This window comes from Columba livia, chromosome 1 (genome assembly GCF_036013475.1).
Source record: "Columba livia isolate bColLiv1 breed racing homer chromosome 1, bColLiv1.pat.W.v2, whole genome shotgun sequence".
Lineage (NCBI taxonomy): Eukaryota > Metazoa > Chordata > Aves > Columbiformes > Columbidae > Columba > Columba livia.
The window spans coordinates 96704310-96775519 of NC_088602.1; the positions used below are offsets into that span (position 1 = coordinate 96704310).

A 71210-nucleotide genomic window follows, 5' to 3' on the forward strand; every position below is an offset into this window, starting at 1 on the left:
GAGCAACGTTGGCCTTCTGCGTATCAGACTGCGATAGCAGGATCCTTTTTGCCTCTGAGTGGACTGCCCGAAGGTAAAGGTAAGGCAGTGATCTGCAATTGCTGCCATCAATGACAGCATTTCAGCAGATCACATGAAAAGGATGTGTAAGGTAAAGAAAGGTTAGTGTACAATTTGCCTGCTGTGTCGGTCACCCACGCTGCTGGAGGGCAAACCGAATCAGGAATGAGAAGATAAAACTGAGGACAGAGCACTCTGTGTGTGTGGAGGTAGATGGACCATGCCCTGGTAAGAAAACCCAGCACACAGGCAAGCAAGCCAGCAAGGAGTTCATGCCACACACCCAGAGGACTGGCACCCGAGCCAGGCAGAGGAAGCTCCCCCTGCACTTCTCCACCCACCAGCCTTCCCCCATTGAGTCCCAGAAATGGGACGATGTCCCAGGGAGGCCTTAAGCCCACATGCTAAAACCAGGAGGTCTTGGGCAGCTGATAGAAATTTCTCACAGTCTACAGTCGATTTCACTTTCTGCTTGAAATGCCATTAAAAAAATCCCAGAGTCATTCTGCAATCAAACAACTTTTATTGAACTTTTGTACTGTACATTTCTGAACATTTGTGCAATGCGGCACATAGTATTGATTTTTCCCAGCTCCTTAAAGCATAACAATACTTGCCTTTGTGCCATGGTAGTGTCTCGACACTACACAGCAAGACAGGCTGTTGGGTGACAGGGACAATGCTAGGCAACGCCTAACAGTGAGCATATTGTGTGACATTCTTAACAGCGCACAGAAGTTTCCAGAAACCATTTAGTGATGAGCTTGGTGGGCAGATGAGACTGGTCTGGTTGCTTAGAGGAAACTCAGCTAGACAGAGTTCTGGAGTCCACCACAGCTTGTGCAAGAAGCAGGAAATAACACTGGACATGACAACTTCAAAATGATCCTTAAGTCATTGCCTGATAACTGCTTGCAAAATATTATACAGAGTTTACTGGACAATTGTCTTCAGGTAAGAAAATTGTTTTTGCAGAGCCAACATCAGACCAAAAGGATTGATATTCTCTTACAGTGACAAACAAATACAGCATAAATTGTTGATATAAGCATCCATGTGCAAAACAGTTTTCAGGCATATGGTCAGCACTTGTTTAGCCAGCACAGGTAAACAGAAGACATCGGCACCTACTTTCGGAAAAAATACAGCTTTGTTTGAGCTCTGGACATGAATTTCAGGTTAAAGACCAACCAAACTGCAATGTATTTTTTGGTCCTCACAGTATCTGAAAGAGAGAGATGAATCCAGCGGTAATACAGCTGCTGATACCACTAACCAGGACCAGGCTAGTAACAACATTCTCAAACATGCAGAAATATATCACACTCATAAGTTTTTGCATCAGAAAAACTTCAATTTTGCAGGATTCCTTCTCCCCTTCTCTTTGTCACCTTCATCCCTACTATGAGAAAGAGCTCTGGAAAGTTTTTCAGTCATTCAGCAACCCCATTTATCTCACCAAATCCTCTGGTCAAACAGGGTTGCTACAGTGAATTCAAGTGGCTGGTGGCTGTCGTTTCCTTACCATGTCAGTGTAGAACCTGTTCCTGTGTCCTGACACAGCTCCTGCTCTTACCAAACTGCACAGGTGGAGTGGCGCAGGTTGGTTTCTTTCAAGACTTTGACTTACTTGGATTGCTTTAGGCTCACATCCCCTCTTCCTTTCCAGCTCTAACCACCCCTCTTTCTTAGTCAGCAATACTACCTGTTTTTTAACACTACGGAGATTGATTTATGAAACTGAAAATGCAAAACACACTTCGAAAGATAATTTACTAGGCTCTGCCAAGCAGCAACAGAAGTAAGACAGAGCTGCTCAGCCTAGAAAAGCTAAGCCAACTTTGAAAAGTGTCTTTAACACACAGGTACGCACATCTGATACTCACACTAGTCCAACTTTCCACTGCTCAGAGCACCCAAGCCAGGGTTGCTACTACAGTGAGTGAGAACAGTGAGAAAGGAATCACTGCACAGCATACAGGTAAAAAAAAAACCAAACCCAGAACTCAGCCATCCTTTAGAACCAATTATTATTGAAGCTGCACATTTTTTGACTTCATAGTAGCTTTTTTCCAGAGCTGTGGGAAAAGACGTCTTAAATCTTAAAGCAGCATATGAGTTTAATGGTTGAACCACAGTTTAAGGTAAGTATGCGTCATCTGATGGAACGAGGTGGCTTCCACCACTTCTCTCCTCTGACAATGTACTGACAAAATGGAAAACAAATTCCACTGTCACAGGGAGGCCAGCAAGGTAGAAATAAATCTATATACAGCATGTATTATTTTTGATTTGTAACTAGTCCTTTTGTTTTCTCTTAGCTGACTCACAACTCCTGGCTTTCAGCTTCTAAAAGACTTTGTTATCCTACCCGCAATGGCCCCAGCCTAAATAGTATTTTTCTACTTCAGTAGAGAGACAAGCTAAGAAAAGTGTTGCTCTTGCTGATCAAAAACCTTATTATTGGCAAAAGACCAGTCGGAAGGTGATTAGAGCAGTCTTTATAGAATCATAGAATAGTTTGGGTTGGAAGGCACCTTCAAAGCTCATCTAGTCCAACCCCCCTGCCATGAGCAGGGACATCTTCAACTAGATCAGGTTGCTCAGAGCCCCGTCCAGCCTGGCCTGGAATGTCTCCAGGGATGGGGCATCTACCACCTCTCTGGGCAACCTGGGCCAGTGTTTCACAACCCGCATTGTAAAAAATTTCTTATCTCGTGTCTGGCCTGAATCTGCCCTCCTTTAGTTTGAAACCACCACCCCTCATCCTTTTGCAAGAAAACCTGCTAAAATGTCTATCCCCATATTCCTTATAGGCACTTCTTTCTTATGAAGATGAAGAACAGCTACTTTTCCACTGTAACCACAGGGTGATGGCTCTTGTCATTGCCACCAGCTGCAGTCGGCAGCCCCAGCACAGCAGCATATGGATGGGGCTGTCAGTGCCAAACCTTCTCACAGCTACGCAAGTCAAACACAACTGAAAAACACCTACTGCATATTGGTCTTGACAGTACCTGCTCACACCATGTTTTCCAGTTACTTCCAAACTTCACTACAGTGAATTCAATTAACAGTAGGGTTTTTCTCCTGGAATAAGGCACTACAGTGTAGGAGCACTTGAATAGGACTTGAAAGAGTTTACAGCTCCTGACACAATACCTTTGGCTCATCTAAAACAGGCATAAAAAGAAGCACTTTAAGATAAATAAGAGGGTGGGGAGGTAAGGGGAAGGTGCTGGATGAAACAGCATGATTTTCAAAAAGCTTCAGGCAAGAAGCTTGATCTTAGCTTCTAATCTTTTCACTTGTGCTTACTTATCGGTGTACAACTGGAAAAAAAAGGTCTGCCTTTGCAGTGAAAGCTGGTGCACTGTGCAGAACAAAGTCACTAGTTTATGTTTGTCACTTCGCTGGCAGGCTTCCACTCAAGTCCGTTTTTCCTCAGAGCAACTCATTGAAACAAGCCTCAAGCCCAGCCCTCAGGATTTCCTCCTGTTTTACATTTATGTCACCAAAAGGGAAACCCTCCTTTCTTCTCTCCATGCCCCAATCCCATTTTTGTCTCCATACAGATATTACCTAACTTAACACTCTTGCACAAAAAACCACCAAACAAATAAAAAACCCACAACACTTTCCAGAGCTCTTTCCGGTCTCTGCTTCAGTAACTCTATTTTAACACATTTTATGAATCTGAAACAATGTTTTGGAAAGCCGCACTTTAGATAAAACAAGTAAAGAACATAACAGTTAATTTAGGCAATATTTTTTACATCTGTGTATAGGTTAAAAAAATTGTCTTGATAAGAAATATTGTGTAATCTGATGAAGAAAGAAGTCCACAAAAGCTGTGCAATACAGCAATGCACTGGCTGTGTAGCTGACACCAGGATAGATAACTGTTTATTTTCAAAATTAACAAACAAAACAAGACACACTCTATGGACAGACCATTCTACCTAAGAAATAAACCTGATTCTTTGTTGGAGATTGCAAAATGTTGTTGAAGAGGCTCCATGTTGCTACTTGACTTTAGTTGGGCTTTCGTTCCCGTTCTCGTGCAGTCACAAAGTTAAGCAGGTCGATGGCTGTAACGATGCCAAACACCATCTGCCGCTTACTGGAGGAACCATCAGTGTGATCTACACAGAAGAAAAAAAAGTGGATTCTGGCTTTAGGAGGCACAAGAAGACCCCATCCTACTTGGTTTTAATAGCACTGTCTGTAAAGATGGGTGCCCAAGCCAACCCAGCCTCACATGTCAGGGCCTGCTGGTGGAGCTGGTCACCACTGATGACCCTTGTACATTGAGGGGGAACCCAAATGGCATCTTGACCAACAGTCACTGAGGAAGTGGCAAGGATTTTCATTTCAGAAAGGTTCCTCAACAAAAGGGATATAGAAACTTAAATGTTATGAAGGAAGGATAAGGGTCCATCAGATTTATTTTTCTTTACGTTTCAGTTCAAACCAAATCCTCTGTTATAAAGTGTATTATCCTCATACACTAGTTTCTCTGGCTCTACTTAAAATAACTGCAAGCTGATATTTTCCCATTGGAACCAGGGGCCACCAGAGGAGGACATGTGACACTCCTACCTTCCTATACCACTATCAAATACAGAATTAGTATAAAAACAAACAAAACACACACACACAAGACAACATCTTGGCATTTATATCCAAAAATCTTAACCACCTAATCACTGTTGCATTGAGAGCACAGATTCAAGTAATTTTTCATGGTGACCATAAGCCTTTGACCTGGGAACCAAGTGGCCAAGTGACCTCTGATCCTTTATTTATGGTCTAAGTTCCCTGTTCTAAAGTCTGGTTGTATCGAGATGTTTAGCCTACTTATATACTCAGTTTGTTCAGCCAGCTGGATTGTCCTGGACTTTTCATTTACTCAGTCTTTGTTCCCTTGCAAGCGTCCTGTGAGATTCTAGCTTTAGGAATAGTCAGCAGAGTCAAGAGCACATACTTATGGAGGTTGACAGGAACAAGCCCAAATTTTATAACTATTCTTAATTTACAGTTATAATGGAGATAGCTGTCAGCTAAATTTATCTGGTGAGTCTTAATATTGTTTTTAGTCTAGTTTCTCAGTGTTTGTAATTTTGCAAGTTGCCTGCTATAAGTAAGATAAAACAGGAAAAACGTTATTCACATGTAACGGTGATACACCCTAGCTTTGAAGATTTATTTAGTCCTGTCCAGCTCATGAAGGAGAGAGTGTAAAGAATTTTGAGAAGGATGAAGAAAAGTAGAGTTTGGAGGAAAAACATCAAGAGTAAATTAGTTTAAATGAAATAAACAGGAAAAAGAAATAGCTGTCTTGAGACAACTCATGTCAGCGTTGACATCTAGATCTTATTAAACTTTATGAAGTTATAACAAGGGTTTTGTTTTAGAAAAGGAAGGAGTTGAAGTTTAGTTCACCTGGGACACTCCCTGTGATGGAACTGCTGGAAGTTGCACGGCAGGAGTAGGAAGAAGCAAAGATCAGCTGTGCTGCAAGAACTTATTCACTGCCCTACTGCTACTAAAACCCCTGCACAGTGGACTAGACTCTGGCATTTGATTCTGAGCAGTAACTTGCTCCAAAAGCAGATGCATTATAGTATGTGTGGTTATTAATGGACTTAACATTTACTCCACAAGAACTACAGTGTTGGTGTTTTACCAAGTGTTAGTAACACATGGTTACATACACAGAAAGAGGATCTGGCTTTTTCAAAACTTGTTAACACACTCACACATCTACTTGCTTCTTGTTACCACTCAAATATTACTTCTTACAAGGCGCAGGACATCGTACTCACATTGAATTTGTTCATGAACCACTAGAGCAAAGTGGTCTATTTCCAGGATATGAGAGAGTCTCCCCAAGCTGTCTTTCAGGTTAATCTGAGGAAAGAGTTACAAAACTTGAGTAAAACAGTCCTTTATATGTTTAGTGGTCGATAATCCTCATATACTTTGTGCAGTATTAAAAATAATACATCAGTATTTCTATACTGCCCCCATCTGAAGTACTGTAAAACACTAGCAAATCAAGGCCAGCTTAAAAGATCAGTTTTCTTTGTTTCTAATTTCCAAGAAAGCGGAACAAAAAAAAATGAAGCGCTACATGAGGTTATTCATTCTGATTCTGTAACCATAATGAATATACTGAACATATGGAATATCTGAAGAATGGTAATGAAGAATGTCAAATGTTCTCTGTGTCTAACAAAAGAAGTTACCATAAAACTAATTATACTTGGTGATTTTACTCTAGCAAGCCTGGGAAAAAGTTAATGAATCAGGCTGCAAATCACTGTGGAAGTGAATACAATCTGCAAAGGCAGCAAGCGAAGAGAAAATCCCAAACAAGCAAAAAAACAAAACCATGAATGAAGACTGTCCAGCTAACACTGTATTCAGGTACAAATCGAGGAACTGAGAATTAAGAAGTCATTTTTAGTGAAGTTCAGCTTTGCTTAGACTACAGAAGAAAGCACCTTGTGTTGACTCTGCAGAAATAATACAGAGCCTTCTGAAACACCTGATCACCTGCTGAAATCACTTGAAAGAATGCATAGAAAAGTTAATCCTACATGCTTTAACATTAAGCAGTGGCAGCAATAGGTCTATTACCCAGATTACTCTCCCAGGTAACTGCAGCACCCATCATCTGATATACTTTCATTAAAGGGGACTAAAGCAATTTACAGCAAAGTCAAGTCTTGGGCTACATATGATCGCACAGAAATGATTGCACACCACCAGCCCGAGAAACTCTGAAGGTGTCCAAGTGAGGGAGAACATGAACTAAGCAGTTTTCTTACACACTATATTTCCATCTGATGTTTGATTATTTGTCTGGGAAGGAAAAATACATTTACATTTGTCCATAAAGAACTAGCATCCTTTCTCAGCCTCAGGAGGTTGGTAGTTTGTAGGCTGAATGGCAGCATTACACATACATGCAGAATACAGCATCTCATCTCCTATAAGATGGTGTTTGAACTAAAAGCCTGGTGAAAACTAGGACAAGCATTCCATGTTAAAAACAAAATGCTTTTCCCGCAAGAGAAGCAAAGCAACAACAACATCATATATATTTTAGAAGAGCAGCCATACAGCTAGGAAGTTGCGGTATCTTGGCACACCACATTGGATTGACAGGCGAAAGTGGCTAAGATCAAAATCCACGTATCTTGACAACATCAGCTTTCAGTAGTCAACCTCCCATTTCAGCGAGGTATCTGATACAAAAGGCAAACAGTTGTTTTTTTGTAGCTAATATGAAAATTCACAAGCGTGATTTCAACATCTTCCTGTCTCTTCCCCTGGATTGTTACATTGCCCAGATTTGTGCCGAAGGGGTTTTGGGAAGGAGGAAAGGACAAGCATGCTAGAAGAAAGCCTGCTGAAGTAACAAAACACTACAATATAGAGCCACAACACAAACCTGGGAGCTACTGAGTGACCTAGGGCTGAGTTTAGAACACATCTGTGCTCAATAACAGCTGCTCTGTATGGTCCCAGCTAAACCTTACCAACCTGATGCCATTGTAGTGTTAGAACACCTACTGTAGTACTTTAAGCCAGAGAACTAGGAGTTGTACTATATATCTGCTTACCTGTTTAAATTGCTTGTAAATTACTTTGCTGACTTCATCAAAAGGCTGAACTTTTCCAGCAAGCAGTGAAGAAAGCATGTTACCCAGGGTAACCATGCCCAAAATCACCCTGGGGGAAGAGAGGGAGAAGACAGGGCTGAACAATTTTCCTTTAGACAAAAGCATCCACTCTCAGCCAGCCTGGAGAAGTCAGTTCAACTGCTTCATGGTATAAAGCAATATTATTGATGGTATACTTGGATCCTGTGTCTCTGCAGGAGACAGAGTCCAGTTCTCAGATGTTCTGGAGATACACACAAGAAGCCAGGAGGTGCTGTGGGTGTCTGGCCCTTCTGAGCATCAGGCTCCTTGTATCTCTAGTTCTTGCAACTGGAGAGCTTCTTGCAATCTGAGGCCACTTTTTAAGAGGCCAGCTTCATTGATTTATGCCCTCATCTGTCCATTTGAAAAGTGTGACAGGGCCAGAGACATGCTTGCCTCAATTCTGCCCATTCCCCTTCTCCCTGCAAGGATGTTGGGACAACCTATAACAATTAATCCATTGAGTTAGCTCTAACTGGAGAGTAACTGAGCGACTCTTCATTATTCAGCCTGTCCTACAGGAGACCTACAGGGTACTAAGGCATGCCACCTTACTGGGGCACCCTGGTTTATAAGGGTCACTACATTGCACTATAATGCAGCGTTCTGAAGAAATTGGTTAAAAACTGTGGTGGAGATGGGTAGGCTGTGGGTTGCTTGTTTTAATTCTTTTTTTCCTTTGTTAAATTAAATAGCTATTATAAAAAAAGCGTAGTTATCCTGAAGAGACACACTAAAAGTATATCCCAACAATCATCAGAAGCTTATTATGTGAAGGGCAGGACAGTCCCGGCATGACAACATATTAAGTCCAGCATTGGTGTGTCTAAGGTAACATTTCTGAACTGTGTTACTATAACTGAAGAAAGATGAGTGAGAGGATATTATACTTTTAGTAAGCATTTAAAGTCATCCCTTGGGACCTGGTGAGAGAAGTGATACATATGGATGAATAGTGATATATGTGGACATACCCAGATTCATCAACAACTGGTACCTGGTCGAATCCCTTCTCCCGGAGAATTTCAATAGTCTTTGCACAGGTAACAGTTGGAAGCACAGTCAGGGGAGCAGACAGGCTCAGTTCCTGAACACTGATGTTCCACCACCTGAGGATGAAATAAAAACCAAGGCCATGCAAGTCTTGTGGAGAGAGTGGAACCAGTTGCTCACGTCCAGTAGCCTTCAACTCTACATGAATGGCAAAAGACTGCAAGGAAGAGTCAGGATGCAGCCAGAGTCAGTAAAGCTTCAAGGTGTTCAAGTTTTCTCCCCAATATCAAAAAGTCACTGAAGTTTGAGAAGGCTTTAAAACTGCAACTCTTTTCCTCATTTCATCTACTTTCTGGGATTACAGATAGTTAGTAGAGAGTACTAACCTCCATAGTTTCATTATTCATATCTTAGACAGAAAATTTGCGGCTCATACTGAAAGAGCTAGCCATATTTACAGTCATTACAGGTAGCAATTTAGGGAAGATTCTCCTCCACCTGTGTAGACTTGCAGTGCTTTGCACTCAAGAACTCTGATCTCAGAAGAGTTCTTTAGATACTACTTTGTCATTTCAGATATAAACCTTTTCACACCAAAAAAAAAAGAATCATTAATTACCAAGTTTTCTTCTGCTGCTATGCAACTCAAAGAAGAAAAAAATCAACTCATTTAAGCAAATTTTATTTAATACCTGCAATTATACATCAACACAGTAGCATGAAAGATTAGCTAAGTCAAAAGTAGTAGTGCAACTTGAAATGAGTTTTAAATTAACACTGCCACAAAGATGATTGAATAGACTTATGAAATACCAAATGGATCTAACATGCTTACCAAGGTTTTTTTACAAGGTCTTCTTCTTTCATGAACCCTTTCTGAATCATCCATTTGTCACTCAAGAACTTGGACCTGGAAAGCATCAGGAAGTGAAAAGCTCATTAGCAGGCTGAATGTCTGACAGCACACCTAATAGCAGACCAAGGCAACTGTTTACAGCTCACTACCACTAACAACTAAAGCATAATTTAAAATATACTGCCACTTGCCATCCAAGCTTACCAGCCAGGGACATTGAGAAGAAATACTCATAGGAATAAAAAGGAATCCCATGGAAAACCAAGCTTCAACTAAATCTGCCCCTTGCAACATGATAGAGACACAGCCTGGAATGGAGAAGTGCCAAGGCAAGGTCTGTCTGCAGTTTCTAGTCATTTAGAATTGTGTTGGATGCAACAGAAGTCATGAAATACAGCTAAAAACATCAAGTTCTGGGTTATGTTTTAATGCAATAGGAGAGAAACTTATTTCTCAGCACAGCTCAAAGCACTTCTTTGCACTTCTACGTGTGATTTACCCCAACACTGGCTGCTGCTACAGCAGTGCTGTGTTCTGCTGCGGACACAGGCAGAGAGAACAGACAGCCTTATACAGACCCTTCGAGGAATGGGGTAATACCATGGTCTCCAATAAATATAACACTGAAAGTATGTCTTTTCCAGTGAAAGATGCTAACCAGTGATGGTTATATACTGAAGTCAGACAAAACAAAGTTCACCTTTCAGAGGGCTAAGCTCCTTTCTACACCACATCAGACCCTTACTAGATACCTCAGAAGTTGTGCCCCAGATATGTTCCTTGCTTTGGTAACTGGGTGCTATAAGAAATATGAATTCAACTTGCCACTGCTGTAAGGAAATCTGAGGGACTGCCTCACCCTTTTCCCAGAGAGAAAACAAGCAGGTTCTTACATGTAGTTCCTGACAGAGTCAGGGAGGATCACAACACAGCGCTGACCTTCCTTCAGCTCTTTGGCTGCCTTCACAGCTGCAGACATGGCACTGCCTGAGCTGCCACCTGCCAAAATGCAGATCAGATGCAAAACTGTCAAACCATAAGGGAAATAAGAATGAAAGAGGAAGAGAGACAAAAGAAGAGCCCAGGGTAAAAAAGACAGCTTCTGAAGCAGGAGGAGGTCTGCCTGACCTGCACGGCTGCCCACATATTATTCAGAGAAACCCAAAGGATTCATATTTGCTCTTACCACACAGCAGTCCTTCCTCTCGGATCAGCATGCGAGCTAAAGCAAACGACTCCTCATCATTGCTCTTGTACCACTGGTCCACTGCCTGGGAAGGGGCAGGAAGACAGAAACAAGGGTCTATTCAAATGAGGAGGGCTAAGGGAGCAACACAACTACTGTTAATTCAATCCACACTCTTTGGGGTAACAGCTACCCTACTGAGCCACATGCCTGGGTTTCCATTCTCCAAATGCCAAGAGGTCTGTTTGTTTGTTTTTCCAAAGTAAGAAGATCACATTAGCACAACAGGCTCTTTATTGAAACCTTGCTGTGAGAACAGGCTGTTGTGAGACAGGTACAGAGTGCATCAGTTTCCTCCCCTCTGGGAGGGCTTCCCCACAGGCTCTGCTCAGGATATAGTCGCACCACTTTTGGCTGGGAAGGGTCAGGGTACCTTTTTTTTCTTTTTCTTTTATTGGTTTCCTTTTAAAAAATTATTATTAAAACAAAACAAAAAAAAGTACAGTGTTCTAGGAAAATGTTATCTGCTCACAGCAATTCCACCTAACATTGTAAAACAAATGTGGCCAGTGCAAAAGCCTTCCAAGGACTGCTTTTGCTGATGGGATGAAGAAGAACAGTTCCATTTGCTACCCCTTCCCTTTCAGCTGAAAGAAATACTTTCAAGTTTTTCCTCCACCTTTCACCTCACTTCTGCATCCCAACAAAGGGCAAAGGGTATTAAACCAAGAAGCATGACTTACAAATCTATCCAATACTGTAGGGACAAAATCGTATCCAATTCCTTCTACTTCATACATTGTCTTGTCAGTCTTGTTCAGTTCTTCTGGTGTAGCCAGGATGGAGCCTTCAGGATCGACACCTATAATCTGAAGAAGCAGTTCCCACTTTGGTTACCATGACATGTTGCTTTTGAGAACACAGCTATTGACTCTTGAGCACTAGTCTCATTACAGCTGTTGGTGTCACATTGGCTGCACACACACAGCCAAGCCAACAGCTACCTAGTCTCCTATTCATTTCTTCTCACCAACATTCACTCCCATCCCCACAAGCAAAATGCTTTACTGCTTCTGGCCCCTTGGCAACCCATCCTGTCTCCTCGGACTGTAGGCAGTGAGGCATACCACTTCTTATACACAGGTTTTGTTTTGTTTAAACAAAAGACAGGGTTTTCCTGAGACAAGATTGTCCTTATTCACATGTCAGGCATCATTACAGCCAAAACGTTTTGTGCCAAGCGTAAGCAGGTAAGTTTTATTTTGTTTACCATTCCCTGCCTATATAGGAAAATATTCATGATTGAAAAGATACCAGCCTCAAACACAGCACACAGATAGACACAGAGGTTGGTGTGTGCAGAGAAAATTTCACTTGGTAAAACCTCAGCAGGTCCAGACAAGTTAGTGAAGGCACAGTCATTGAAGAAACAGAAGGCTGCAGCACGCACTAGAGAAGGACATTTCTCAGAGACCCCATGAAGAGATCTGGGGACCAGTTTTCATCTGTTGAGTCAAACCTGAACTCTGGTCCCCCATTAAATCAGAGCATGATCAGAAAGGTCTGAAAACCTAAGAACATCCAAGAGCTTCCCACAGAGACCCAGGGCAAGCTGGCAAGAGATGGGATGTGCCAAGTGAGGCAGTTTGAGATTCACCCCGCTAAAGAGAAATGCTTTAGGCTTGCCACTTACTTTGCAACCTGGACACTTCTCCTTCAGCTTTCTGGAGAGGCCAGTGATAGTACCTCCTGTGCCAGCTGTAGCTACCAGCATGTCTATTTTTCCTGTTTAAAGGTCAAGGATAGAAAGTGGTTGTGAAATCTCCCCCAGAATGATTGATTAAAAACCCACTTAAGTTTAAGTATGGACTTTCTTTAACAAAAGTGGGCAAGATAAGGCTCTTTGCTTCCCAAGAGTTGTGTTAGGAGACATACCTTCAGACTACCTTGCTCAGTCCCCATTTACTTCAACGATGGTTTTGAAATGTCCACCCAGTGACCTGACAAGGCACCAATTTGTGGCACTTTGAACAGAACTGGAGGTGGCCCATAGAGCTGACACCTGTAGTTCTCTGGCTACTATATTTGCTGATGTAGATAATTCATTCTTTAATTTAGACCGAGCAGCCCATTATATTAGTTAATTTACTGAATGAGCACTAACAGCATGGGACAGGTATCCATTGAGAGAACTGTTAACATGACTACTCTCTCATTTTCATGTAAAAAAATACTATTTCAGTCATGAGCACTCTTTTTTTTTGGGAAAAAAAAAAAAAAGATAACTTAAGCATCATTGCTTTCTCCACCTGGTCACAAGCAGAGGAATCTAAAAACCAAAGCACTCCTCCCTAATAGGGAAAAAATTCATTGTTATGACTACTGAAATAAAGTAATTCTCTAGTGACACACAGTATACGTAAAGGATTTGCTCTATCAAAATCCATGTGTTTTGCAGTCACTTCAGGTCCCATTCTCCAAAGACCTAACAGTAAGAGAAAACTAGGGACTCATTGAAAAGGGTTAGTAGTAGAGCAATTGTACCTTCACACTGCTGTATGATCTCTTCAGCTGTGGTGTCATAGTGCGCCAGGGGGTTGCTGGCATTACGGTACTATATTGAAAGATACAAGAGCCATTAAGTAGATTAGAAGAATAACAAAACCCACTCTGTGAGGCATTTCAAGAACATGACAAACTTTCTCCAAGCCCCACAACAGGTACATACAGTCTTTTTAGACTGTTTCCTTGTTATCTTGACTTGGGCAGAATGCCCAAGGGGAGGTACAGCCTTCCCAACCGACCTAATTGAAGAGTAGTTCTAAGGTGCCAGCACTCTCCAATATGCCAAGATCTGTCCTGTCTGTGGAACAATTTATTTTAAGATCATGATCCTTGTACCTGTTCTTCCACGCAGGACTGCCAATTCAGTTTCCGCAAACATGGGCTCGTTGCTGCCCTCTAGTGACTAAAAAAAAGCTTGCTACCCTACAGCATGGTGATGGCCCAATATACAGCTCTGGACCCAAGACACCTTTTCCTCCACAGACACACTGAGGCTGTTTAGCAGTCAGCCAAGGACACTAGGGAACAAGGTTGCAATACCTCCTCCCATGCTACACCCACACTTCTCACACTTTAGCTCTTACCTGGTCTAGTATGTGCGCATTGGGGATTTCATTTTTAAGTCTCCATGCTACTCCCACGTGAGATTCAGGAGAATCGAATCTGGCAGTAGTTGGGGTCCTCACAATTTCAGCACCCAGAGCTCTCAGGACATCCACCTGTGATAAATAAAGGTGGTCACAATACCCAGAACTGCTCTCCCAGCAGTCCCACAGAGACTTCATTGAGATGCGGGGCAAAGAAAACATCTTCCCTTTTATCTATTCTGCAATAACCTCCTCAGCTGTTCTCCTACACCCCAGCCTCACAGCATCACTGAGCCATGGGTCCAAATCCTTGATGTAACGTGGTTTCAGCTAAGCTTTATTTGCGAGCTAGATGTCAAACTCCCATTTCTATTCTAGGCCTTCAGGCCTGTAGGGACTATTGCTGCCTATAGAGAAGCCTCACTGAGGAAAAACACCATCTCCTTTCATGCCAGCCACAAGTGCTTTGCACTCCAACAATGCTACAGCACAGTATTTTATGCTTAAGTGTAAATTATCTATATTTACCTGCTCCTTTGGACCCAAGCAGCAAAGGAGAACCTGCAGGGCCCTATGCACCACTCAACTTCTATGAGGGCAAGAAAGTGTGACACTGAGCCATTGGTGCTGTGTGGCAGACAGCAATCGCTGTGTGATACCTCTCCCTCCAAGCAGGTAAGCACAGTCAATGGGTATAGGCCTTCTGGGGATGTTCTCATTTGTGCCGCTGCCTTTCAGCGCAAACACTGGAAAGGTTTGAGCCAAGTGGTTTTGCTGACAGTGATTTGCTGCCTAAACTGTGAAACACAGGGGATTGCTCCTCTTTTTTTGGCTGTAGGTGCAGCATCACCCTAGCGGAGCACAGGACAGGGCTCGCTCTAGAGCTGGATGCTCTGTGCTTTCCACAGTGAAGGTAACGGGACATTACCCAGGTGGCTTTTCTCTCCTCTCTGTTGCTGTGGTGACACAATGCAGATGCTTGCCAGTATGCCCAAGTCTAACCTGAGGAGCTCAGCAGGCTCCCTCATGGCCTTGCTCAGCCCAGCGAAGAAAACAAAAACATCCAGAGATTCAGCATTGCCTTACATCATCCTCCTTTGCCCAGTGAGCGACAGCTAACCCAGAGGCAGGTAGTTACTTCAATGTGCTAGATAAGTCTCAGGTTCCCTTGAAATTTGTATTTCAAACAGTTATGACCATTTTCCAAGTGAAAATGCTGTGAGGATGTGTCTTAAACATATTTCTGACCATGTCTAGCCAGCCTGGATTTCTCCTAGCACTGGCAACAGGCCCTCAGCAGAGTTCTGCCTGGCCAATGACTTGGAGGCCAAGAGCCTACACCTTGGTTGCTAAAGCCACAGCACTCATCTACAGCAAGGAACTCTGCAAGCGCAAACATGCTTATTTTTTAATTCTTGAAAATAAAAGCAGATCTGACCTTCTCCATGCTCATTTTCTCTGGCATCACAATGATACAGCGGTAACCCTTCACTGCTGCAGCCAAGGCCAGCCCAATTCCTGAAAGCAAGCAAAGACAAGCAGAACATGCAGTGAGGAGCAACAAAGAACAAAACCCACAATGCTAGCTTTGACATGCCCAGCTTTAATCAGAGTTTCAGAGGCTTTGGTACAGTGTCTTGGAGGGGTGGCAAAAGGAACGTTTCTGGCTACTTAGGAGAACTGATACTGCTAGTTCTTTGAGGATCACAGGTAACAGAAAGTTTAGCCAAGGGTGGGAAAACTTGCCACGTGCTAACTGCTAGCTTTATCACATGCACATCACCTTCCCCCATCTCACCCACTTAGTTTTTACAGAAGTAATTTGGGAATGAGCTTTAAGCTAAAGAGGACTAGAACAATTATTTTGATACTGTCAGAAGAGCATTAGAGCCTCTATTGACTCACTTCTGCATTAAAACCCTAGTTTGCAGTGTGCTGAAACTAAGTCCTTTCTAAAAAGACACAATTAAATGCTGTTTGTGACTGAGGTTCCAAAGCACTATGCCCAGCTGCTACCACAGTGATGTACCTCAACTGTTACAGACAGATTTCATTTCTACTTTAAAAATGTGCACCTTCAGCCCAATTTCTGCCTTCCAGCTTGTCACTGTCTGCCTGCCTGAAGTTCAGAAGTGCCTTCCCCACAGAAGCTTACACCTGTTATCACATCACCTCTCTGTTGAATAAGCTACACAGATCAAGTTAATTGATATGTGTCTGAGGTCAAGGCTGCATGGCACACCCCGCCCCGGCTCTTCAGGGTACCAGGCACAGTACCAACACATGCTCATGACAATGCCTCACAGGCAGTTTACCCTACACAGAGACTTGCTTGTTCAAAGCTGGTTCTGTTTCTACATGGTGCAGGATTGCGTAAGGGTGTGGAAAAAAACTGTTCCTGTAACAGAAGCATAACTCAAACCTCAATTAATTCAAGTAGTGTTTAAATATTTGGAAGGGAAAACCCAATTTTTTCCCAGTGTATTACAGATAAATATGGATGCCCATATGAAAAAAAAAAAAAAGACAGCAAAGGCCTCACTCTCACTAAGGCCAAAGACTGAAGAGAAACCATCCAGCACTTTTCTTTACAGTCTGTGACGAAAGCATTTTGAGACCTGAACTCTAACATTTTGTACTTTCTGCTACTGACCTGAAAATGCAAACATCAAGGCAGGACTTTGGCTGAGGGAGAAGTGGGATGCAGAGAAGACAACAATATAACGCATTATGTCTCACATGTAACATATTCAGTAGTTCTGAGCAGTAGCCTAGAGCAAAAGACAGTTCTCTCAGGTTACTGTCTACCATGGTCTTTGCTTTTATACAAAGAGAAACAGCTTTCTGAAGTAACTGCCTGTATCTCCTTCAGTTCTGCCTTCTTTCTATCTTTTAGATTCTGTGGCAAGGAGAACCACTTATGAGGTACTGACCCAGAAAGCAGGATGTCGTAGTATGATCAGATACTGAAGGAATGCAATATATATGAATATTTTCCACTACATGCCATTGTTCAGGCAAAAGGTGTAGCTACAGTTACAAGGGCTTCAGTTGCACTGCACCCTCCCCACAGAGCAGCTACTGAGCAAACATCATCAAATATGAGTTCCCAGTTTTAGGCAGAGGAACTGGTCACAGATCAGCTCATCATCCCAGTCCCTCCATTAACAAACGCTGGACTAGATCAAAAGAACGAAAGGAAGATCTGCCTGGCCTGTGGCTATCCAAAGGCAACAGTGGATGCCCAGGAAAGAGTTTAAGAACAGGACAAGACACCTCTCCAGAGCACATCAGGCAGAGAGTAGCTTGTAGCTCAGCTCAGGAACCTCCTCAGAGGAGGCAGTACATTTTATATTTAACTAGCTCAAAGGGGGAGCATTCCACGTATAGTTAGTCCCCACCAGCAGAGCAGCTTAACGAAAGTACGTTGTGCTTTTATGAAGGAGCCTAGACTTAACTCCAGTTCGTTCAGATCATCTGATGCTCTGCCCTGGCCCCTGACTAGCAGGACTTTCCCTCCTCCAGGCCTCCAAGGAAGAGACACTGACCCAAGTGTAATCTGTTGAAAATCCAGGTGTGCAAGGGCTATGGCAACAGACAGTGCTGTGTGGATGCAACTCATCTGCCATGCCAGCTGCAACAACATGGGAAAGGCTGTTTCTCAAACCAGGCCCATCTCATCTAACAAAGAGACCACAGGACTTCCCTAACAGAATGGGAAGATCGATACACACCAGTCTTTTGGTACCTCTTTTTCCTCACAATAATTTCAGTCAGACTTTAATTACCTAATAAGACCTAAAGACTCCAGTGAATCTGGCCTCACATTTATTTTAAAGCAAAGGGCCCCTGCAAATTTAGCAAAAGTTCTTCCCAGCTGCTCTGGTCAGCACAGGACACCGCAGAATTGTTCTCTGTGCAAGATGGAAGAGGCACTGTTTCCTACACCATGCAGGCTGGACGGGAACCCCTTTCTCCTTGCACAGGCAGCCTTCATGATCCAATCTCAAGTCTGTGTCTTCCAGGAGAACCACCTCAGCACTTCTCCCCCACACTTTGTTAGGATCTCTTCATCCCCTACCTGTGTTTCCAGAGGTTGGCTCTATGATAGTGTCCCCAGGCTTCAAGATCCCAGCTTTTTCAGCATCCTCTACCATCCTCAGGCTGATGCGGTCCTTCACACTGCCCCCAGCATTGAAGAATTCACATTTTGCCACTGGAAACAAAGAAACCAAGCAGAGTTCTTAAACAGCAGTCATTTGCTAAACAGGCTGCTAATCCCCAACATAACTGCAAGAGCAGCTCTGTTAACACATCTGCTCAATTGACCTCCCTATTTTACAATACCAGAGACAGGGTTTCAGTTTATAGAATCACAGAATGTCCCGAGTTGGAAGGGACCCACAAGGATCATCAAGTCCAGCTCCTGTCCCTGCACAGGACAACCCCACAGTTCACACCACGTGTCTGAGGGTGTTGTCCAGTCTCTTCTTGAACACTGTCAGGCTTGCGGCAGTGACACCTCCCTGGGGAGCCTGTTCCAGTGCTCCACCACCCTCTGGGGGAAGAACCTTTTCCCCATGTCCAACCTGAACCTCCCCTGGCACATCTTCCTGCCATTCCCTCAGGTTCTGTCATTGGTCACTAAAGAGAAGAGATCAGTGTCTGCTCCTCCTCCTCCCCTTGTGAGGAAGCTGTAAGTGCCATGAGGTTTCCCCTCAGCCTCCTCTTCTCCAGGCTGAACAAACCAAGTGACTTCAGTTGCTCCTCATACGGCTTCCCCTCCAAACCCTGCACCAACTTTGTAGTCCTCTTCTGGACACTCTCCAGTAGCTTTATATCTTTATCACAGCATCTCCACTGTTATGGGTCACAACAACAAAGCAAGTTTGGTACTTGATGCTGGCCACAGAAGCCAGGAACCTGTACTGTCAGTCTCCTCAAAATATGACTCCTCCTTTCATCCTCGCTCATTATTACAACCTCCTCATTAGGATAAAAAGCACCAGGGCTCTTCCAGTGCAATAACATGGGGGAAGAGAACTCTACCAACATGCCTTGCTCTTTCCCTGCTACATTCTCCAGACAAAGAGGGTTTCTAATCAAACTGGAAGTTTCTCCTCTTGTTCAGCTTACACTTTCACTTCAGTATTCCCAGCACTAATCCCTTCAATGGTATTAAATGCCACCTTTCAGGACTCTGATCAGAGCCTCCAGGTATCTCGAGTACAGTGGGTTTAAAGCAATCAAAAACATCCACCGACAGTTTAATTCCTTTCATCATTTTCAATTAGCTCTAGTGGTAACTGCAGATCTGCATTTTACACACACTGATGAATACGAGAAGCAGTCAAAAACTTCATACAAATTATTTAAAATTAAAAAAATATTTTTCTATGAAAAAGTTTTACTTTTTCTACAAAATTGGAAAGGCTGCAGGAAATATCCTCATGAAGTACAAAGTAAAAGATGTTTTAGATGACCAAATACTAAAAACCTGAAATTCTGCCAAAGAAAAAGAAGAAATTTTCTCACCATTTTCTGAAGGGTACCTGCACTTCTCCTACACCCATGTTACATGAAACTACTAATCAGGACCACCCAAGTTTCTGAAACAGTATTTCTTATTTCAATTTTCTGCCTCCAGCAGTACTCACAGAGTTCACACTTGAGCCCATACTGCTTCCCAATCTTGTTGATTCGCACCAAGGGAGTACTGCCAATTTTATTCAGGATGCTTGGCAGGATTTTCAGAGGTTCTGGCCTGGTACACATACAAACAAAGTCAGTGCATTCACAGTAGGGGCCACAGGCAGGTCACACAAAAGTAATGCAGCATTTCCAATGCTTTTTATTTCAACCAGCTTTCTCCCTCCCCTTTACCAGGCTAGTTATTCTAGATACTTTAGTTTAAAAGAATGCCCATTGGGTACAAATTCACAAAACATCAGGTCCTTGATCCAGAACAAGGATTAATCAGACACCAAAGCAAGTGCTGACACAAGAATGAAGTGTTCTGCACTTCCTCCCAGCATGAAATAGCTTAGCACTGCTCAGAGTCAGCTATTTTACAAGCAAAAGGCATTAACAGTGCCATCTTTCATCTAGTCAGAGAACTGCTTGCCAGGTTACTTAAAATAAGTTAGTTCCAGTCCATGCAGCTTCAGATATTTGGTGCAAGGCCCCTTGTATGCATAGTCTGGGTTCTTAGCTTTGCTTATATGCGGAAATTAAGAAGTACCAGCATATCTGCATGCTAAACTGCATCAATTTAAATCAGTAATCTTTCATTAAACCCACGTGGCTCTGAGGGGACTTGGATTAGTGCTATACTCAAAGCTCAGCAAATAAAAGTAATACTTACAGAGTAGTATGGCGATGAGGGGAGGCCGAGAGGGGTTTCCCAAGCTTCCACGTGCATTTGCTAGGTGCATCAGGGCGGATCCACACTCTTTCCTTCTCATTAGCCTTGCAGTTCTCATTGTCCATCCCATCAGGGAGAAAATGTTTGCCAGGTGCGTGAGGACATGAGTTTGTATTTGGCTTCTCCTGGGAAAGAAGTATAGGCATTTCATGCTTGGGAGAGTGGGAAAACGGAAAGGGAAAGAAGACAAGGGGAAAAAAACAACACAACAAACCCCACCCAAAAGAGAAAAGAAAAAAAGAGAGAGCAATTAGCATGCCATGCAGTAATGAGCTCAGAGCATCTTTTGAGACTATCAAAGTTATTCAAGTTATGCACCATGGGAAACCACATAAATATCCTCTCTACTACAGCTAAAAATTGTGCTACTACTAAGTCCTTATTTTTGTCTCTGTCCCTTCACCAACACATCTGTTTCCAAATGTAGTGTTTCAGTACACGGTTTTTCTGAGGGAAACCTGAACAGAGAGAGCAGTATTTCCTATAAGCCAGACGGGGCAATGGCAACAAGTAGCTTTTAACACCCAAGAACAGGTTCTGCCACCAAATACAAGAGATCCTATCACTGTATCTATGACCCAGGTACCAGAGGAGAGACCACAGTACCTCTCAGATTAATCCCATCCTCAAGTGTCCCAGTCTTTTTCCCTTAAATGAAAAATGTCACAACAAATGGGTATTTTAATGGTCAGTTGGTATTTCCACAGCACTGTGAAGCTGGGAAACCATTTCAGCACAATCTTGTTTTGCCAAATCCTTATCATCAAAACAAGAATTTTGCACTGCAATGCTGAGTGCACAAGTCAAGATAGCTTAAACACACTGAATAAATACCTTCCATAAATATCAAGAAAACAGAACTAATCTCATGGGAAACAACCATCCCACACCAAAAAACAGCTCTCTAAAATAAAACTCTGCATTGCTACTTTTGGTCATGACGGAAAACTCTTCCAGAAAGGCCGCTGGCTTCAATAGCACCTACCTCTACAGCATTCCAGCTAAAAACCTAGAAATCCCTCTGAAAACAGACAGGGTTCTCCCAGTTTCTGGTGACAGAAAGACAGGTACACAGTATTCCCCAAAGACCAATGGGTACCTTAGACACAGAAACAGGCCTTTCTGATATCACGTTCTCCATGTCCTTTGGTGAAGGCGATGGCACAGTAGACCAGACTTTCTTCAGAAGACTGAGTACTGCTGGTCACAAGTCTGGAATTCTCTTCAAAGCTGCAGATCACACAAGTTAGGAAAAAAAAAAAACAAGACACAAAACCACCTATCAGGAAACAGTCTCTCACAGGGGTAAAACACATGTCCCGCTGTCACAGGGTAAAAAAGAAGCTGCAAAACAAAGTGAAGATGACTTGTACGAAGCAGATTTAAAAAAAAAATAAATTAAAAAAGTTATGCAGCAGTGGTATTGTGCAAGACCAATGGAGGGTCTCCTGACCCTGGTCTTCCTGCGTTACCTGGTCTTCCCTCTGCCCTGGCCTCCCCAGCTCAGATCCAGTAAAGTCAGCAGAAAACACTCTATTGGACTGTCAGCAACTCCCTAAGCTTGACAATCAAAGTAATATACTTCTAGAGACACCAAGGGTGAAAGGACTTCATGGAGCTATCACCAAAAGATGCTGTATACAACTTAGGAAAAGGCTCTGTATGCAAACACTTGCAAGGGCCTCTCTACGCTTAAGATTATCTAAGTCTCACTAGTTCCTCCCAAGACTGAATCAGCGTTGAATGCACAATTACAGCGATTTTGCATTCAACACATACAGCAAACATTTCAGCCAAAAGGAATCCTTCCATCAGGCTTTCCATTTCAGAAATTGGCAAATATAAAACAGAAGCAATAAGTTCATTTCTCTTACTCCAGCCAGTTGTTCACAGAGCCTGCATGCTCCTACAGCTAGCTGCCCTTCCTTCAACTGAAAGAAAAAAATCTGGCTGAAGTCTTGGAAAACATGGTTTGTTTCCCCCTCCCCCCTAACATTTGTTTATCACATCACCATTTTGCAGGAGGGTTCATGGCTATTTCCATTACTGAACTGTGGTAGGCCTAGAAAGGGTCTCTGGCCTCATCCTCCTTCTTCTGACAAATGTACACAAAACAGACACAAGTTTAGATCAGGCAGAGTTGATGACCTGATCATCAACATTTTATGGTGTCTGAAGACACCATAAAAATGAGTGATCACTATTCTACGTCTATTCTGACGAAGAACTATGACAAATTAATTATTTTCTCAACTTCTTCCTTCCTCTTCTATCTACCTGAGGTACAACGAGGATGTGTCAGCCGCAGAAGTGTGGAAAGCAAATGAGAACTGTTATGTCTTGAGCAAACTAACTGAAAACTGAATAGCTGGAAATTTCATTTTGAAGAGCGATTTTGGTCTCGTCAAGACTGAAAGCAAGATTTTTTTCTGGTTCATTTGGAAGCTTTCAGTGCTTGCTGGAGTGAATCCTTTGGCAGTCATGCTTTGCAGAATGAGCAACAGTGACGGTTTTCCACCTTCCCCTTACACATTCTTGGGACCTGATGTACCCTCCACCTCAACCTTTTGTCCTATCCTTGTATTGCAACCTGAGAATGAAAGTACATGGATTTTCAATGACTGTCCCCTGAAAATATTCCCAAGAGCAGATTACTTCTCTACATATAGCTGCACTTGCAATGTAGATCTTAATGTAACAGTTGCTTATAATAGGGTGCATAATACACTGCAATTCAGTAACTTAAGATTTCAGAAGGCAGAGGCCAGCACAGACTGGGTCAAATGAATTTCTGAGATCACACAAATTTGAACTCAGTGAAGTTTACTGGGGATTAATATTACGCATTACTATTATTATGTGTAAAAATACTTTCATTACTTAGTTAAATGATTGGTTTTTACCAATAATTCCACTTCTGTCACGCACAATGCCATTAAAAATACTCTATCATTCAGTAATATCACGTCATAATATTAACCAACCTAATTTTCCCACATAGACACTTAACACAGTTTTTGTATGCTTTTCCTCACTTAAGAGTCTTCTTCTAAATAGTTTTTAACACACCTACCTCAGCTCTAGCTACTCTCTTTTGTATCAGGAAAAACCCCAACAACTCTTAAACCTTATCTTCTCATTCATACCTGGCTTGGCCTGCCCTTAACCTTTTATTATCACGCTCTAAAACTATTATTATACCTTATTGCTCTCTACAACTACCTGAAAGTAGGTTGGACTGAGGAGAAGTCGGTCTCTTCTCCCAGGTAACAAGGGACAGAATGAGAGGAAACGGCCTCAAGTTGCGCCAAGGAAGGTTTAAGTTGGATGTTGGGAACAACGTCTTCCCAGAGAGGGTTGTCAGACACTGGAACAGGCTGTCCAGGGAAGTGGTGGAGTCACCATCCCTGGAGGTGTTTAACAGACATGGAGATGAGGCTCTTAAGCACATGGGTTAGCGACAGGGTTGGACTCAATGATTTTGAGGGTCTCTTCTAACCAAAATGATTCTATGATCCTATCTGATGACACATTGGAAAAAAAGTCTGAACCACAGAATCAGTGAACTTTAGCGTTTGATCCTACAAGTTAGCATGCACCACTAACCACTACCGCCTTATGCACACCAGTTCCTTTCTTTCATGCTGATTTGAAGAAAATGCCTAAGGCATTTAAACAGCCCTCCTTTAGGAAAAAAAAAAAAGCCTCGGAATGTGCCGACTTTACAGATTAAAGCTTGAAATAATTCTTCTGGATGTAAAGACTCCCATGACACCAAAAAGATACCATTCTACTTTATTTAGGTTAATAGATGCCCAAGAGCCAAGATGGGCTGCATCCTGTTCCAGACGACTGACCAGGACTAGACTGAGAGACCAGTCCAAGAAAGCTAATAATCCCATAAATATACACAATCTAACACTAACCAGTCTTTCTTACCAGAAACGAGCTTCCTTCCAGTTCCAGAGTGAAACCCAGCCCTCATCTCTATTTCTAGAAGGTGCTTGATTCACAGTTCAGAATATCAGCACTTTTTTTAGTGAAGAAAAAACACTGGGGAAGTTTCAGTTCTTTCTGTGAGCCACATCCACATGCTCCTTCATACAGCTGGTGTGCAATACTGGACATAGACAACAACTGCTTCTGCCCACAGGTAACACTGACAATATTGACAAGCCCATCAAATAAAGGTACCTTGCTGCAAAAGGATCAAACTATTCCAACATCCAGGAAGAAAAAGTGCAAGGAGTTATAGAGAGGAAACAGCAGATTTTGTTCATCTTCTAGGTTTTCATAGAATAGGAGTGCAAAACCTTTAAAAGGTTTAAATCACCAATCCCCAGTGTCCTTCAAAAGGTTCCAAATTTGGTAGAAAGGGAGATAAATTTATTGCAGTAAAAGTTTAAGAGGTTTCAACAAGTAAGTACTTGTTCTTTGTATTGATGGCAGGAAAGAAATGAACATGTCTCTCTTCAAAAGCTGCCTTTTGGAGTGGTCCCTCTGAATGAGGCAAGACAACACCATCTCATTTCTTCTATGGCAAGACAAAAATATCCACAATTCACTGCAACACCCATCACCTCTTGAACTAGAAACAGCAGAAGGAGAAAAAGCTGTATTTATTGCCTGCAACTAAGCTATAAAATTCTGCCATGTGTTTAAAGGAATGGCAATACTTTGATGTTTGATCAAAGCCTCAATAATGGGGCTAGAACTTTGAAGAAAAATGAGAGAGAGAAAAAGCTAACCACAAGCATTGACAACAAAAATACTGACATCACATTCTAACCTTATACAACATCATTTATTGGAAAAAAACACAAGTTCCTGTTCAATATACCCCTTCAAATAATTCTATCAGTCATTACTTTTAAATACCCTCACACCCATACAGCCCAAAGTACGCATACATACATTTATAAAGTCAAATTCTAATCATGCTGGTAGAGAATCCGTCTCAGCTATGGTCAACCTACTATCTCAGGGTTTTGAAGGACAAAATCTTAGGGAAGACTTGATTGTTCTCCACAGGGAATTCTTACTACAGCACTCAGTGGAGACATAAAAGCACATGCAATGGCTTATGGTTCTACCTAAGAAACAGGTCAAGAGCTCAAGAGTGACTTGTCATGTTTTGAACCAACAGGAAGACCTCAGATCTTCGAGCTCCTTTGGCGCTACTGATGAGCTTCTTGACACACCACCCAAAACATCCAGCCCTAGATGATGCAACTTCATCAAAACAGGAGGCAGAGGTGGTTGGTCTAGGACATCCAAATTCCCACCATGATCCTGCCTACAGGCCTAGATCAGGCCATAGGGAGCTGGTGCATCTTTCTAGTGGGGAGATCTTTAGGAAACAAAGGACAAGGGGTGAGTAGAAATCACCAAAACAGAGGACAGAAACTCCTTTGCTAGCCTGACCCTCTTCTCAGTCTTTCTTCTGGTAACGCAGGCTGGGGAGACCAGACAAGAGAATGGCAACTCTGCTTCTCTAAGTGCAACTGAACACCGCTCAGAAGAGGCTGAGGAAGATAAGCTGCAGGAAAAGATGCCCATCTTCAGGAAAGAAATTCTGTCAGCCTAAATTTAAGTTTGCTGTAAAAGGAAACACTCCCATAACTAGCTGGGGGTGTGGGCAGAGTCTAACTAGAAAAGCCTGACTAACCTCTGCCATTATACCTGCATAGCCCCTGAGGCAGAAAAATCAGAAAGACAATTTACAAAGGCACTTAAACCTAAGGGACTGGGACACAGGCCAAGGTATGAGATCCAGAAAGCCTCACAGACAAGGCTCACATCTCCAGATCCATCTCCTCAGGGAACCCAAGACCTGAGCTATTTCTCAATGCCTGCAGAACAGGATTGATGGCCAGTGAGGGAAATCAATCCCTAGACTGAACTGAACTCACTCCATAGATAAAGAGCTACAGTTTCTAAGGCTGTTTACATTATACAATGTCAGCACTAATGCAGACATTTAAAGAGTACCGTGTATGTGAGAACCTAATTAACTTGAGTCTTGTCTGAAGCTGAAATGAAGCTGTCTAAAAGGCAGGTGTAAGAGATGGACGAGATGCCCCAAGGGTTGACTACTCAGCAAGTGATGAGATACAGAGTTGCATCATGCTGTGGCCTGAGAATAGGAAACTTTGACGATAAGCAGCTACTTTACTCTGTGAACAAGTAAACCACTACAAAACAGTTGTTCTGCTCATTCTGAGTATCACAGGGTCTTAGAGAGCTTTGGGATCTTTACAGGTTACCAGACGTAGCAGTACCCATCCAGCCTTTGGAATCTGTTTGGAAACACCACAGCTACAAGAGATTCAGGAGACAGTGAAACATCTATTTTTATTATTATTATTATTATTGTTATTATTTAGTTTAGGCATTTTTACTTCCCTCCACCCTGCTACTTCCTCAGTAGCAGGCAACCATGACTTCTATGTCAGGAGATATCAAGCGGCTTGAAGCTACTGGAGTATGAATTAACAACACCATGGCTCTAGGAGAAAATACTGAGAATTGACTCTTATCTGTTTTCGTCTACAGAGCAGAGGAGCACACGTGTGTCCTCTCAATGATCACCCTTCCTTTCAAGAATGGACTAGCATGCTCCTAAGCCTCCGGGTAGGAAATGAGTAGCCCTTTAATGCCTCTGTAACACTGCAAAGATGGTAAAACTTCAACAGCAAAGCAACTACCATTGCCAAGACAACTGTTATGCTGGAGATCAGCCAGTGAAAACATGAAAGTGTTCACCCTGCCTTCCCCTCACAGAAGGGAAGCTGCACGTGCAGCTGTAACACAGGTGTCTTGTGACATCTGCATTTCCTGACTTCACTCCAACCTTGTCTGAACTTACCTGGTAAGTCTTCTCACTGAAGAATGATATCTTCCGGGAGCACAACAGCATTAAAGACTGGATAACAACTTACTGCATTTTCACCTGCTGCACTCAGAAACTTTCATTATCTCTTTCTCTGCTTCTAATTCTCTTTCCTAAGTCAGCACACAAAAGCTGGACCAACACTACAACCTGAACCCCACTCTTCATCTGTCAAAGCTCGCCTAGTCCAGGGAGGGAAGCATTCCATGCAGGACAACAGAAGCAAGTTGGCCAGCATGACAAAAGGAGTTGAAGCTCTGCTCTCAATTTCTGACCAGGTCTGTAAAACAAGTAGACGCATAGCTCCCCTTTCCCGGCATTATCAAATGCCCTCCCCAAGGCATCATATCTTTTGTTAGCACAGGGAGCTGTGATAAAGGTTGGCAGAGAAACACTGGTCACCACTGCCTGGGGTGGAATCCAGCTTTTTTTGCTCATGCATGTTTAGTTGGAAAGATGAACCACAGCCCACTTGGCTACATCTGTAGAGCTTTTGGCAGGCACCCACAAGCACGGTACACCCTACTACCTGCCTAGTTCTTATTGATCTCACATGCAGACAGCCAACACCCGCCAATAGCCAGAGGCCATCCCATCCCAGCCGTCCTGGCAGCCAGCTGTGCCACCAGCGCCAGGTCGGTGACGTACCTGAGCCAGCACACACGCTCCAAGCACACGGGCCCCCATGACCCTTGCTACCAACCACAAGTTTCAGAAATACTGTTCTGGCTTCAGGAAAGCAGGCTGGTTATTTCACAGAGGGTCACAATGGGATATTAGAGCCACCAACTAATATCAAAAAGGACGACCTGCCCAAATTCCCCAAGTACTGGACCTAACCAAGCACCTAAACTGTACTTCATCAGTAGTGATCTCCCTACAGCCATCCTCCTACTGATAAATACCAGGTCCTGAACAGGTCTCTGATTTCCAGGAGATACATTTCCTCCTCTGACATAAAATCCCCAGGTTTCACCTATATCCAGGCTCTTGAGCTTTCCTTCATTTCTGCAGCACAAGTTTTGCAGAACACTGAACTCTCATGCCTCAAATCAGCAAACAGACTCATTGAAGGGGTAAACAGCCTGAGCAACTTTGCTGGAAGAGGGCCCAGCAATCCAAAACCTCCATGGTCAAAGACTTTAGGATTAAAAAATAATTAATTAAAATACATAAACAGGAATGGGAGAGGAATTGCTAGTCTTTCAAGTAACGGCTGGTTCAGTAGCATGCCAGCAGCACTACTAACATCGCTATTGAAGTGGGTCTCACAGGTCTCAGCCAAGTTCAGGCCCTTCCTAATAGGGCAAGTGCAATGCATACAGTAAAGTATAAGACAAGAAGCTTCTTGGTCCACAGTGTTAACCAGACTTGACAAAAAACATGGGCAAGATCCCACCGCGGTGCCCATGAGAACAATGAACAGGCCAAGAACGGCTGAAGAGCTGACGGGAACACCGGAGAGGAAAACAAAAGGTACAGCGTTATCTTGCAAGGCTGTAGAAGCTGAAAAAGGCTCCTGCCGCTCCCTCCCTCCCGGCGGCGGAGGCCGCCCGGAGCATCCCCAGCAGCGGGCACCCCCCGCGGGCACGCCAGCCAGGAAGGGGAACTGCCCATTCCTATCTCTTAATCACAAAACGGAAAGAAAAACCCATCCACACGACACAATCACCCCCCCAGCCCGCAGCCCTCCATCCTTCCCTGCGGCCCGAGGGGAGCGTTCCCCAGGCACTCCCCACCGTGCCGCACCGCCGCCCCGCCTCTCCTCCCCCAACCATCGCGGATGATGCAACGACCAGCAAGCGGGATGCAGCCGCCCCTGCCTCGTTGCCCCCCCGCCCCGGCTACGGCCGGCACCTCACCCAGGTGAGCCGGGCGCTGCCCAGGCCCCGCCGCCGCGGCGCACACCGGCGAGGAGAGGAGGGGAGGGGACGGGATGCGATGCGATGGAATGGGACGGAGGGACGCGACCGCAACCAACCGAGCACGGGGGTTAAAAGGAGCCCGCGAGCCCCGTGGCCCCGCCCCGCCTGGGGCCGGCCCCGCCCCGCCTGGCGTCGGCCCCGCCCACCTCCTTCCGAAAGGACCGAGCGGGAGCCCGCGCGGCGATTGGCCGCCACGGAGGCGTTGGCGAGGTAGCAGCCAATGGGGAGGCGGCGCGGGGCCACGGGGCACTGCGGCCTGCAGCCCGGTGGTCTGTGGGCGGGCGGGCTGGGGTCGGGCCGGGCCGCGGGTGTCCAGGCGCTGCCGCTCGGAGGTCGGGGGGGTGGCAAAACCATCGGGCTTCTCCCAGCGGCCCCGACGGAGGCTGGCGCCAAGTGTCTGGCGGGGGTGCGGGATCGAGGGGACGTGCCCAGGCCCGGCCTTTGGAAGCAGTACTAAGAACCATTTCATTTGGAAGAGATCCTCAAGATCTAGTATAACCATCAGTCTAGCTCTGGCACTAAACCATGTCCCTCAGAACCTCGCCTAAACGCCTTTTAGGCACTTCCAGGGATGGTGACTCCACCGCTTCCCTGGGCAGCCTGTTCCAATGCCTGACAACACTTTCCGTGAAAAGCTGGTTCCTAATATCCAATCTGAACCTCCCCTGGTGCAACCTGAGGCCATTTCCTCTTGTCCCATCACCTGTTACTTGGGAGAAGAGACCAACACCCTCCACGCTACAACCTCCTTTCAGGTAGTTGTAGACAGCGATCAGGTCTCCCCTCAGCCTCCTTTTCTCCAGACTAAACAGCCCCCGTTCCCTCAGCTGCTCCTCATCAGACTTGTGCTCCCGACCCCTCACCAGGTTCATTGCCTCCTCTGAACTCTCTCCAGCACCTCAATGTCTTTCGTGTAGTGAGGGGCCCAACACAGGGTTCAAGGTGCAGTCTCACCAGTGCGATGTGGCTGTAGGCACCAGCTGTAGGGAGGACCTGGCACACAGACTGCCTGTAACGCCTGAGCGCTGCGAGTGTTCGTGGCTGTTTTACTGATCGAGGGGCGGGGGGGGGAAAGAAGAAAAAAGAAAACACCCACTGCATCCGAGGGGGCTGCTGTGAGGGGAGTCTGATGGTTGGGGCTGCAGCCAGATGTTCCCCCCGACACCTGAGCCCCCTGGAAAGGCCTCGGGGTTGTGCTGCTCATTGCAGACGTGTCAGCGCTTGTTCACATCTGCATTGGGGGAGAGAGAGGGCCCAGGCATCTCTGGGTCTCATGTCAAAGCCTGGAAATACCCAGCCCCAGGCAGGGAGGAGCTGGTGAATCCCCCAGCTGGGAGCTGCGGGCTGCAAGTGGTGCTACAGAAAATAACTGCTGAAACAAACCCACACCACTCCTTTCACTAGTGGTAGCTGTGCCACAGATCAGGAACTCGGTTTATCCCAAAAGGTGCCAAGACCTCAATATGACTCTGAGAAAAACCTAAACACTTCCTCTGCCATCTTGAACCTTTTGTGAGGCCGTGTTCCAGCCAAATTCACTTCATCTCTGTGAGTCCTTATGGCACCAATGCAATGGATAGTTACTGTACTCTGATGTAATTATTACACTTCTGGTGGTGCCAAGGAAGTCAGTGTCACAATGGCTGCAACCGCATTGCCCTGAATGGAGCTTTATGGTGTACAACGCAGGGCACAGGTGAATTTAAGGCATTCAGTGCAAACTGTCTCAAAGTAACTCTTGACAGCCACAAGGTGCTGCTTTCTGCTCACTCAGAAAGTTAAAAAGCAAAACAGAAATCCTCACATGAAAACATGAGATACCAAAAAGGCTTACCAGAGTGAAATGTCTTGAGAATGTAGCTTGTTGCTGTAGGAAGTCCAAGCAGCTATATCTTCTGTATCTATAAAAAACACCAATAAAGAGAAAAGCAATTCAAGGTAGCTTTATTTTAGAACATGACTCACCCTGAAGTGTTCCACATGTTTTAGGTAATCAAAGAAGTAGAGACAACTGTATGTGTCCATCTGTACGTATAGATCGTATAGCTATTTGGAGAGTATTGCACCCTGTACGAAAATAAAAAGGAACAGAATGTCTTAATCAAGTGGTAAAAATGACAGAAGATACTTTACAAATGGATGTGACTGGTGTGAAGCTAAATGACCAGTCTTAAGGTTACAGTGAGTCAAGGGTCTCTGGTAAGAAAATGGACCATGACTAGAACATAGGGTGAAATCTATGAAAATAAAACACAGGAAAAACACTGAGCCATTATAAACAAATCAAGAAGAAATCCAGGTACTTTATATCAGCCTTAAATAAACAGCAACACTAAGGCAGCTGTTTCATTGCACATGCTAAAAATCCACAGTCAAATTATACGAAAAAATCCATGTTGATGAGAAATTCCATTATTTTTTACCTGCCCCTTTCTGGATCAAAGTAGATGTAAACCTGCTTTCAATTCCACATTGTTATTCTCATTTTCCTAAAGAAAGATTTATTAGAAAATACTGCTGTTAAACAGGACAATTATTTAAATCGCAGTTTGCCTAGGTAGTTATGTCTCAAATATGCATGTAAAGTGAGGTTCGCACAGGCAACCATTAGCCCCTCTGGCAAAACACTGATTGGGAAAGCATATGGAATCAGATTCTGGCCATTTCGTGCAGCTAAATTAGAGAATGGCACAACAGGAATACAGAGTGTGAACATGGTGACATTATGAACGCCTGGCCCTTGGAATGGGTGTCAGACAAACCAGGGATTTACAGAGACACCAGGCCTCACATAAAGCCCAGCCGAAGTGCAGCAAAGAAAAATCCATTAATATTTAGAACAGAATGGGTGCAAGTGTTTGAAAACTCAAGTCGTACCCACAGAGGGTAGCCAAGGAGGGGTAACCGTACCTCTAACGCCTTTCAGGAGGGACTGAGGGAAGAGGCACCGAGTCAGCTGTTCTGTCTGAGAAAGTGCCAGCCTCACAGCTACCGCTGCAGCTTCAGGCAGACGGGCATCAAGATACGAAATCGGCAGCACAGATGGATTTGCCAGATCCTGTAAAATGTAAACCAGATACCTCACAGCAGACTTGTAAGCCCAAGTGATTAGGCTTGTTGGAAACTATTTAAACATAATATGTGAGGCTAGTGAGAGGGATTCGTAATTGCACCACAGCTCTCTGCATTCGAAATTCTATCTCCTTTACTGTGGCAGCAGCCAGGTGGAGGTAAACTGGCAACACTTAAAAGAAAATGGGAATTTTGACTTAAAAACCCTTGACTTAAACCCCCATGACTTAAAAGATATCCACAGCAACACCAACCCACATTGTACCATTGGCATTAGTGGCATTAAAATCAGATGTGGTAGCTGGGAATGAGTACAGAAAGCTTTTCTCTGCCCCACTGCCTGCTAATTTGACCCATTATGGCTGAGCCCAGTCAGTGGGACACTTGAATTACCCTTCAACGCAGCCTTGCAAATAACTCCTATAAATCAGCAGGTCACTGTCAATTTCATAAGTGGAGCCACTTAAGTTATTTCCTGAGACCTGACAACGCTTAAGATTATTTTTCTCCCAGGGAACAGGAGGAGTTGCAGTGAGGGCTGGTATATAATAAAAGTTATGGCTTGATTGGCATAGCAGCGATGTGACACCAACTGGAATATCGACGTAGAAACAGCAAGCAGAGAATGTTGTTTCTTTTGTCAGTAACAAGTAGGCATGCTGAAGACTGAAAGGTCAAAGAGAGAGATCCTTTGGACAAGTGCAATCAGTGATCAAAGAGAGGGGAAAAAGGTAAAAGCGGTTGTGGTAGGATCACTGAAGGAGAAAGATCAGGTGAAGAAGGCTTTTTGTGAGCAACTAATGAAGTCACCCAAAGCACCAATAGTGCTTTAGTGGTACCCAGAGCCCTTTTGGGAAAGAAGAGCACAACATAAGGCTATCGCACAAGCTCATGGAAATGTTTTTATACAAATGGAGGGCAAAGTAGTCCAAGAAGAGCCACTCCATATTTTAACTACATGGCAGAGGCTGCAAACGATTTGGAGGACAGAATGATAGTTCAAAGTGATCTCTGATAGACTGGAGAAATGAGATGAGAAAGTAAAATAGGAAGTTGGCCAATAAAGACAAACGCAAAAGTTTGCAGCTGGGTGTGAGCAATCATCTTCTCGAGTGGCCACTATCTGGACAGCATTTGTGTAGAGTGGAAGATATGGCTATAGTGCCCCGCAAACTCTACGTGAGTCAACAGGGCCCTGCTCTTGTGAAAAAACAAAACCAAACATCACACAGGGTTAAGTAAACAGGAATATGGTCTGTAGGACATATGGCACTCTCAGCACTGGTGCGCTTTGTTGAGGCACCATGTCCTATCTGGAATGCTGCATTTTAAAAAAGATATGGCCCATGTGGGACATGGCCTGAGGAGTACAAGAAGGTGTGGAGAGAAACATAGCCCAGGAGTAGAGACTGAAAGGAGTTGTACAGAGAAAACTGGGGAAAAAAAAAGCAGAACTACCTTCATTGAGCTAAAGGGCAATGAGGAAGGGGGCAAACCATTTTTCATGTTCTTTCAGAGTAGGAGAAAGTGGAAAATGTTAAAGTCACAGCAAGAAGGATTTGGGCAGAACATCAGAACCACAGCACAGGTCAGGCTGGAAGGCACCTCGGGACATCTGCGGTCCAGCCTACTGCTCAAAGTAGGATCTGTCGAGAGAGCAAGGCAGGTTGCTCAGGCCTTGTCCACTCAGGTCTTGAAGGCTTCCCAGGACAGAGACAGTGCCTGACTGTCCTCAAAGGGAAAATGTTTTCCCTACAGCCATCTGGAACCTCCCCTCTGTCAGTGTATGACTTCAGTAAAGATCCTGCCTTTTCCTCTTGCTGACCTCCCCATAGGCACAGGGAGGTGGCTGTCAGGTTCCCCCCCAGTCACCCCTGCCCCAGACTAAGCAAGCCCTGCTCACCTGGGCTGTCCTCACAGGGCCACCACTCCAGCCCCTGACTGCCTTGGAGGCCCTGAACTCACTTCAGCTTACTGGTATCTTTTCCATACTGAAGACCCAAAACAACAGACAGTTTTGAGTGTGGTCTAACTCGTGATGAGTAGAGGGGCATAATCCCTTCCCTCAGTCTATTTATTGCTTGTCCCTGTCCATCCCACCAAGGATGCAGCTGGCCCTCTGCTCCCAGGACATACCATGACCTCACATCCAGCTTGCTGCCCACTGTGGCCCCAGGGCCTTACCTGCAGAGCCGCTCCCCTCCCAAGCAGTCCCCAGCCTGTGGCCTACCAAGGGTTGGCCCACCCAAGGATAGGACTTTGTCCTTGCTGAGCTTCATGAGGTTCCTGCTGGCCCATCCTTCTACCCTGTCCAGGTCCTTGTGGATGACTGCCTTACCGTCTTGTGTCTCAGGTGCACCACCCCATTCTGGTGTCATCCACAAACCCTATGAGGATGCACTCATTTTCTTCTCTAAGTCACTGACAATTAAAACAGGACAGATACCAGCACAGACCCATATGGAACTGGTCTCCAGGGACGGTATGAGCTGTTCATCACCACCCTCTAAACCAAATGACCCAGCTAGTTTCTCTGTCATCTGGCAAGACACCTATGCAGACTGCAATAATCCAGCTTGGATACCAGGGTGGAGTGAGAGACTGTTAGAAACCTTGCCCAAGTACTACAAAGAGGACATAATCTGCTGCTCTCTTTTCACCTGCAGATCTATTTCCTTTGCTGAAGATGGTCTTTCTGTAAAGTGTTAACAGCTACCACCATGTGTGCTTGAGAATCACAGAGTTGTCCAAAAGACCAAAGGCTTCCCTCCTTGGAGGCTGAGCAAGAAGGGCAATTAAATGTCTCTTTGTTGTGGTTAACATAGTCACATGAAACAGTCAAAAAATCATGAGTCAAACCACTCCGGAATGAAAAGACTGGCCCAGACATTAATGAGACTCTTACTTGGTCAGATTTTGGCCTGTCATTGGCATTTCCCTTGCCCATCCCCAGTCCAGCAATGCAACAATTAATGTTGCATGCAATCCCAAAGTCCGTCAGGCTGTCTGCTCACTTTTCACTTGTCCTGTGTCCAGAAAACAGTTCTTCATGTCCTGCCTCAGAGTTCCTTCGTCAAGTCACTTCCTCCTGCAGCTCCAGGACCTTTTTGTCCACCAACACAAGAAGAAGCAGAGAGGAAACATCTTCCATGTCCACTAGAGAGGAGGGAAGAGGACATGGTGGAAGATGCAGGACTGTTAGGATCCACGAAGCTCGCTCTCATCTTTCTCTTGGACATGAGCATTATTAATTCTCAAGGGAAATGGGTGGGTAGAAGAGCGAGAAGCAGTCACTTCCCCCCCCCCCCATCTCTTCCCACAGCCCTCAGGCCCAGGAAGCAAGATGGCACACAGGCTGCAGCGGGAGCAGCTCCCTCCCTCCCTCCCTCCGCCTGGCCGGAATCCCAGACAGCTCCAAGAAGAAAGCGAGAAGGATCTGAAACACATCCAATATTCAGCTGCATAGGTAGCAAGACTTGAAATCAAGCCAAGTGCTGGCAAACGCACAGCAGGCCTAAGCCTGCTAGACTAAAGGCTTTTCTGTGAAAACAAAGAGGCACGGAGACCAGCCTGGTCGCTGTCTGCTGCCTTTCTCCCCATGTTGTCTCGGGGCTTTCTGAAACCAGAGCAGAAATGGTAGTTTTTTTCCTCCCAATCTAACTAAATGTGCAGTTTTGGAAACTGAAACCTGGAAGCAGCCTACAGCACATGGATGTCACAGTGCTCTGCGTACGTCAAAAATGCATGGGTTTGACCCAAAGGAATACCTGAATCATAGTAATTTTCTCTTCCTGGAGGGAACAGCTTGCAGAGCTCTCAATATTTTTAAGGTACTTGGATCAAAGGGGCAACCACACTCACATGAGCTGCTACAGGGCTCCAGCTCCCCCGAGAAGCTGCTGCCCCAGCCTTGCTCTCATTCCACCACTTCATGAGAAATTACCACCTTTCTGCTCTGCTGATGTACGAATGCATACAACTTGCCTTTGGTTCTGTCAAACCAATCTAGTTAGAACGCAAACACCACAACCGAAATTATGAAAAAGTACTGAACCTGATGATTATCAAAGCACTGCTAAGAACCAGACATTTGTGTCTTAACAGTTACAGATAAGCACACCCGTCCCCCTCCCACTTTGCACATGTTGGAGTGAAGCCACTGGCCACCAGAGCTGCCTGTTGGCAGCAGATCTGGTTTCAAGCCCATTCAACCCCATTCCACAAATCGAATTTACAATTGCAATTTCAGAACAATTAAATTAACACCTTTTTTGGCAGTAACCTCCAGCAGGAAAACAGGCACCTTCTAAAGCAGTTCTGCCACTGCTGCTGAGGTACTATGGGACTGCAGTATAGGACAGCAGTGTCCTTTCATTAGTGGTTCTTTTTGCTGAAGGTCATGGTTTCATAAGAAATAAAACATGATATGCATAAACAGGGGATTGGATGTTTATGACTGATGAGCACATTGCTGACAAAGAAGGTTTGTCCACATAGTTCAGGAGACGTGCTTCATTTTCCGTAGGCGTGGATTTAACAAAACCAATACTGCAATAGAAGTAACATTGGCTACACAGATTAATTCAGAAATACTTGTGCATTGTTTTAGAATGCATCGGGTATCAATTCAACATGAAGATACCTTGATTTGTTCTACATTTGGCTGTAATTTTGACTTTTTTCAAAACTGAAATTCATGCACTCCAAGGTTAAACTGCACTCTGCAGTAATACAGCTCGGCTTCATCCTTGCAATAAATGGCAGATACAGCTGCAAACATGCTCTCCTATGATGGCCTTCCCAAGTGGGCATCACCTCCCTAGCAGCTGAAATCACTGCACACCAAGCCGGTTCCATTTTTTAGCCTCGACTTTTCCTGAACAGGACTGCTTTTTGGGGGCACTCATGAGTGCAGCAGCATCAGCAGTTCCAAACATCTGGAGAACACATCAGTTAACATCCCCATCCTTGCCCCAACTGCTATGAAAGCAGTTTCTAATGTATTAAAGACAGTAGATGCAGTTTAAGGTGCTGTTGTACAAGTGACAATAAACATAGCTGTTAACACCCAAAGTTTTGCAGCTTGAGCAATGTAACACTAGGAAAAATCATCTGTAACAAGCCATGACCCCCTTTCAAGTACTCACTTCTTCAAGTAAACATGCTCCTTCTGTCAAAAATGAGCCACCTTGTTCTCTACAGACCGCCGGAACAGAAACTTGCAGGATCTTTCAACCAGAACCCTTACCAATTAAAAAAAAACACAAGCAAAACCCAACTCCTAACCCCAAGTAGCATTCTTTTGATACTTCATCAAGTAAATATGGAGAGTTTTGTTTTTTTAAGTTGAAGACACGCTCCACCAGCTATAAATAAAAACAGAAAGAAAAAAAGCATCACTCAATAACTCACAAGCTAAGAATTTGAAACTTGTAGTCTATAAGCTCATTAGTAGTTTAAAGAGTAGCATCCCATCTAAAGGAAAGGGATAATTTTTGTCAGATTCTTATAAAAAAAAAGGCTTTATTTTGAACAAGTTTTCTCCATTTGGTTTTACACTCTCAACATACATATTCATGGACAAGCAGCATTTTCACAGAATAAGAGCCAAATACAAAGAGGAAGCCACTTGGGATTAACAGTTTCAACCTAATCGATTCAGACTTTGGGAAATACTGTATGCTGTCACTTATTTGAGGTAAAGGAACTCCATAAATTAAGATCCACTGTTTAACAGAAGAGTCAACAATGAACTATTTGTGAGAAGTAGGTGCCTTTGGGAAGGAGGGAAAACCCCCCAAGTTTACTCTAAAACACTGTGAGCAACAACAGAAGGGGGAGGGAGGATTTCCACTTGGTTTGTATTGGTAAACCAATACAGTTTGGACTAATGTGTTCAACGAAATTTATGCATATTCAAGTTCAATTAAGTTTACTGGTAGTATAGCCTTAAAAGCTGACCCTAACTGAAGATACATCATGAGCTTAGTTTACATGCTGAATGCTATCACAAGGTAATAATTTCAGGATCAGGTAACGACCAGCGCGCAAGTTTATTTTCCTTCAGGTATCCAGTAAAATCCAATGCTTCCAATGCCCGTCATGACATATTCCAGTTGCACTGTTAATTTTTGGGCGGCTGTGCAATCAGGCCATAAAAATGATGCATTTTGTGGAATTCAAAAGTGCTTTAAGAAAAATTGTATTGAGGGGAGAGGGAGAATTCAACCTTCTGCTATCTGTTCATGTAAAAGTATACCTTCAATTTAACAGGGTTTAGATAAACAGTTGAAAGCCATTACACTGACCCATTTACACTAGTTTAAAACTAACTTGTTTATAAAGCAGATCAACTTGTGTCATTAACCTGTGTAGAAACAATCTTCAACCTTTTAAAATAGTATCCACATTATACTAGACACTGTTTTAAAAGAGAAAGACTACCCTCACCTTTTAGAGCTCAAGATTTAAATTAGTTCACTAATAATCCTAAATATCTCTGAGGAGGAAATGGAACTGGATTCATATCCTGTAAACTACAAGAATCAATGTTAAATTCCTAGTGCCTAGCAGAAATACCACAGGCTTCAGTTCCACCATTTATTGCCAGGCACTGCTCAGTTTCTTCCAGTGAATTAAAGCATAATTTATGTACTTGCAACAAAACAAACAATGAAGCCACCTTCACATAGTGATACACTTCTTTAAAAAGGTTACTGGCAAAATAAATTCTACAATCCAGTTGGCCAAACCATCCAGTTCAAACAAAAATTGGAATTGAATTGATGGAATAATTTAGTTGTAGGAGGCAAAGCAGAATTATTTAGAAACGCTCATATGTCATTATTTTGTTTGCCAGCTCCAAGTTCCAGTGAGCAAAATGTTTTTATACGTATGTTGGAGGCAGGGAGAAGCAGGTTTGTTAATCAGGCTATGTAATGCTTCCATACCCTTTCTATAGTTTGGAAAGCTATATTGTATTACATAGCTTCATGTACATAAAGACATATCTTGCAGAAATATGATCAGTGATGAAAATTTCTTACTATCTTATACATCAAATAAAAGCAAACATGAATTAAATTAAATTGCAAGTCAGCCATTGTACAAATTGTCTCTCAAGATGTTCCAGCAACATTTTAATTAGACTTTTAAATCCTTAAGAGTTGCACAACCTCTGATACATAGCTATTGTGAAATTAAAACCTGGACAGAAAGATGGCTTATTTGTGAATAAACTGTCATCTATCCATTAGCTTGTGTCTCACTTCAGACTACCCAAAAGCATGTAAAGGCAGAAAAAAAAAATTCCACTAGCATCCAATTAGTTTCCTATGACATCGAATGCTAACAAAATGCTTTTCATTAAATGACAGCTAAGAGAACAGAGTAAGAAAAAAATAAACAGTCTATTAAGACATTTGATCCTTGTATTTAGGACCTTGCATTTCCTTCAATAAATCCCATGTATCATGTTGCATGGAGCGTGAGTTTTTTTAAAAAACCTCACCTGCCTATTGTGAATCATTGCAATTTTTGGTTGTGTGTTTGTTTTTTCCAAACTGCACTAGACAACTTTATTTCCAGCCAAAGACAAGGAATTTAGTCAAGAATCAGAAAAAAAATTGAACTATGAATTCTGGCACAGCCAGGAGTAGCAACTCAACTACTCCAGAGTGCTGAGGAAATAGGCTTTAGATTTTACACCAAGAAATTTGATTTATTGTAAATGCCACAGTCACATTGATAGACAGAGCACAGACTTCTGGTAACAAACAAACATACATTTTCGTAACTAAGCATTTCTACTTGGTAAATAAATGCATTTCGTACAGCCTTCCTTTTAAATGTGCCTAAACTAACCTAAATAAGCAGACAGCATAGCAGAAAAGGGAAACTTATGTAACTGTTTCTTAAGCAGTATAATATTTTTACTATGTATATAATATTTTATATTATATACACACACATTTTCATCAACAGTTCAAATTATACCCAAATAATAATAATTAAAAAAAAAGAAAAAAAACCAAACCCAAACAAAACCAAAACTGGCGCTCCTCCAATACATTTACCACCTTTCCCTCAGGCATAGTTAATCCAGGTATTTGTCAAGATAGAGGAATGACAGTTAAAAAGACTCCCCCCACAAGAAACAAGTTACACAAAGAATACTGTATCACTACAAATTTTTTATTCAGAAGCCCATCTTTAAAAAAAATCTCATTATGAACTTGTTTGGTCAAACTACAACACTTTCTAGCAGACATACAGTAAAAATGGCATGGCTCAGAATCGACCAGATCTTTCACGATCTCTTGACCGCCTTCTATCACGTTCACGTCCTCCTCCTCCTCCACCACCTCCACGACCACGATCTCTGGATCTAGACCGACGTTCACGGGACCTCGATCTGGATCTATGCCTTCAAAGAAAGTTTGAATATTTTACTGTGTCATCACATTCAGCAACTTACTTGCAGTACCACACAGTGGAACACTTAAGGATGTAAGTAATGAGGGAAGACAACATGGCATTAGAAGGATTTGTAAACTGGCCCTCAGGCTGCAAAATCATGCATTTACAAACCAAACAAACTTAACACCGAGGAGTCAACACACACTGTTAAAAGACTCAACTGTTCACTGCCAGTCATCCATCATAATGGGTGTACAAAACTTTAACAAGAGGCATGTAGAGGAACCAAACGCACTGTTGCACAGCTGTTAATTAAAGAAGCAAGAGAAAGGGACACCGGCTTTTGCAGTTATGAATAGCTCTTAACAAGGCACTGTAAAAGCCTACAGCTCTTTTAAGTTAAATCAACTGCATTAATTACCAATTACAGCTCAGTTCTCGTTCTTTAATTCTTGCCCCCTCTCTCTCATTAACCTGTGACAGCTTTAGCTACACAATGAATTTAAATAGGGCCACCAAGAAAAAAGTATGGAGAATTCAGCTATTTTGTTTGGTTTACCACAGACTGAAATTGGGCTATCAGTAAAACAATCATATTGCAAAGCCAAACACTCAAGCCCAATCAATCTTGCAATACAAGGTGATACCTTTTAATTAGCCTTACTAAGTCAGAGATTCAGATTCATAGAAGTGACCAAAAGACTAATACAAGAGCACGCTTCATGTTTTCCATAAATCATTCAAGCATCTTAAAAGATCACATTTACATTTAAATTCATATTAATTGGAATATTTTTGAAAATTATTTAGGCACAAATACATGTGCCTAAGCAACATAATCTACATTTTCCAAAGTTAAATTCATTCTCTCAAATTCTAAGACATTGCCTATTAAAGGCATTTATAGGAAAAAACATGTTCATAATCCCAGGCTCCTTCTGTGATTAAAAGAAACCTACAAAACTGTGCTCTATATAAAAGGAAGCCAAACAATTTTACATGCCTATCCCAAATAACAAGGTCCTAAAAGCAAGTAGAGTGAATCCAGCTCTAAGCAAACCATCCACAAGACAGGTATGATAGTAACAGCAGAGGTATACCCCTTTCTACAAGGTATTTTAAATAAATATTATTAGTAAAATGTGTTTATCACCATTTTTTGCCATTAATCAAAACCAGTATTCCTTTGCCCTACTGAGAATTCCTTTCATGAAGGATAAATCACATTGTGAGGTCAGCATTAACAGAAAGTGAGCTCAATGCAGTGACTCCGTTACTAACACTAAGGAATGCATACAGGCTAGAAAAGATAGCCATTCACTATGAAAAATAAATAAGGTGGGGTCCTGAATATAATCTACAGATATGCTCGATTGTGCATGATGCTGAAAGTGGCCAATCTGATCCTGCCAAAATGCCCACTAGCCAAGTAGCTTGCTTCTAACAAAGCCCAGAAGCAAATACATTTAGACAAGAATAAAATAAAAGAGGCATAAAGCAATACTTCTCCCAAATAATGTCTGCCTGTAACACTTTTGTGGCTTGGAGATTTGAATCACAGGTAGGTCCTATGTACTTAGTAACTCAGAGAATATCCTTCTCCTTGAACCCTGCCTTCTCTTAATGCCACAACCTTCAGCATCCACAGCACCACAACTTTCTTTTTTAAACAAAGACCTATGCCTTTGTTCTACACGGGCTACTTGCTAGCTTTACTCGATGCCTTTCACTGGCATGTGTTAGAACTGTGTTAGGAAAACAAACAAACAGAGGACATAAGTTTAAAGATTTGCCTTCAGTATGTTCAGCATCTGATCCTTAATTTTCCTGTTTTCATGTTGTTTAAAAACAAACTTACTTTTTACGCCGCCGCCCATACAACTCGCGTCTTAACTCTCGAGAAATTGGCTTCAAATGCATAAAGTTGCAGAAACCTCCTCGTGTACACTCTCTGAAATGGAATTAAAGAGACATAGTTAAAATTCCCAGCTCTACACAGTATCTGATTGCCTTAAGCCCTATCTAGCCATCTAAAAGCTAATCACTCCTAACACTAAAACCAGTAAATCACAAACACAGTTTACTGACACTGACACATTCCTAGCTCAAAGTCCTAAGAAGATGGCAAAATTCAGGAGACTGGCTGCAGGTGCTCCATATTAACATTACCTGAAGTGTTTTTCTTCCTACTCTAAGCTACACATAAAAGCCACACCCATGCAACCACCCTGTGTGTGCAAGCGTTTCAAAGATACTGTCATAGGCAAACAGGAAGTCAGTCACTTTTTACCCCATTTCATATTGACGGCAACAGGCCTCTCTGAAGTCAGTCACAGGGGAGAGCTCAGCATGAATGGGCTGTCCATTAAACCAGCGGTTGTTCAGGTCAATCACAGCCTTTTCCGCATCTTCTTCACGGCGAAACTAAAAGCAAAGTTAACATTTTTCTCACGTTATAGAGAAGCAACGGAAGTAGACCAAACATTCCTATCAAATCAGTTATGCAGTATCTGAGGCTTAGGACTAGTAACCAAACTAGAAGCTAGTTCAGAGTTCCTGGGACAGTCCATCAAATCAAGAGTAAAGATGCTAGCTTTTCATCAATCTGGACTCAAAGCCGATCACGACACTGACATTTTCTCTTAGTTATCTTCTATTTGGTCTTTCAAGTTTTGAAGCTTATGTTAAAAGATATGATAAAAGATCGTGTTTTCTTAATACAACTTTAAACAAGGAAAACGCTTAAAAGTACTTTCTAGAGCACTACTGCTCAAATGTAATGGATTTATTTCAAACTAAGAAATCTGTATGAGAACTGAAGCTCTCATTTAAATTAGATTTTACAAAAATCTGATCCTGTTTTAAAATTAACATAAAACTTCAATTCCTTTTCACAGCTAACCACTTGCAAACTTTTACAACTAACTTTTATTTCTGATAATGACCTACACAGCTGAGAAATTTAGGCTTGAAAATATTTTCCAGTTAAGGGAAGGTGCAGCAAAAATATTAAAAAAACCTCTCTCAGACACTCCCAACACTGTGTATACACAATAAAATTTTCTGCAGGTTATAATTTTGTACTGCTTATTCAAGAGATACCAATGATTTTTAAGAGCTAAACCTAAGTGCTTCAGCCTGCACCTTAGACCACCCAGCTACTGCCAAATGTAACTTGGTTACAAGATGTTTTGTTTAATTGGGAAGTTAGAAAATAAATGCATCTGTTGAAAGTAAACACACCTGTTGCGAATAACCTCTGCTCATAATGAAGTGCTTAAAAGGCAGTGTGATGGGAAGACAGACCCCAAATTATTCCTGGCAAACTAAACAGTCCAGCAGTGGTGACTGTGTTTGTAACAAAGTAAAAAAAAAAAGCGTTAATCTTTATGAAAACAGCACAGATTTTGACTATCAAGAAAGCGTCTCATCATCTCTTAACACTTCTTTCAGATTCCATTCACATTTTCACTCTTTCTACTTTATACTGTAAAACTGGAGAGAAGCTTATATCCTGAGGAGCTACTCTCACAAAATCTACAAGCATACAGTAGCTTTTAAAATTATAGATCAATAAATATCACCCTATCGATTACGTAAACATGTATCTCTTTATCCTACCTTTACGTATACATTTCCAACTAGATGATCTCCAAGGTTATCACAAACATTCATCTCCTCAACTTCACCGTATTTTTCTTCCATTTCCGTGAAGACCTCCTAAGCACAAAGCAAACAATTAAAAGTTTGCAGCACATCAGTTGTAGAGTACAGAAGCATTGCATTTAGCTATTAGTGTGTATAAAAGAAGTCCTTACCTAAAAAAGGCAAACCAAAATAACTTTTTACATTTCAGATTTTAAAATTAGTACTTTCTTGGCCTGTACTGTATCCATCTGTAAGTACAACACTGACAGGATACAATAGCAAGCTATAGAAAACAGTAGGCATACAGTATTTACACAATACATAAGATGCACTGAAAACACAATATAAACCTTGATGCTTTACCTAATTTGCTTCTATGCAAATAATTAAGTATATTTTAAATTTATAGGAAAGAACGGGATTATGAGATAAAAATGCAAAATCCCTTAAGTTGCTGATTCTTGTACTTCCTGGCGAACTTCACACAAACACCTGAGGAAACAAATACTGTCTGAATCCATCTAATTGTGCCATACACTGAATCTAGCTAGCCCATTTGTGTTGACAAATCCATGAACACTTTAATGCCTTCTCACATCTCTTACATACCTCAAAGAATTCATCGTAATGTTCCTGCATCTCAACATCGCTCACAGCACCTGTAAAAATCAAGAGTCATACTGATTAGAGCCTATACACAAAGAGGGAAAGATTTTGATCACACTACAGAACAATCTAGAAAGGTCATCTGGAGCATAAAAGACACCATATAGCATGGAGCTAACTAACAGGAATATTAAAAATAAGTACGTGTGAAGAGCTTTGAGTCCTCAAAATAATATGTCAAAACATTACATTGACATGATCAAATCAAACAAGTTTAAATCAGAAACAAACTTGTATGCCACAAATTTAAAGGAAGGGGAAAGGAATTACTTTGAAATACCACTAAAATTTAATGTACAGTCCTACTCTCTATCTACCAACAACTTTAACTAAACAGAAGGCAAGTGCTTTGTCACATTTCCATATTTTAAAGCACGATTAACAATTTAGTGTTCCTCTTCCTAAAGGCAGAAATTCATTTCAACATGTCCGCCTCTCCAGCATATTCACTAGAATCTGATTTCACAATGCGACACAGCCCAGAATTTTTTTTTAATTTGATAAGAAGTTCTTAAAATTACATACTTTTCTCAGTGCCCTCAAAGAAGGGTACCAAAATGCCTTGTGATAGAGAGCAATTTTCTAATTTAATTGTGAATATCACAACTTTTTTCTCCTGTAGTCCTGCAGAACACCTTTTAGTGCAGGACAAGCCAGTCATATATTCAGATTAGATTTTCATGATCCAAGCTGGACTTCACAAATGAACATTGCTTGCCTGCTGCTATAAAAAACAACATAAGTTTGGCTGATTTTTCAAAGAATATAAAAAATGAATTTTGTTTATTTCTTCCAGTCTACAGAATTTTAAACTACATTAAGCTGTATACATTAAAGCCTAAAGTATTAGCTTTTCAGCAGTTAAATGGTTTACTATGATTAAGTGGAACAGTCTTAAAATGAACCCTGCATTTTATGCTAGAAAAATATTCTAGCCTTTAAATTGTAAGTATTACTGTTTTAGTTCACAGAATGTGGAAGACAAGAAACTGAGCCAACAAAGCTGAGTTTATTCACTTTGCGCTGCTATGAAAAAAAAGAGATGTTCTGGGCTCATTTTTAGCTTATCTTACCATTTGGACAAACTTTACATTTTTCTTCAAAGGCTCTAATGCTAACCAGCCACACTTTATGGACTCTAATTACTTTTCTTCCACCCAGCTCATCTCCTGAAGCAGGCTAAGGGGTGAGTGTTTATATATATATAGTTTAAGCTAACGATGTTTCTGCATTTGAAACATGTTTGCTCTTAAGAACTTTCTTCTTCCCCACTGCTTCTCCATGGTTATACAGCAAATTAAGGAAATATCAAACATTAAACCAGTATTTCTAGACAGCTTAATACTTAACTATATTCCCAAGGTTCTGCCAACACCACTGATAACAGCTTACTTATAGCTAAAGATATTTTTTTTTTTAAAGATATCAGACAGAGGCCTCATGAGCCATGTTGGGAATAACTACTTTTTAGCAGATGGACAATTGCTAAAAACTTGCAAGTAGATTCCATTGTCAAATTAGGAGATCGTAAGCAAAAGTTAGTTAATGGCTACTTCAATACCCTTCTAAAGAGGGAAGCATTCATGTGCAACAAGCTTTACAAACATTCATATTCCAGGGCCACTGGTATCTGAACCTTGAGAAGCCCAATTACTAATTAAAATACTCAGGAAAACTATCGTTTCAAAATCTAGGGTTAATTCTCTACGACGGCAATAGAAAGGAAGACAGTTAAGCAACAACAACAGAAGCATTAAATAGCTACCCAAGTTATCCATTTAAAATACATGCAGAACGTAAGTAGGGACAAATACCAAAAAAAACAGGGAGCCAGGAGTTTCAGCAAACCTACTGGTCACAGAGCTCCAGCTCTACCACAGAAGGTACAGTTGGGCTCTGGTACGTATCTACCCACTTGCCAAGACCAACTGGATACCAGCATTGAGAACGCTAGAGAATCCGTTCAAGACTCTTGCAGCTGCACAATCTAAATAGCTCCACAGACCAAACTGCTGTAACTCTGTGCAAATTAGTTACCAGCGCATAGAGAATTTAGGGACAGAGTGGAAATACCCAACTGCACATTTTTTGGTTTACTAGAACATCATTAACTACTAAACATCTGCAACAAGAAGCCTGCAAACCAACAGAACTGTTTAAGTGTCTAGACAAACTTACATAGGTCATTACTTATCTAGCTTGGTTGTATGACACAAAAAAAAAAAATCAAGTTACTTAATTTGGCCACAATTACTTTTAAAAGCAGAAGAGACAGTGTTGACTTTCGTGTTAGTGGCTCATTTCACAAAGCAAATCTAATCAAATGCTGGTAACTAATCTGAACTAGTCTATAATCCAACAGTCAAAAAAAGGAATAGCCAAACAAAGCTTTATTACCACACAGTCAATATTCACTTCAACGAGAAACATTAGTTAGAAAATAACACCAATCCTTTTTGGTCCTATTTTTTTTTTAATCTTATTCTAATATTGATAATTCAATCACAATCATGTATCAGTAATCGCAGATCAACAATCCTGGTCATTTAACTTCTGCCAGTCTCACAGTAGGTATGTTTTCTTATGCCCGTTTCTACTTCATGAGGAGTCATTATTCATGACCATACCCAAATGCCTTCCCCTCCTCCAAAGTACTTTTACAGATATCTTTTCCCATGTAAATATACAACTTGGTTTTGGAACTTCAATTTTAAAAGCCTGGAAGAAATTTTAAGCATGCACCTATCCCAAAAAGGACAGCTGCCACAAGGGAAACATTTCTCAGTCAAAGCGTATTCTTCCAAAGTAGACTCTAAATGGAAGCTGCATTAACCTAGGGCAAATTTCTGCATGCAGTCTTAACAGTTTCAAATTGAAGTTCTCATAACATTTACAGAGCAGGAAATTTGTTCTGGATGAAGCCAACGTGTCAACATCCTGCTCTTTTAGACAGTGGAACCTAGTGAATAGCATAAAAAGATATAGAAAAGCATTTCTAGGATGCAGGCAACTGGCAGGGAAAAAAGCTGGAGGGAAGAAAGCAGTGTAACCAAGCCTGCTTCACAGGGCAAGTAAAATTTCAACCCTTTTTGATTTAATACATGGTATTCAGATTCCCCTCTTATTTTTGGGAGTAGGAAAGAAGGTCAGTGGGACAACATAAATGTTTTTTGGGGGTCTTTTTTGGTGTGGGTTTTTTTTTTTTTTGGACACATTTAACGAAACGTGGTCAGTTTGATCTGTTAAACTAAAATGGTAGACCAGCTTAAGTCGACACTGAGCTCTGACAATCAAGCCCAGGGAACCAGTGAAGGAACTTGTATGAACTTACAGCGCAAACCGTCAGCAGACTGGGAAGAGTTTTGAGGGTTACGGTAAATGTTCAAGAGGGCAATGGTCTGAAATACAAAACGCAACAACTTTATATTATGGAAAATAATTTTAACAAGAAACCGGTTTCCTTTAGGGTCGCTTTTGCCGAGTCTGTGCTGAAAAAGAGGTGGTTATTCTCTACCAAGGAGAACTTTCACTTAGCTGGTGACCTTTCTGAATCAACCTAACACTGTAAAGTAACAGAGATCTCATGATACTGCATTATTGTATTTTATTTTGTTCACTAATTTTGCTATAGAGGGGGTTTGCATGATTTCAGGCAGATAAATAATAGATGGTGTCCAAACACAGTATTCAAAGTACTAGCATAATAATTTGTTTGAATTCGATTTTACTGAATTTTTTTTAGGAGCAGAACCCCAGGAAAGGAAGTAATACAATAATTACAGCATAACATGAAATCTCCATTTTCCTAAAAAAGTTAAGATGAAAGAAAACCCACAGTTTTGGGAAACTTACCGTACAACACATATATACCTATTGTTTTTGTTTGTTTTTGTTAAATCAAGAATTTGAGAAATGTCTGCAGGTTAACCCTTTAAAAAGAATGCAGTGTTACTAAGCACTCAAGCTGCACTCTGCAGTGCAAAAGAGAATCTGCATCAAGTCCAATTTATGCAGTCAACTCTGCATTCTGAATTGCACACATTTGACAAGTTCTTGATCTATGCGCAAGAAGAGTTCCATCACTTGTCCTGTTTGCAACAGCTTTATGTCAGCAGCTCAGAAGCCAACATTATTTTCTCATAATTAGGAGTGGGCTCTTTAACACCATTGTTTAAAAAAATTTCTCCAACTGTGGGACTTACAGTGTGAGCCGTCAGCCGTCTGTGCACTGTTTTGGGGGTTACGATAGATGTTTTGAATCAAGATGGTCTGCGGGGAAAAAAAATAAAAAGGGGAATTCTACTGGCTGCTGTGCATATAATAGACAATTGCAAAGAGACAACTTGTTTGCAAACAGCTAAAAGTAATATTTTATTCTTAAGACTTCCTTTTGTATTTGCAGAATATCTTCCAAAATTGCATCCAGACCATCATATTATGAAAACAGTTTTAATTAACCACCAAGAAAGAACTGCATTTGTCTCAACAGCTATCCTCAATATGGGAAGTGTGAGGCACTGTACCCTAAAACACCCTACCACAGGACATTATGGAAATGCCTAGCTTTTGAGACCAGATTCATTATTGTATGTCTAGGGGAAAAAAAAAAATAGTGTTATGTGCACAGCATATGATACAAAATGCCAGAGTCTAAAATGTTACACCAGACAGTAAGGTTTTTAGGCAAGAGCTGCATCTCATTTTGTGCATCAGGAATTTCTTGGTGGAATTTCTGTTTCAATAATATAATAGCATCATAGGTTCACATGTTTCCGTTCCTTCAAATAAGGACAATATCCTTTTAGCCCTTCTGCTTTTTACTTGAAGAATTAGCCCAGGCAGACTTGAAACCTTACATTTGTACCGTTCTTCTTAAAATCAAGTTGTCTGAAAAAACAAACCATGTTTAAGTTAGTAAACTAATATTACAAAAAAAATCCAAACGTCCATATCACTGTAAGCAGCTCAAAAACTGAAATTTGATTACTTACAATACAAGCTCAATGTTAGTTAATATGAATCGCAATCCCCAAATAATTTTAGCTTACACATTATTATTAGTCACAGAAATCAGAGCTTAAAGAAGTCATAGACCAGCAATGCCATACATAAATATGCTGCCCACTTAACACATTAAAAAAAAAGAAAATCTGTAACATGACATTAAAAAAAAAAAAAATCACACAAGTGTTTTATAATGGGTGTGGTCATACCAACCAAAGCTTTGTGTATCCGTGGCCCAGGTTTAAAATAACTATGTTTTATCCTACAATTGGAGAGAGCCAGAAACATGCATACAGTTACAGTGTTTCTGCTGATTGCTGGTAATTTGATCACCGTGAATTGCATGACCCTTCCTAACACAGCTCTTCTATGAAGAAGCTGCACCAGCAACACGAGAGAAAAATATTGTGCTGGTAACTTCCCATTAGTAAGATACCCATTCTTCTATTTTCTATCACAGCTGATTATCAATCTGCATACAAATAAAGGTTTCTCTAGTGAACTCTACACATCTGCCAGGTACATTTGAGATGTTACAATACAGAACATCTGTCAGGTGATGCTTTAGTGGTCCCAGATGTCACTGGATGAACCTGCCCCACCCTGCTGACCTACCTCAGCTGGTATTGCTAACTGCAGTTTCTAATGTAAAGCTAAAACTGTACTGACAGAGGAAACTGTTGTTGCACATGAAGTGTTGTTTTTTGTTTTTGTTTGGTTTTTTGTTTTTGTTTTTTTTTAAATGTAGTTTGGGGTTTTGTTGCTTGATTCACATTTTTAATGACAACTACAGTCAAAGTTGTTTAATTTAGAAAAATTTTGTAGCAGCCAATGACCTAAATTCATGTCTCCAAACAACCAATCACATCTCTGCATGCTCTCCATGTAGGTCAGCAACATGGAATCATTTTGAAAATAGGCAATATTCTTTTTGAGATACAATATGTACATTAAAAAATTATTAAATTCCCAGATGTGGAAAACTTTTTTTGTAGATGGAAGTACCAGCAGTGGTTCCTAACAATCAGGAACCCAGCCAGTGCCCCCTGGAACTGCCCCCTGCCTAACCACAAAGCTTAACTTCATGAGCACCATCACTCTGAACTCCAGTCATACGGACAGTATTTGCCTCCCTAATTCTCTCCAAACCAAGATTAGTCCACCATTCTCATCAATCCTGCTCCACGTCAGCTAAAATGAACTTGCAGAGGACTCCACTGCTATGTGAAATTTACCTGTGTAAGTAGAACCGCTGATAATGCAACAGCTTTCATAGGCACTACTTGTCATATACAATATTCCTCAAGAATCTATTTATCTGTATACCTTGACAATCAGCAGTGATAGAAAGAGGCAAAGCATACAGTTGTCCAGGAATGTAATTTCTGAAAACTATAGAGCTCATAGTAACAAAAACCCTATCACCCACTTGCTTTTTTTTTTTTGCCAGACATGCAGCTACACATCATGTCTTTAACAATATTCACATAGCCAAAGATTAAATTATCTGTGAAGTCAACTGACATATACACCCTCAGCAACCAGGCAAGTTTTTTTCGAGAAACAATTATTTCAAATTCAAAGGAGTATGTAAGTTACATTTGAAAGTTAAGAGCCTGGGTCAAAGAGCAAATCTAACTACAGATGAGTTGTTCTTACTTATTAATTAGTCTTCTTCCATTAAATGCATAAAAGACAAGTTCATGCCTCTGAAATAGGCAGAACATGCTGTCATCGTTTGTGATTAAAAAAAATCTGGGATGGTTTAAGTGCCTAAACACCACTGAGAAGGCACACTCACCTGAAAGTTAGCACTGGCTGGTCTCTACTACAGGCAAGCTTACAACAGCATCGCTTCCTGCAGCCATTAAGGGTGACAGGAGATAATTAGAAATGCTGGGAGAAGTAAATGGAATACCCCCAAAAAAGCAAAAACCCATATAAACTGGGGCCAAAAGTGAACTACTTATTCTGGAGCTCTGTAACTACTCACTTGTATCTGAGAATCTACGCTTTAAAGAAGCAAGAATATACTGCCACAAGAAGAGAAAACAAAAGGATAACAAACCTGGCTAAATGTCGGTTTGTTGTGCAACCGAGAACATCTGTCTCCATGACGACAAGCTCCAATTTTGAAATAAAATGAACAGTTGACTCTGTGAGTGAAAAAAACCACAAAGTATTTTCAATATTAGAACAAAAAAACATTAACATGCAATTCCTATAAAACATATGCCCTTAACTACCTTTATATTGATGTAAAGAAGTACTACAGAAAAACAAAACAAAACCAGTATAGGCAAGCATTACAGCAAACCTGTTCATGTTCATTCCTCTTTACCCTTAATTTACAGCAAGTCATCTAATCAATTTCACCCACTACTCAAACCCAAAGCGCATTTGTGACACCATAATGGACAGAAGCAATCACCCCTGTTTTACCCTTCCAGTTCTCTATTCTTTTTATCGGTTTCACTGGGTGATGGGATGCGAAATAATGTGAAAAACAGTCTGAAAAGTTGCACTATGGGCTATATGGTTGTGTCTTAGTTCATGGAACCCCTAGTCTGGGCAACGTAACCTGCTTTAAATCTGATTCAGCTGCACCTACCTAATGTTTTACAAAACGCCTCTTTTAAAGTTCTAGTCAAAGATAACTCAGAGTGCTGCCAACATAGTATTTAAAGGAATTCAGATAAGAGAAAAATCATGTTACAGAGAGAATACACATAAACAAAATAAAATCATTTAATAAGTCATCTCCATGAATGTAGCTAATTATTCTAAAAGGAAGCTTTTTAAAAATTTTAAACCACAAGCCTTTCTTGATTAACCATCACCTAATGTCAAGTTCAGAACTATGCTGGTCTAGGAATCCCACTAGAACTCTCATGTTTAAGCATAATCCACATGGAATGATAACAGAACACCATACAGAGTTTGGTTACCTTCACTGGGAAAACTGAATGCAAAATTCTGAAGGGCAAGAAAACTATTATGAGCTATATATGTATAAATGAAATTTAAGAATTCTCCTGGAAGATTATTATTACCATGCTCATAGTTATCACCAATTCTTTCCACAATCCTGTGTAACCAACATCAACTCATGGAAAGGGAAAATAAAGTATTAAAGCATATCTGATTTTTAGCAAAACATTTTCCTGTAAAATGTTACCACGCTTACTCTTCATTTTTACATTTCTGAAAATATATACTTAGCATTACAATATACTTACTGTCTTTTCTGAACTCTACCCTGAAACAAAAAAAATGATCTAACTATAAAATTACCAATAGTGCCTCCAACTTCAACACTTTCTGGAGAGTTCTGCTTGCTTTTTGATTAGAAAATAAGGAATTTCATGGCTGCTGTATCAGCATACACTCATACTGTTAAGCTTTAATGTATTATATCAGGAAGGAGGCCACAGTAACAGAGCTCAAGAGAAGCTGCAGATACTGCTTTTTCTGACAGACGAGCGAATTGAAACTGGCATGTTGCACTACAAAGTAGAAGGCGAATAGAAGCCTCACGGTCAGAGGCTGATAAGAGTAATTTAGTCCAGTAGCACATCGATGCCCCCTTTCATTTTTACAAGTGGAAAAACACGTTGGTTTGGTCAGGCTGACGGTGACCAAATTTTCGTTAGGAGGGTTTTGCAAGTACGCTTCCAACAACCAGAGAACCTAGAGACGTTCCCGACGCGTGGAAGGCTGCAGGCAGAAGCCTGAGGATCAGGATGCAGCAGTCGGGGAAATCCTCCGCACCCTGGGGAGGGGGGAGAAATAACCAGTCGCTGTCCTTGCAGCAGAGCGGAAGCTCTCGGGCTGCTGCGAGGCGCAGAGACGCGAACAAAAGGGGAAGAGGCGGCCCATTTCCGGCAGGAGGCGGCGGGAAGCTCGGCACCCAGCGGCCCCGACCGCTCCCGCCCGCCGCCAGAGGAGCGCAGCCGTCGGGGGGAGGGCGGGGAGGAAGGGGTGGGGGGGCGCGGCAGCGCGCCACGAGGCGCGGGCACACCCGCATGGCGGCCGCAGGAAGGGGAGAGGGAGAGCGGGGGGAGGAGGAGGAGGAGGAGGAGGAGGAGGGACTCCCCGAGGGGAACAGACCCAGCCCGGCCCGGGAGGGGAGAAAGAGGAGAAAGAGGCGCAAGGGGCGGGGCCAGCGGCGCGGACACGCGCAGGCCCCACGCGGCGAGGGGGGGGGTGGGGGCGCGCGCGCGCGCCCTCTCCCTCCACCCCTCCCCGTCCTTGGCGGCGCGCGCACGCGCTCTCCGGCCGAGGGGGGAGGGGAGGAGGGGCCGCCGCGCCGCGCGCCTGAGGGACGGGGTGGGGGGAAGGGAGGGAGCGCGCCCGCCTCGCTTCCTCTTCTCTCCGCGGCCGCGCGCCGCCACGTTCCCCCGCGCGGCCGTGGCTGGGGAGGGGGAAGGGGAAAGAACGCCCGAGCGCGCGCCCCAGTCCCGGGGGTTCCGTTGGCCCCCGAGGCGGGAGTGGAAGAAAGGGGCCGGGCCCCCCCGCGGGAGACGGGGCTGGGGGGGGGGGGGGGGGAGGCTGATCGCCACGACCCATACAGGCCGCCCGGACGGGCGCTGCGCGTAGCCGTGCCCCGCGCGCCCCGCCACCAGCCGCCGGCCTCCCTCGAGCTGCCCCCGAAGCGCCTAAGCCGCGGGAGAGGCGCGGAGCGGCGCGGGGAGGAGGGATGGGCCACTCACTTGTCCTTCTCTGTTCCGAAGATGGAGGCCAGATACTCCGCCATCTCCCACCGCCCGCCCGCCGGACAGCCCGGCGCCCACCGTGCACGTCACTGCCGCCGCGCCGGAAACACTTCTACGGAGCCCCGCGCGAAGGGGGGTGGGGGCGGGGAGGGCGCGGCTCCTTGCGCATGCGCGCGGGGCCGCCAGCCCCTCATTGGGTGCGTGGTGGGGACCGCTTCTCCCTGCAGCGGCGCGGGTAGGGCACCCGCGGCCGCGCATGCGCTGGAGGGGGCAGGGGGCGGCGGGGAGCCCGCGCTGTAGCCCAGCGGAGCCGGGGGCCGCAGTGGGTTCTGGCCGCATCCCCGGGACGGTGCCTGGCGGCTCCGCTGAGTCTATGGCTCTGCCTTAGCCAGAGCGGAGGGGAGAGCTGAGCTCTTCGCCGCAGGAATCCGGGGGGTGGTGCCTCGGGGAGGGGCCCACCGTGGGGTGAGCGGCCAGTGGTGGAACGGGGAGCGTCCCGTGGGCAGCTGGGGCGTCTCTTGTGGCCTGAAAGATCCGAGTGTGTCTTGCCCGGAGTGTTGCATCAGTCTTAAAGCACCTTATGCGATCCCGGTAATTCAGCTGGGGGAACTACTGAAGCGTGGTGCGCCTCCACGTCCAGATTTCCTGATGACAGCCCTGTCCCGTTCTGCAGCGCGGTGTGTGGCCAAAACTTCCAAAGCAGCCTGAGTTTTGCCAGAAGGAAGCTTTGAGCTGAAAAAAGACAGCTTAGCCAGTGCTTCAAGGAAACTGAGGAGCCTCTGATAGATACTGAAGCATGCAGCTAAAGGGCTTGACAACTGGGAATCACAGAACGTTAGGGATTGGAAGGGACCTCAAAAGATCATCCAGTCCCATCCCCTTGTGGATCAGGAACACCTGGATGAGGTTACACAGGAATGTGTCCAGGGGGGTTTTGAATGTCTCCAGAGAAGGAGACTCCTCAACCCCCCTGGGCAGCCTGTTCCAGTGTTCTGGCATGCTTGCCGTTAAGAAGTTTCTTCTCATATTTAAGTGGAATCTCCTGTGTTTCCGTTTATACCCATTACCCCATGTCTTATCATTGGTTGTCACTGAGAAGAGCCTGGCTCCATGCTCATGACACTCACCCTTTACATATTTATAAACATTAATAAGGTCACCCCTCAGTCTCTTCCAAGCTAAAGAGACCCAGTTCCCTCAGCCTTTCCTCATAAGGGAGATGCTCCACTCCCTTAATCATCTTTGTTGCCCTGTGCTGGACCCTCTCCAGCAGTTCGCTGTCCTTCTTGAACTGAGGGGCCAGAACTGGACACAATATTCCAGGTGTGGTCTCACCAGAGTAGAGAGAAGGGAGAACCTCTCTCAACCTACTAACCACCCCCCTTCTAATACACCCCAGGATGCCATTGGCCTTCCTGGCCACAAGGGCACAGTGCTGGCTCATGGTCATCCTGCTGCCCACCAGGACCCCCAGGTCCTGCCTCAGGAAGAAGGCAGACATGAAAGAAGGGCTTGCTGGAGCACAGCATCAGAAGTTGATATGACTGTAGAGAAGATAAGGATACTGCTTAGATGCTAGAGGGTGTTCCTGCAATTAGTCATCTGTACAAAGGACACTGACAAGAAACCCAAGTTAGACCTTTTTAGCACATTTTCAAGTGCTGGAATAAAGTAGTGGCTCAAAGGCAGGAAAGTGCAGGTTCTGAAGGAGTTTAAATAAAAGTTGGATGAGCTGCAAATAAAAATATGCATTTCATTTAAAAGCAGAGTGGAGGGCAGGACCAAATTCTTTTTGGTTGTTCTGGGAAGTTTCAAGGAATTATGGGCCAATAGCTGCAAATTTGAACCAAGTGAATTGATATTTTTGAAATGGAATAGTAATGCGCATGGAAGACTGTGATGCGGTACAGCCTGATCAGCATTTGCAACAAAAGTGATGTTGCAGTCTGAAAATCATTGCAAGAAAGTGAACTTACTCATTTTGTTGATGCAGAAAACAAAAGACTGAGCACTTGCTGTGTTGCAAGTAAAATTAGTCCCTTAGATAATTTTGAAATCCCTGAAACATTTACAAATATGCTTTATTTCACGTAATGTTCGCAGCCCCAGTTGTGGTCCATAGAGCTATTTGCAAGCACAAGTGATTGCTGTGTTGTGCCAGACACAACATGATTGAAACTTAACAGCAAGTCCAGTTCTGAGGAAGTAAGCTGAATGTTGGTTTGAGCTGATTCAAAGATGCCATGACCCATCACAGGACAAGGACAGTCCTCTTGGCACTGCTGTATGTCGTGTCATGTTCTTTCTGTGTGTGCTCTTTTGGGAGGTAAAGTTCACCTGCTCTCCACTGCTCCTTACTGAGATGACAGAAGGTTTCTGCTACAACTTCTGCCACATCCAGACAGATTTACTCCCCTTTGCTCCTTCTGCACTCCCCTACTTCCCTTCAAATTCACAACTGTGATCCAGATGTTGGAAGCAGAAATCCCTGTCAAAGTCTGAGAAGATATCGTTACCAGACAACAACAGGTGCTGCTGCTTGGCCTTGCCTTGCAGTGTGTGTGTCAGAGGACACACTTTCTTTGCCTCAGTTGCTCACTATTGTTCTGCTTCCCACCTGGGCTTGCCACTGCAGTTTAAACTCACTAAACCAGCAGAAGCCAAACCCTGCAAATAAAAGAGTGATTTCCTGAACTGAACTGGCTCACTGAGCACTTCAATGGGTGACAGAGCTAGCATGAGGGCAGACCAGGACTACTGTAGCCATAGCTTGGAGCAAGGGTGATGAAGGAGTGAGACAGCTCCTTTCAATAGCAGTATGCTGCTAGATCAGCTTTGTCGCTTGGTAGGAACCTGCTGTGAGTTTTGGCCTAGCCCAAGTTGTCAAGGGAACTACAGGGTGTTTCAAAAAGATGGACCCAATTTGAAACCACTGCATCTTTGAAATTGTACAACTGCAGCAGCCTGCAATGAGCTCTGACAAAGCAGAAGTTCCTGGTGATTTTCATTCATCACTGGGAGCAACCTGTAATGTGCGTCCACAGAGCATATGCTTTGCATACTAAGCAGAACAAAATTGCATTGATTTTTGGTTTAATGTTTCTCTTAAAGCCTTCAGCTAAAATACGTTGAAATATGTTTTTCCCGAGGAATTAAAATCTGTTTTTTTTGGATTCTCAGCCCTTATCTTGTGATGACCCCATTCACTCTAGATTTCCCTTTCCTCTAGCTCTCATGGTGTACTGCTGAGACTAAGAAACATTTTCTACAGTGCAGCTTTCACTTAGACACTCTGTAAGTCGTTGTTGTGCTGAAGTTTGCTCCATGTTTCACAAACAAGTAACTTGACCTGGAGATGCTATTGGAGAACAAAGCAAAACAGCTGCTTCCATGTTGGAAATATGCCTTTGTACATGACAAGCATAAATCTTATGATGCCTCTAGCAAAAGTAGGTGCCTAAAGTAACTCATTAGTAGGACAAACTGAAAGAGAAAATTGCACAGAGTTCTGCTTTGTGGCTTGTTGAACTGGTAATAGTTGCCAGGGTAGAGAGCACTTGACTAATGTATCTTCTCAGTTTTGTGGGACAGTAGTCCTAGGACCAGGACTATGCCTTATGGGTCATGGAACTATTGAAAAAATAAACCCACTTGTAAACTTGCTCTTCATTTTTTCAGCAGTCCTCAGGACCATGGATGCCACTTGTGCTGGGGACACCAGAGTCCAGAACTTTATAACCTTCTGCCTCTTTCCTCATCCCCTTTCCCTCCAGTGCCAAGCCTGCCCATGCAGGTGCCAGCAACAAGACATCTGCATTAGAGGCGTTAGTAATATTGCAACTGATTATGTGAGAAGTGGGATATTTTCCCTTTGTGTCAATGTAGCCCAGCCATTGCTGGAAGAAAGAGACACTCCAGTGCATCTGCCTAACGGAAGGGCAGCAGCGTGGACAGAGCCTACAGACACTGGAGGCAACATTGCACAGACATATCACAGTGAGGTTAAAAGGCTCCTTCTTAGCAAGTGTGTTACTCAGCCTCCTCAAGTGGCTTTGCCGGGTGTAAAGGGCCACACTTAGAAGAAAGAAGGGGACCTAGGGCAGAAACCAGGGAGTGTAAGAAGAGAGGAAGAGGGGATAAGACCCTTTGAAGTTAATGTTGACAGCACAGCTAGAAAGGTGGGAGCGAAGACAGGAGCCAGCAAAGTAAAGGAAACGTGAAGGAACAGGTCTCCAGAGAAAAGCAGGAATCAAAGGCAGAATTCCATGTAACTACTCATTATGGCATATTTTATTTTGCCCAAATCTAAATGAGGATGCTTGCAGGACTTGGGAGAGGGAAATACAGCTTGGATGCCTTCCCTGGTTTTACACATGCTCTCCACTGCTACAGGGTTGTCCATGTTAGTGACTAACTCCAGGTTACTCCCCTGCCCAAACTTGCTGAGATCTATTGGGTTAAATGTTGCCACAAACCCTCCTCTGTTTTGGTCTGCCTTCTGAGACCCAGTGTCATCACTTGATACCAACTAACACATGGTGAGGAGAAGATGGTGCCACCCAGATTTGGTTTGGAGATATGCAAGAGAAAAAATAAGGTGGTAGGGAAGCAGCCAGTTTTAAGAGAGGGAGAGCAGGGAGGAAAGGGGAAGAAAAACTAGTTCTGAGACAAAAGCCAGCGATGCTTGGATGTAGAAAAAAGAGATGAGAACAAACACAGAAACATATCCTGGGGGTCAGTACATAGACTAGTTAAGGCATTCGCATTCACTGGAAAACAGCACCTTCTTGTTGCAGGTGCTCAGAGCTCTCTGTTAATTAAAGAGGTACCTTGGAGTTCCAGGCCAGTGCACAGGACTTGTTTTTTCAGGTTAAAGGCATTTCGCTAGCAGTGCGTGTGCAGGGATAATTAGTAACCTAGGGCCAGCAAGCCCTTTGAACAATTGTACCAGCTCTCTGCTTGACACCTCTTGGAACAAAGCATAACCATGAGGGAAGAGAATCAATTTAAACTGTAACGTCAAAAAAATAATCAGAGAAGGCAACTCCTGTACACTAGAACAGAGCTGTAGCTAGTAATCTCATCTAATCTACTTCCATGCCTATACTTCACTAATCACCATGGTTATATAAGCAGATCTTGTCAAAGATCCTTAATTATAGCAGCCCCAGTAAATACTATGCAGCACAGCAGAGAGAAGGGTGATGTCTGTGTAGCCATAGTTGCTGTCTGGGGCTGTGGGAGGACTGTGTCTGTTGCAAACTGGCTGTGGCTTTGTTTCATGTGTCAGGTCAACACACACGGGCATGAAGGACCGTGCTCCTGAGCACATGGGGACAGACAGACCCTCTCTTGAGGTCTCCGGGTCACTCACAGCTGAGTGCTGATCACCGTCAGTGGTGTAACAGTACTGCTTTGATGCTGTGGGGGGAGGTGAATTCGACTAGCCTGGTGTGAGGGGCAGTCAGTGGGGTAGGGTGAAAGGTGAGGAAGAGGAGAGGAAATGCTGAGTTGAAGAGCAGTGTTGGAGAAGCAGCAGCTCTGAGACTGCAGAGCATGGCTGAGAAATATGGGTGTCTTGTGGAAACTTTTCCTTGGAGAGTTTTTGATATCCAACCGCTGATTAGGAGCACTGCTGATTTGTTAACTGGTGCTATTAGAGAGTGCCTTTCAATTGAAAAACAGGAAAATTAAAGCTGCAGGACTTTTAAGTTCAACACATTATTTGATGTTGTGTTTATTAGCACTTTGGTCTGGCAAGCTGCTGTGAGATCCAGGGTCAAGAGCCTCATTATTCTGCTTCCTTTGTATAAAGGGCCATCGCTCCCTGCCCAGAGGAGCTTGCAAACTAGTCAAAAATGCCACCCCCCCTCCCTTTACAGAGGAGGCAGGGAAATCGGGTGATTTTCCCAACAGCAAGATAGACAGGAGATGTTCAGAGTCAGGATAAGAATTTAGGAACAGCCGTGGCTGTTCAGATGGAGCGCTTATGAGATGCAGGCTCACAGGGAGGGAGATCTTACATCCAGCCCCTGCACCTCCAAACAACGCTGTGTAGGCACCTCTCTACACTCAGGCTGCACTTGCCCCATCTCCTCACTCACGCATGAAGTGGTGGGAGCTCCAGCTGGTGGTGAGAGTGAAGCATGCGGTGAGGGACACAGACCTGGTCCACAGCCCAGGGGGCAGAAGCTGGAATGTTCTGCACACAACTGTGAGCATTGGTGTGTTTGTGGCCTCCTCTCCTTCAAGCCAAGGGGGAGACTGGCATATCCAGTGCCCAAGGATGTAGCTTCACTTCTGGCTCCTCCAGAAGCACTTCTTGAAGCTTTTTTTTTGCACCCCATTGTGTGAATCAATTGATTTCTCCATGTTTTATTTTGCAATAGCACTCCTTGCTAGGCAGGATTCAAGTTTTGTTCAGGATGTGTGCTAGCCTGACCCTGAAGAGAAGTCAGTAGAGACAGTCGTGTTACTGACCTGGCAGGAGAGCACTAAGACCAGGAAGGTGGTTTTCCCAAGGTGAGCCTCATCCTTTGCCCTCTGGCTGTGCCAGCCCCTGCACTTTCCCCAAATGTGGGCAAATCAGCAGCATCACTGTGCTGTGGCTGTGTGAGGATGGCATCCGTGTTGTTCCCCAGGAAAATGAGAAAAGCCTTTTTTCTTCCACTCTCTGTGGCTGTCCCTGTGGGTGTAGTCCTGGCTCTCCTGCCTCAGGTCTCTTTTCCTGGCCTTGAGAAGTGCTGCCCCAGGGCTGTCTGTAATCCACTTTGACCCCATTGCACACCCCAAGGGCCAAAAGCATTGACTGGTAAGTAATTAAAGTCCATCTAACAAATAAATCCAGCTGCTCCTTTGAGGGAATTTCCTCTCTCTGCTGTGCCGAGCAGCTTGGATGGAGCATTTTGTGGGAAAAGCTTATCTCTTTGGACCCTTCTGAGTACTCGTGGAAAACTTCTCCAGGTATTTCTTGAAGAGGACAGGCAGTGAAAGGAGAGTTTGGTGGAAACTTTGCCCAATTTGGAGGGAGCTTCATCAGTCTCACTGCTCTGTTCTGTGGTGGGGAACCCATCACAACAGCTGCCTGATCTGGCCTTGGCTGGAGCACCAGGGGCCCTCCCAGCTGCCTACCTGTTGGAAGCTGTCCCCTAGGGAGAGGTGCTGGGTGTGCAGCAGGAGCTTGCTGATAAGGGTACGAGGACTGATTCATACATGTTCAGAGGCTGCTTCCAACACAGCACAGGTGACTGTGTGCATGGAGGTGCCCGCAGCAGTGACACAACATCTGCAGGTCCTCCTGCCAGCAGCTGCAGCAGCGTGGTGGTGGAACATAGGCTGGTGAAAGGAGCTCTTTCATGGCTGTATGGTTATCAGGAGGGATGGGTCAGTTTGCATTGAAAATGCTGAGAATCCTCTTCCTATCTGCAGGAGAACATGCTGCCTTCTGGGACGAAGCAGCAGATTGCTAATGGGAGTGTGTGAGCCTGGTGAAGGACAAGAGATAACTCTCAGAGAGAGGAGGAGCAGGCTGTGCATGAGCTGCGTTGTCTCCCCAGGTATGTTCCCAGCGTCCAACTTTTTTCAGCTCAGGCAACCTCCTGAGCCTTCTCCTCCAAGGACCTGTCTAGTGTCCCTTGAGCCCACGCGAGCTCTTTGTATACACTGTCCTCCAGAAAGGAGCTTGCAGATCTGCTGTCCCTATGGCATCATTTTGTTTGCTTTCAGCTTGGCTCCAGCTGGCTTCATTTGCTTATGGTTTCCTGATACAGCAGGAGCTTAGCTAACATTAGCTCAGCCACAGTGTAAGGGGCAGGTTTCCCTCCAGCCCTCCCAGTGCTTATTTTTTTCCATCTCTCATACTTGCCTGACTGCGTGGTAAGCAGATTGAACTTGCTCAAATGGCTGGGTTAATAAGCTGACTCATTTTATCTAGCAATCAGAATTTGCAAAGGGAAATGAGGTTGCACTGCACAGATGGAAGCAAGACAGGAGGGAGAGAAAGTAAGCATAGGGTAGAAGTAGAAAGAGCGTAAGGCTTCTCCTTTTCCGTGTCAGCAAAGTTGCTCAGCTCAAGCTCATCATGGGACTGTACCCTCACAGCGAGTTTTTCTATCAGCAAATATTAGACCTAGAAACAGCAGGTATTTCTGCCAGTGAAGTAGAACAGGAATATCAGAGCAAGCTGTTGTAGGTGGGGGGGAACCCCCTGCTTATTTCCTTTGCTCTGTGCAGTTGAACTCCGCTCACAGCTCCATATTCACAAAAAGAAGGAGCATGCCAGATTTATCTTGAATTATGTTTACAAAAGACGTTTTGTTTAGAAGAGCCCAGACATAACAGCCTGCAGAAAGGCAACAAACTTCTTCGTACTTCCCTTCCTCAGACAAACCTCTCACCAAGTGTGGTGGAAGTTCTCCTTGGGCCAGATGTGGGTAAGAAGCACAGGTGAACAGGCAGTTCCCATTAACCCCACGGCACATGTTCTAGAGCTTTCCTGCATCACCACACCCTGTGCCCTAGTACAGAAGTAGCCTGATGTGCAGCAATGGACACCTCATAACAGCAGACATGCTGTTCTCCATTTGCTTTCCATGATCCACTCCAAAATAACCCTGACTCTGAAAGGCCTGTGGATGACCAGGTGAAAGCCACTGCTCTAAATGATGGATGCAGACACGCCCATGAGCCTTCATTTGCTTTGCTGGGGCTCCCTCCGCTGGCCTTCAACTAGAAGGGCTCATCCAACGCAGCACTGTAAATCCGTGGCAGAAATTGAGCAGGATGTAATGTAGGGCAGCGATTCCCGCCGTGACCAGACTGATGCATGAGGCAATCGGGATGGGCCTTGGGGGCATGTCAGAGTTCATCACATGGACCAGCACAGGGTGACGAGTGACCCCTGAGCTCCAGAAGCAGGAAGGTCACTTCAACGAGGTGGTGGCCCCAGTCCCTGCCTCCCATAAGCTCCGGCAGCTTGTGCAGGAGATCTGGACTGCTCCGATATTTGCACATTGAGCATGCAATTTGCTCTTTTGGAGTCTGCTTCTCCCTTGTCTGCAGTGTGACCTCTCCCAGATGTGGCTTCAACATGGATGCTGCTGCCCCCGTCCGCCCTGAGCAGGAGGGAGACCCCAACAATGCATGGGGTGGCCTGTGCTCCTGGCTGTCTGCTGGTGTGTGAAACAAGGCGTGTGAAACAAGGTTGTGCTGCCTCCATTCACTTGAGTACACAGATGTTGGGTCATGCTGGGGGAGACTAATTTGTGAGGTGTGGAGATCTTAGTGGGACAGAAGATGCCTGTGAGGGGACCCAAATGTGGGATCTGCTTTGGGGGAGGGAAGGATAACTGGCAAGGGAGTGCTTAGGAAAAGTGTTACCAGATAAGCTGGAGTTGTGAGGTGAGATCTCTGGGGACACTTCTGGTGCAGGGAGAGGAGCAGGATGGTTGCAGAGAGGCCCTGAGAGGGGATGGGAATGTGGCACCTCAGGAGCTCATGGGAGGAAAACAGGAGGCCTTTGCCCTGTGCAGTGTGCCTGGCCTAAAGGGGCTGTAGTGTGCGAGCTCTGTTATCCCATCTCTTTGCAGAGTCCTCTGGTATCAGGCAGCCCCTCCAGAAGCAAATGAGCTACAATGGAGCCTGCTTGCAACCTTTCTTGCTTCCCCAGGGAGCCAGAGCTGGGCAGGGGAGGATGTGGTTATGCTGTGGGGTTTTGCTCAGCTCCCAGAGGTTCACTCTGCCCTATACAACTGCACCGTCTGTGCTGTGCTTGTCCTGCTTTGACACAAATCACTCCCTGACATCAGCAAGAGATGGGGGACAGCCCTAGTCAGGGTGTCCCTGTCTGATGTGAATGTGCAGGTATATAATGTGGATGGCAGAAAAACCTGCATGTGGGGCTGTGTTTGTGGCCTTTGTCAGAGAGCCTTAGTTACCACAGATAAAGAGGTAGAGTAGGAGAGAACCCACTGCAAAAGCAACTGCAGTGGCAACCTGCCACGAAGCAGGTTCAAAGGGGCAGCATGAAGTGAAGCCCAAGCCCAAGGTATCATTTCTCCACTGCCACCATTGCCCTTCAGAAGCCACGTAAGCTGCTATGGGTCTGATGACCTGTGCTGAAATCAGGATCTGCTCTCTGCATCACATAGGTGGCTTGGAAAATTTTACCCAAAGCCAAGCTGCTTATTTTCAAAGCAAGACACTGTAATCCTGTGAAAATATTATTTTCCAATTATGACTTGGGGAATGGCTGATGCAGATCTAATCGATCTCTTTAGTCAGTCCTGTGAAAGCACAAGCATCAAAGCTGTTGGCTTTGACGCAGCTGAGGAGCTGTGTTGCCTCATGTGAATTCATCTTGTTGTTTTAGCCCTTAATTTCAGGGCAGTAACTGCAACAATAGACTTCTCTGCTACAACCTGACCAAGGAACCGATGAGGCTTATCAAAACAAAAGGTCAGTATTGTTAATGCTAAGCTATATGCTGTCTTAAAGCATTTCCCTGGAGCTTAGCAAGAAATAGATGTTCACAACATGCAGCAGAACTGTTTTTTGGTTTGTTTTTTTTTTTTTTTTTTTTTTTCCACAGCAGGGGCCAAGATCAATAGCAAGTAAAGTAGCTCTAGCTGAAATAACACTAGCTCAGTAAGTCACACTAGGGTTGTAAATCTGCTGCAGGAAACCTGTGCAACACTGAATAGCTGTTGAAATGTCCTTTGGGCGTAGCACAACCAGGGTCCTGGAAAAGACCTACCTTCATTGTGTAGAATAGCAGAAGACAAAGGGAGTTCCCAGGAGCCCAGCTTTAGAGTAAGTTTTCAGAGCTAAGCAATACTGAATGCTAGAGTAACACTAGACAACTGTTTTCCCACAAGATTAAAATCTGTTTAGAACAACCACGTCAGGAGCATTACTTTCTGCTAACTCTGTCAGTACAAGGTGGTGAAAGAGCTGGAAGATGACAGTGTCAGGAGGAGGGAATCTGGGTTCTGCTAGGACAGGGCAGCTGGAGCTGCAGCACAGCTCGATACCTCAGCAACTGGCACAAGGCTACTCAGGCATTTAGCTGATCCTAAATTAAAGAGGCTCCCGTGCCCCTTCACTGAGGTTGCTGAAAGGATTTTTTTACCATTTCTTCTCCTGTCACTTGGAACAGATTTCCCCGTAGCCCTCGGCACTCATTAGGCCCAGATGTACACTGCTGATTTCAGTTCTCCCGACTGTATTGCCTCTGGTTGCATTGAATGGCTCAGAGCCTCCCTGTGGACTCAACGAGGGAGCCCAGGCAGCTGCTGGCAGCAGGCTGGCAGCTGCGAGGGGACTTGGGGTCCCTGATCTCAGCCACCCACACCTTGCTCCCTCCCAGCAAACATCCCCCAGCCTGATTGCAGGGAGGCTGCAAGGGTGGGCCGGGACCACACTGCAGCGGTCAGGAAAACATGCAAGTGTTGTCACATGAAATTGCTTGAAAAAGTCTGAATTGTTGTCCCAAGAAGTGCACTTTCTTGCTACAGTTTTTGAAATAACGGTGTGAAAAAGAAAACTGTTTTGAAGACAGTGGTGTTTGTGGTGTGCAATCAGGGTGTTCATCCCCTTGATGTGCATGTTGAAGGAGGCATCTCCACGAGAGGAAGAGGGATTGCTGGTCTGCCTTTGTAACAGCCATTTAAACTGGGCTGCTTTCTTTGCAATGGCTGAACGGCAGCAGACACCCATCCAAGCCCACTTCTGTGCCCTTTTCCACGCATGCTCGCTCTGCCCTTTGTCTCTCTCAACAAATCAGCAGCTACAATGAGCACCCTAGGGCAAGATACATGGCACTTTAATCAGTATGCCAATGCCTACAAAAGAGCCTGCTTGTTTTTTACCCCATATAAACTGCTTTCCTAAGCAGTTGTCTCCACTGGAATGTCATGGGAATTTTGCTGTACTGTGTTTCTAGACCAGAAGTGGTTTTTAAAGTCACAGCTGCAAAAAATGTCCTATTAGTGGTGCTTGGTTATTGAGGAGGTATGTTGATGCAGGCTCATTAACAGCTGCTGTTGACTTACACATTCTACTGAATAGCTGGATTAACAAGGTCAAATCATGCAGCTGTCATTATTCACTCTGTTTTGATGTGATAGATACTGTGTGTCTGGTCCTGAGCACGCCTACAGTCCAGATAAAGCTTGGGGAAGAAAAATTGCTGCTCAGTTCATCTTTCCACGTGGTTCCCCATCCTCAGTCTGTCGCTGACTGTGACCAGTTGGGCACAGAGTGCCAACTCCAGCACGTATCACTGGGTGGGAGTGGAGCAGTCTAGCAAATATGGCTCTCTGACTAGGGGGCTGATGGTGTCCCAGTGCCTCTTCCAGCACCCAGTCCCTGGGGCACTGCCCTAAAGCGCACCCCTCGCCTGCAGACAGTACATGTCCCTGCAGCAACTAAGCGCTCGTGGGCTGCAGTGAGGTCCCTTCCTGTCTGTGCCCCCTCCATGCAAAGGTATGATGCTGGATGCATTGTGGTGTGCGTGTGCCACTTCTGGGCTATGGAGGACTTGCTGCAAAGGTCAGGAGATGCCACGTGCAGGAGAACGGGGGCCTTCCCAGCCGTGGATGCAGCAGCCATGCTTAGAGAGCTGATGGGAGCTCAAGCTACACAATTCGGCTCTGGATTTTGTACTACTTAGGGCCTTTAGACTAAGGGTCACATAACATGGCTTTGCTCTGGAGGCAAGCTTCCCTGTGCAGCTGGGCCAGGGAAATGCACTCAGCTTGAGCAGTAAGCATGCAAGAGTGAGTTAAAACTGGTGCTTACCTCAAAAAACTACTATTGTCTGGCAGATAGTAAGCTAAAGAGGTGCTAAAATTAGCAGCAGCACCTGTGAAGCCTCAGCTTTTTCCTTTGCACCTTCTTTTATTTGGCTGATAACACCACTTCCCTCCTTTTGTCTACCTATGCCCTAGGCGGGGTATTAGAAGAATATCGCACATTGGTGAGGGGCTGCTTGGGAAAATCTAGTTGACTGTGACCCAGAATGAGCAGAAAGATGAACACTTTAAAAATCAGACCTTGGTTTAAGGGTGAAAATGAAAGCTAAACTTGTTTGAAAATGAGCACCTGTGTCTGTCCCTTATGTAGAGAGTAATGTTAACAGACCAAGCGGGTGGGATGGATGAGATTCCTGACAAGCTAACTCAGGTCATCTTGTATGCAGTTTGGGTGTTGGTGATTTCAGAGGTTCAAAAAAGCCTTCTATGTGTGACTGTGAAGGGTAACAACAACCCCGCTGAACCCCTTCCAGAGCTGCACGAATTTTCAGAACCTAGAGTGTATTTTGCCTGAGCGCTTTGTAAAGGAATAGCCAACTCTGCAGTGTGGCAACCTATGGGAATAGATGCTAAATGGATGTAGAACATATTGTGATCTCAACCGAAGATTGCACATTGCTTCTGATATGATGTGAACACACTGGAAAAATTGCCTGCGCTACAGTTTATGGAGATAAAAAGCGCTTGCCAACTGCAGTAAGCTGTGGAGTACCCATGTCAAAACCCTTGCAATAACATTCACTGAAGAAGGGCAGTTTTTTTCAGGGCAATGTCTCTTCTGCTTTGTATGAAGATATTTTTTACATAGCATTACAAGGGCTGCACTTTTACTTACATGGCCTGAAATTCTCACTCTCTGGGACTCCCAAAGGGAGGGGAGCAATTTGCAGGAAGGCTGTCCTCATTTTCTCAAAGACACATGCCAGTCTCTGTTCATACTTTTATTGATTACAGTAGGTATTCTCTTTGATTATTTCCTTCTTTGGCCAAGCTTGATCCTGACAGGTCAAGGTAACCCAGCCCCCTGGATCAGGGCAGGGGTTTGTAATGAAGTGGCAAAGCCTCAGCGGTGCATAGTGGCTGAAGGACTGAGCCATTCATGGTTGCAGTCTCTTGGAACTCTTGTCTTCAGATAAAAAGAAACCCCCAAACTCCAGAAGAAGGTGGCATAAGAGAGGGGGAGCAGAGTGCACAGGGCTGGTGTTGGCAGTGTGGGCTGGAAGAGCAGGGGTGTATGCCAGGCTGAGCTGTGAGGCTCTTGGGAATGCCTTTCCCATCAGGAAAGATCTCTTTTCTCTCTGTGGAAGCTTTCTTTACACTCCTTCTGGGGGGAGCGCAACTCCAGTACTGTAGCCAACATGGTTGTGCCTGGTTCTCCTTTTTCCCTTTCCAGGGTAATTAGTACAATGTCTGAGTGTCTCCTTGCAGGTGAGACCTTCCCAGCTGGGAAATACTGCCTATCTTAGAGAGGTGCAGGGCTGATGAAGACCCCAGGACATTTTGTCACCACAGGGAAGATTTAGTGTCTGCCCTCTTATCCCTTGGGTCATCCCTGGGGCAGGACCCAGTTTCCATCATAGACTGGGACACTGAGAAAGAATGGCCACAACAGAGTCATGAAAGCAGTCAAATCTTCATGCCCTTCAGCAGGTGGTGGCCTGCTTTGTGCTGGGGTGTTGTGAAGAGCAAGCAGCTCTTAGGAAGTAACACCTTTTTTAGGTACCCTGGGACAGCATTGTAAAGAAACACAGATCCAGAGGAAGATTGAACAGCATTGACAGCAGGTTTTAATCACTCAGCAGCACAGAAATACATGGAGGTGTCCCAGTGAATAAAATCGAGGAGTCAAAGGGGAGAGCTGGACGAGACTTTGGAGTGAGGAAGGAAGGTCAGACACAGTCAGACACACAGTCAGTCAGTGGCAAAGCAGCACGTAGCACTAGAAGAGAGTCACTTCTCAGGTAGCTCAGTGAGGCTGTAGAGCATTCCTCTTGTCATGCAGTAGGTGGAGAAAGAACACCAGGTGTTGGGCAACATTACTTAGCGCAAATTTTTATTTGGTCATCTGCCCAAATGCTGTCAGAAGACTCCAAAACAACTCTCCTATGTCCACAGCTGCTCGTAAAGTGCATTACTTAAACCTTTATAAGTGAGAGGATCCTCACTGGGTCACTGAAAAGCTCCTCTGTGATCTACAGGTCATTGTGTCACCCTTGTGAGAAAAGTTACGCGAGGGCTTTTGTGCTTGCATGTTGTTTGTTTAGATTTGGGGGCCTGCATTTAAAAATGATTGCTCTAAATTTCCCCCCTGTTATTGCAGCCACAGCTGCAACTCCCCTCCTCTGCATCACTCTTCCCAGCTGTAACATACAAAATTCCATTATTTCTTTCACTCAACAGCTGCAGTGTGATTTTTCTGTTTGCTTGTTTTCTGTCAGTGTATTTGGTCCCCCAGCTATGACCTTTTGACAAAATGTATAAATGCATAAAGCATCTGGGGAGAAAAAGAAAAAAAAAGGAAAAGAGCCGCTGATTTAGACTGGAGATGCTATGACAGTCTTTATCATTTGACCTTAATTATACCCAGCACAGCTGCGGTCATTGGTGTTGCATCAATGATCTGAAGTCTCATCCCATCTGCTGTGCCTGAGCATAACATTTTCCTATGGGTTAAAGCCTGGGAAATGTGATGCTCTTTAGACTGATTATTCCTTAGTTTACGGTCTTCTCCACAGGAGCGTGCTCCACTCCCCAGCGCTCTATTTACATTGTAAGATCATAAGAGACATCAAGAGGATCGCTGGCTCAAACCGACTCCTTTCCCTCCTCTGCTCATGCAAAGCAGCCATAAACCTACGGTGCAAGAAGAGCTGCTGAGAGCGGGCCTTGGCGTTGTCAGTGTGTGCACACAGTGACGCACGCAGAGCCCGTCTCAGCATTTTGTTCTCCAGCTCGTCACGCTAATCTTTGTGCCTTTAACCTCCACCACCCTCACACTAATGCTCATCCTCACATGGGTGCACATAAATCCAGCAAGAGGATTTGGGAGCAGCTTAGACAAACAGTTCATTAGGGTCTTTCTCTGCCAAGTGATGTTTTTTTTCCTAAGGTTCCCATCACCCAGCTACTGTAAAAATAAATTCTCCAAGTCATCAGACAGCTGCCACCGTAACAGACTCGTCTGGCATCCAGGCGTAAGGGATGGAGATCGTTATCCCATCAAGAACCAGCTTTTTTGCTCTTGGCTAAGCTGCTGGATGGACAGAGTGAATCCCTTTGAGCCAGATGAAAGCTGTTATTATTTTGTGCTTCTCTTTAGCATAGGGAGATTTGCAGGTCCTGTGGTGCTGTACAGGTACTTCTGACCCAAGAGGAGGTTCAGAGAGCTTCTCTCCTGTGGTTGCCTGTTAAAGGACGTGCTCCCTGCTGTAGCACCTGGATGCTGTTTGTATTGTGCAATAGCAGTAGGTTATCTAGTTTCACTTTAAATAACCTAATTATACAGATAGCCTGTGTACACACAGCACCTGGTGGAGAATCATCTTGATTTCAGCCTCTGTAGGACCAACAGGTCTGTCAATGCCTCTCTCTCTCTCTCTACCATGAATCAATAATACAACTTGCCTACCCACACCCCCTTTCATCAGTGTCCCTTTTGTATTTGACACTGCC

At 43.9% G+C, this 71210-nt stretch overlaps 2 protein-coding genes across 28 annotated transcripts; both read right to left on the reverse strand.

Annotated features, from left to right (window-relative positions):
- Positions 1-563: 563 nt before the first annotated feature.
- Positions 564-29331, reverse strand: LOC102084955 (cystathionine beta-synthase-like protein). 2 transcript variants are annotated; one of them, XM_065069258.1, is made up of 17 exons: positions 29141-29331; positions 21486-21616; positions 20327-20538; positions 19620-19726; positions 18044-18178; positions 15401-15480; positions 13960-14094; positions 13355-13424; positions 12504-12595; positions 11554-11679; positions 10811-10895; positions 10518-10623; positions 9604-9678; positions 8750-8884; positions 7695-7803; positions 5889-5973; positions 564-4205 (listed from the first exon to the last, which is right to left on the reverse strand). In XM_065069258.1, exons 2-17 carry the CDS (start codon positions 21525-21527, stop codon positions 4096-4098), a joined length of 1704 nt encoding a protein of 567 aa, XP_064925330.1. In that variant the 5' UTR covers positions 21528-21616; positions 29141-29331; the 3' UTR covers positions 564-4095. The 2 variants fall into 2 exon arrangements, with proteins under 2 accessions (XP_064925330.1, XP_064925337.1); XM_065069265.1 differs by having other exon boundaries at positions 20327-20511; positions 29141-29310.
- An 8436-nt stretch (positions 29332-37767) lies between these two features.
- U2AF1 (U2 small nuclear RNA auxiliary factor 1) lies at positions 37768-55176 on the reverse strand. Of its 26 annotated transcripts, XR_010473769.1 has the most exons (12): positions 54724-55149; positions 53702-53783; positions 52080-52167; positions 51813-51869; positions 49864-49894; positions 49210-49276; positions 48339-48405; positions 44951-45000; positions 44315-44413; positions 42984-43117; positions 42552-42644; positions 37768-40700 (listed from the first exon to the last, which is right to left on the reverse strand). XR_010473769.1 is itself a non-coding variant. In XM_065069395.1 (11 exons), exons 7-11 carry the CDS (start codon positions 44978-44980, stop codon positions 40565-40567), a joined length of 492 nt encoding a protein of 163 aa, XP_064925467.1. In that variant the 5' UTR covers positions 44981-45000; positions 48339-48405; positions 49210-49276; positions 51813-51869; positions 52080-52167; positions 53306-53783; positions 54724-54807; the 3' UTR covers positions 37768-40564. The 26 variants fall into 26 exon arrangements, 25 of the variants coding, with proteins under 25 accessions (XP_064925467.1, XP_064925476.1, XP_064925360.1 ...); XM_065069395.1 differs by lacking the exon at positions 49864-49894 and having other exon boundaries at positions 53306-53783; positions 54724-54807; XM_065069404.1 differs by lacking the exon at positions 49864-49894 and having other exon boundaries at positions 53251-53783; positions 54724-54795.
- Positions 55177-71210: the final 16034 nt, after the last annotated feature.

Bases quoted from the DNA above. Each gene is read 5' to 3' on its own strand.
- LOC102084955 (XM_065069258.1), bottom strand. From the start codon at position 21,527: ATGGAGAACGTGATATCAGAAAGGCCTGTTTCTGTGTCTAAG. The intron at 8,885-9,603 runs GTAAGCATGTTA...TTTCATCCTCAG, and splicing joins GACCTTGTAAAAAAACCTTG to GTGGTGGAACATCAGTGTTC. The intron at 7,804-8,749 runs GTATGTCCACAT...CTCTTCCCCCAG, and splicing joins CCAGTTGTTGATGAATCTGG to GGTGATTTTGGGCATGGTTA.
- U2AF1 (XM_065069279.1), bottom strand. From the start codon at position 52,126: ATGGAGACAGATGTTCTCGGTTGCACAACAAACCGACATTTAGCCAG. The intron at 45,001-49,209 runs GTAAGTCCCACA...TGATTTTTACAG, and splicing joins GACGGCTGACGGCTCACACT to GTGCTGTGAGCGATGTTGAG. The intron at 44,414-44,950 runs GTATGTAAGAGA...CTTTGTGCTTAG, and splicing joins ATTACGATGAATTCTTTGAG to GAGGTCTTCACGGAAATGGA.